General features: G+C 39.7%; 2 protein-coding genes across 3 annotated transcripts; both read right to left on the reverse strand.

Annotated features, from left to right (window-relative positions):
- Positions 1–2,382: 2,382 nt before the first annotated feature.
- Positions 2,383–28,270, reverse strand: PDGFRL (platelet derived growth factor receptor like). The gene is made up of 6 exons (XM_074904110.1): positions 28,005–28,270; positions 17,471–17,765; positions 9,462–9,613; positions 7,753–8,046; positions 7,297–7,433; positions 2,383–3,177 (listed from the first exon to the last, which is right to left on the reverse strand). Exons 1-6 carry the CDS (start codon positions 28,057–28,059, stop codon positions 2,989–2,991), a joined length of 1,122 nt encoding a protein of 373 aa, XP_074760211.1. The 5' UTR covers positions 28,060–28,270; the 3' UTR covers positions 2,383–2,988.
- A 7,665-nt stretch (positions 28,271–35,935) lies between these two features.
- SLC7A2 (solute carrier family 7 member 2) lies at positions 35,936–52,857 on the reverse strand. 2 transcript variants are annotated; one of them, XM_074904112.1, is made up of 11 exons: positions 52,482–52,857; positions 51,079–51,234; positions 48,698–48,863; positions 47,997–48,133; positions 47,091–47,313; positions 43,857–43,993; positions 40,529–40,631; positions 38,981–39,186; positions 38,506–38,672; positions 37,433–37,541; positions 35,936–36,844 (listed from the first exon to the last, which is right to left on the reverse strand). In XM_074904112.1, the coding sequence occupies exons 1-11, from the start codon at positions 52,855–52,857 to the stop codon at positions 36,657–36,659; spliced, it is 1,968 nt and encodes a 655-aa protein (XP_074760213.1). In that variant the 3' UTR covers positions 35,936–36,656. The 2 variants fall into 2 exon arrangements, with proteins under 2 accessions (XP_074760213.1, XP_074760212.1); XM_074904111.1 differs by lacking the exon at positions 43,857–43,993 and adding an exon at positions 44,401–44,540.
- Positions 52,858–55,622: the final 2,765 nt, after the last annotated feature.

The raw sequence follows: 55,622 nt of genomic DNA on the forward strand, positions 1-55,622 counted from the left end.
TAAGCAATTAAACAAGTGATTTTCTTCAGATACTCAACCTTAACTAGTAGTTCCAACTCTAATGATAAGTTTCAAAGGAAGTTACAGTGACATTTATATCTGTACCATATAGTTTGCCATTCAAACTATTCATAACATGGGTCACCTGCACATGGTTGCACTATATTTGCTGTAAAATTTGAGATGAATCATTTCCTTATGCTAATAGAAGAGTAAGTTTCTCATTACAAACACTGAAGACACTTGCATTTCAACTAGTAGCATCATGCAATTCATGCAGAAAATTCTTTCTTGACAGTAAGTAACCACTGATCTTTAGAACTGTAGTTGCCTGACAGCCAGGATGCTGCAGTTAAAAAGGTCATCAGAATGTTGGAATTAACTCTTGAACACCTAAAGAAATACCTTCTGTCCATTGCTGCTGCCTTGCCTTAGCACAGCAGTGACTGAGGTATGGGAAGAGAAATAATAGTGGCAGGTTTAAGCATGTGACTTTGACAAGTCACTGAAATTCCATTTCCCAGGCATCATTCTCTTACCATGTGTCACTGTTCATTTCGTGGAAATGTGCAACTGCATTGATGTAAAAAAAAAAAAAAAAAAAAAAATCAGGCCTGCCCAGGAGGCTTTTGGTCAAGTAAGAGCTATTTAAAATATATAGTAAAATAATTCTCGTAGTTCGAGAATTATTTTGATGTTGACGGGCGGAAAAAAAACCAACAAAACCAACACCAAAAATTCTTCCTTAAAGGCATTGCTTCTGTAGTTATAATCAATCTTGAGAACTGCATGTGCTCAGTACACACAGCCATTAGACCTGAGGGAGACTACTCGAGCAATAATGCAGCGATGGATTTACATCGTCTTTTCTTCTCCTGCCAAACTGTCAACCAAGGAAGGGATGCTACCACATGAACCACTGTGCTGTTGAACAAGTCTGAACAGGTGAGAGGCACTATCTCCCACTTGCTAGATATTTGAAAGGAAATCAATTGTTGAATTAAAGGCTCAAAAGCACTTTGAAATTTAAGAAGTTGGTACAGATGCCATAGTTCAAAAGGAAATACAGCGTTCTGATAAATGAAAATGCTAAAAAGGAATGAATACATTGCACAGCCTCAGCCAGCAGCTCAGGGATTGCTGAAGTTACTTTGGTCAGACTGAAATCTTGCCTAAAAAAAAAAATAAAAATGGTACAAAGACCTATTTTAGTAATTACTATGAAATTGTGTAACACCTATTTAATCATTTGGGTAACAGTGTAACGTTCTTGATACTTTTTAATAGCAATGAGAAAAGATTAAGAAGGGGCTGCCTCTTACACCTTCAACACTGGTCCTATTGCTTGCTATATTTATTTTTGGCTTTGTAGCTACCTTGTTTCCAGAGGTTCTCCATGAAGCCTGTTTTATGTGACATGCATAGAGCCATTTCAGTCTTACCACGGATATTTATCATACTGATTACATTGGTTTAGGTCCCTGCATGTCGAAGAAAAAACCTGTCAGCAAGCTTGTTTAATGCTTTCATTAGCCACACTAATAATCAGGTTTAATGACGTTATTGAGAAGCTGCCATTTTTACACTAGTACTTCCTAGATGTCACTACTCCAAAGAGTACTGTACACATCTGCTCAAAGGTTGAATTATCTGGAGCAAAGGGCTTACTTCAAGCCTTCACCAGAAGAAAGCTTTAGGAATTCTAGTCAAATGTAGGCTGACAGTTCCTGGTTTGGCTCCTTATGTGCTCAGCATATGCTGGTTTTCACATGCCTTGAAAATAAAATGGCTTGCGTTGACTTTGTCACACAATTACACTCCTGAGTAGATTTGTATTGGAAGTTCTAGCATACATGGGTTCTGTGCTTGAGGCTAGGAAGAAAAAATCCTGCCAGAACATCCAACACCACTGTTACTAAGTTCTTACCTTTTCTCTGAAAAGTCTCTTTCCTTGTACTGGTAACTAAACCCAGGGTTAGAGAGAGGCAGTTGATTATTTATCCACATACAGTTCTGTGTAAACAAAACATCTTTTCTATTCCCCTAAGTAAATTAATACAATGGAGTTGAAATTGTTACTAACCTGAGAACAGATTCTGCTCTGTAATTGAACATTGTTCTAATGTTACATGTGGGTTTTCTTCTTCTGTAAATGTTATTATATAAATAAATGTAAGTTTTACCTTTAGCAAACATAATTTGCTACATAATTTAGTAAACACAACACCATACATCTGTTGAAGAATGAACTCTTAAGTTACATATTATAAGGTTGTAAGAATGCAACAACATAAAGAAAATCCAACATACCCAACCACTTAAAAGTCTCTGGAGATACCCTCTAGCACCTTAATATATATTTAGTATTAATTTTTTGCAGGAGTGAGAATTTTATTTGTTTGTGTCTTTACACATCTATGAAATGAATACACACACACACACATATATAGGGACACACATATATACATTTGCATAACATTCAGAAATTTAATTATTCTTACAAAATAAACATTTGCTATTGGCTAATGCTGTAACAAGTTTTTTGGGGTTTGTTGTTGTTGTTAAACATGTACAGTATTCTAAGCTTTAAAATTGCACAGCACCAGAAGGAATCCACCTGCTTGGTGGATTTTGAGGATATTTGATATCCTCTCTCACATATGCAAAAAGGTCACAAACCATACAGCGGGTTAACCTTATGAAAGGGTTTGAGGAAAAAGACCAAGAGCATCTATTCCTAAATAGAGTAAGCCCTATGCATGTTCAGGCTTAAGCTTTAATGCTTCATAGTTTTATTAACTCACAGCTGACTACTGCTGGACATAGGGGAACACTGTTTTGGGCTGTGAAGCTAGTGAAATATGGAATGCACTGACATACAAAGAGAGACAGTGATAGAGAAAACTTTGTTTAAACATTAATAAAGAAAATAAATGGCTATAATATCAAATAACATACAGTTCATTCTACATCCAGAGGCCTTTCCTATCAATTTAGTTCAACTGTGGTAGCTACTGTGGTTTCTCCTTGTAGGTTCTGAGCTATACAAATGTAGGTTCCAGCATCCCTGGCTTCAAAATCCTCAACAAGAAGAATGCTTTTTGAGATTCTTGTGGTATGTCCAGTTCCTCTGTTTATCAGTCTCCAGAAGTTTTGGATAATCACAGGTCTCTCGGACTGTTTAAAAGGAAAAACAAACAAACAAACAAACAAAACCACCCACCCATATAAGAAAATATGTGATTCAGCAAAGTGTACTTGGTGACACTATCCTATCAAACCCTAAACCAAGAGGTCACACAGTAGGAGCCTATAGCCAAAAAATCAGCCTTAAGTGAGGAAACTGAAAATGTCTGGCAGTTGCAGCAACACCCCTGCATCAAATATTGACATACCAATAAGTTATGCCAAATAAGGGTAATACAATGGCTTTTCCACTCCTGTGTATCTTTAGATTAGTGATGGGCTGCCAAAGCTCTCTGCCTGGAGTACATGAATGAACACAGGCTACTTGCTAACATTGCATTAGGGTACTTGATACCCAAACAGGTGCAGTATTTATATAGTCAAGATAGGTGTGTGAGCTTATTTTCAGACTTTCAGCAGGTCTCAAAAAAAGAAGGGAGCAGTGGCATGAGTTAGTTTACCAAGCTTTGTGCTAAAATAGAACTGAGAATAGTTTTAAATTGTTTGTTGCTATCTAATTCCTTCACCTCTAGTCACACAAACACTGTACCAGACAACATACAAGAGAACAGTAACGATTCACTAATGCTTCTAAATCAAGCCTCACGTTATGGTTTCCAAACTGTGTAACTGCAAACTGCAAAGCCAAAACTACACATAAGGATGCTTAGGAAGATGCTTTTTTTTTTTTTTTTTTTTTTTTCTTTGACAGAGTTCTCTGATGGACTATTTATCAGGTCACACTCCCTGGCACCTCAGAAGTTTGCAACTGCATAAGAGAAACTGGCCCAAAAATTGACTAAGGCAGTCTCCTTCCTTCCAAAATCCATCATGCTAGTCAGCAGCTTTACTCATGTTGGCTTGTGCTGTACCAATAGCCATGATAAAACTGGTAAAAGAGAGAGAGGTTTCTGCTTGGAATGCATCTCTTCTTGCTTCATAAAATAGATGGATTAGCCATTTACTAATATGAATACTACAAGGCTTAAGCTAATGGTAGCCAAAGGATGTTACACACTTAACAAGAGCCAAAGCTACAATCTTGCACTTGCAAAATGACCAGTACAGAGGAAGCTGCCAGCCTTGAAGCCTAGGGATGAGCCACAGTGCAGTCAGGGACTGCCCTAGGAGGTGGCAGGCATTTATAGCTAGCACGTACTTTCTTGCAAAACTGGTAATCTCATCTAGAAATTCCTAACCTTTTAGAAGGAATCGAGCTACTTAGCAGAGTTCTACCTAGCAGAGCACTACCTCCTCTTCCCAGACTGAAAATCAAGTGCTACCTACAATCAAGTATTACTGCACACTGAATTCAAGCCTAAATTAGTTCTTAAATATAGCAAGTGGAATTTCCCTGACCCTACTGAAAGTGAAGGTAAAGGCCCATGTAAGGCAGATGCTCTTTGCATGGTTGGGCTCCTGCTAACCCAGTTTTTCTCAAATTAATTGCCTCTTCTTTGAAGCTAGTCTTGGGGAACTACATTAAGGAGTGGATCAGTATGCATTCACAGCAGGTGAATGAGCAAATGCAATTATCAGGGAGTGACAAGGAAAAAAAAAGTGAAAAGTAAGAGGGAAAGGTTAGTGACTCCAGAGATGAGATGAGGGTGACTCCAATGCAATGAATCCCTGCTTGCTCCTAGGTACAAGTGCTGCTTCTGCTCAGGGATCAAGTGGTAGGTGACAGCCCAGGTTCTGGGTAAGGTGGTGGTGGTGAACAAAAACCGTCACGGATCTCCCTCCACTGAAAGCAGCAGCGATGAATGGAAACATCCAATGAATCTTAGAACTCTGTCAGTCCTTCTTCTTGCACAAAAGAAGGTCTATCTGACCAGCATCACTAACGGTTCTCTCTCTTCTCTCTCCACCCCCACCCTTTTCCCCTTGCAGTATGTGAATACTTCCTTAATAAACATTAAGTCTCCAACAAGCATACAGTGCTTCTACTCTGACATTTACTTAATCATTTTGTTGGGGCAGAAATCCAAACACACCTCTTTCCTTCCCATCCCCAGGCACAGCTGGAGCTGAGACTGTTTACTGCAGTGGATAAGCACATCAGCCCTTCCCAGGGCAGATGCAGGCCACAGTCTCTCTCAGCCCTCCCTGTGGGTGCACTAAGAGGGTACAGTCCTCTGCTGATAGTGCATGGGCTCTGCGCTGCAGATGCAGCATCCACAGCAAACAAGGGAGAAAATACGCATGTGTTTAGCTGTTTATAGTCAGTCAGTGCTAGAGTAGCTGCAGTGCATGTGCTGGTGCTGCATCAGGTGCTGTAAGACCACTGGAAGAAACCTGGGCCAAGAAGAGTCAGCAACAAGGCTTGGGCAGCTGTTCAGCTGTGAAAGATGTAGCCCTAATAAGATACAGAATTTTGGAAGGCCAGGCTGAATCTAGAATTTAATTTCTTCAATTGTTTGTACTCAGCAATAACCACGAGTTACAAAAGAATTAAAATAGGGGTTTGTATAGCCAGTTACTACAGTCCAATAAACAGATTTTAAGAGAAGCTACCAAAAACCAGAAAAACTTATCAAAGTTAACGTGATCAGTGGGAGACAGGCACTTCTCTTCCCCACCCGAGAGAGTGGATTGTTATGAAGACTGTAAGAGATGAAGTCCCCCCTTGAAGGACACACACTGCCATTTCTTGACTCAGCTCAGCTGAGAGCTAAATTCAGACAAAGACATTGGGCACAAAACCCACTATTGCTCAGTAGCTCTCCAAACCTGGAGGCACTTCAGTTTTCCCTAGCATTCGACTTTCTTACTCCACCAACAGCTGCAAGTTTCCCCACTCATTTAGATATCTGCCCCTTTCCTTCCTAACTTCAAATGGACTCCAGAAACAGGAATTCTTCTGCCAAAGTCTTCCAGTGCTTCATTCAGCAGTTACTCCTCAGATCACCTGATCATGCTATCAATACCAAGGCCCCTCACCAAATGTGGTTGAGGCTGCCCTCATTTAACAACCAGGACAGGGCAAGGAGGAGAAGCTGGTAATTGCTCATGAACCCTAAGACTTCAACAGTCTCAGCAGGAAAACTTATGACAAGCAGCAGGAAAAAAAAAAAAAAAAAAAAAAAAAGAGGTAGAGTGGAGCAGGGGAAGTGAAAGAACAAACTAATGTCTAAGGACTACAAACTTGGTTCTAAGTGCCCAGTGCCCTCACCAGCAGTTCAAATCCGTTTTGTGCTGACTTGCTCTCTCACTGTTTTTCTCCCCTGAAAATGCACACACCTTCCACAACAGCGGAGTGCTAGTCTCTATCTTCATGGCTACAGCAAACCTCCGGGGCTTTAGATTTGAATTTTTTTCAAGCCCAGTAAGCACCAAACTCCAATCACTCATTCAAACAATTACCTTTGCCATTAAATTACTTAATTTTATGCCGGCTCAGGGAGACTAGTGCTGCTACAATAACCTCATTAGCAAACTGCATCGGCCTTTGACAACCCAGCACCAGGAGGGCTGGCAAATGGAATACAATGCAAACCCTCAGTTCCTAGAGGACCCCTTTCCTCTGGTGAAGGGATCCATCTTCCAGCAGTCCTCCCTTTGCTCCTAGCCCGCTTTGGATAAACAGCAGCAGAGATGATGCTGGGCAGAAGTAGATCTCTGTGCCTCTGGATGAGAGCAAAAATTCAGCTCAGAGATTCTTTGCTGTGATGATTCATGCACCCGAGCCATGGAGATGGAAGGGATATCAAACGCAGAGGCATCAGTGAGGCTTTGTGGCTTGCCCTAGAATGGCTTCCTGACGCTGGCTGGCTTTGACCCTGTCTGAGGCTTTTCTTTGTAAATGCTGCCAGAGGCCAAGTGTCTCTGGAATAGAAACCTGAGGGAGGAGTGAGCTCTGCTGAGCTTGATTTTTGCTAGATGGGTGTAGAGCTCTCCAGCCTCATTCCTGTGCTACTCCTAAGCTCTCACAGAAAGATGGGCTGAAGTTCAAAAGGGATGTGCTGCCTCCTCCTGCCAGCACACCTGAGCTAGCAAGAGGCAGACACCACAATCTAAAAAATCTTTACTCCAAATCTAGACAGTAACAGGCATTCAAAGCATTGCCTTTATGAAGAACAGACCATTTCAGACAGGGCATGCATCTCTTACCTCTTGCCCTGGGTACTGCCACCTGAAGTTCACATCAACATCTGGCTCCCCAAGGGCTGTGCAGATTACATGAACTCTGTCACTGATTTCTCTGTTGGATGATGCCGCAATTGTAGCTGAAGGGGGACCCTTGGGAACTGACAGAAATACAGTATTTGGAAGCAAAAAATTAGTTTCTAAAGTTAAATACACTGATAAAACATTGAGTCCATTTTCGTCTCAGTTTGCTTAAGACAACATGTAAGTGATGTACATCTGCAGCTTTCCCCTCTGCACTGGGAAATTGCTGGAATTTAAATCTACAAAGTTTTATTACATACAGTTTTGATCAAGATTTTAAAACTCGGTGATCATATTACTTAAGTTACAAATTATTTTCTAAAAAAACATGTCTTCTATACGATGTCAGCAGAAGAATGAAGTGTCAGTGTAAGCACAGAGAAAACTACACCCTACCTTCCACATACAGTAGGTGGTACTTTATGGAAATCTGAGGTGCTCCGTGTGACTCTGCTTTGCAGTAGACAATACCCTTATGATCAGAAGTAGGGTGCTGGTAGACAAAACCTTTCTTCACATCATAAATAATATCAGTTCCATCTGTTTCAATTTCTTCTGCTGGGAATTCCCTGTGTAGAGTTACTTTTGCTGAAGGAGTAGTAACACGGCATGGAATGACTGCAGGTTTATCTGGGTTCAGGTACACAATCTCAAAATAACTGGGAGTAGGGACAAAAAGTTCCTCTTTATCTGTGCAAAAGAGTTGATTTGCTGTAGTTAGAATAATATTTACATCTTGGCTTAACAGAAAGAACAGAAAGTACATATGACAAGAGAAAATAGCTATGAGCGACATTAAAAATTAACCCAAAGCTTTTTACTTTAAAGAAGTACACACAAAAGAAAAAAACCCATCTAATCTGTTAGTATATACTGACGTAGCTTGCATTAAAAATATTGAATCAAAAAGAAAAACAAAGTACTCTTCACTGTAATCAGATTTTTTTTAATCTTAACAAAATCTTTGGAATTCCTTTTTAGTAAGTTTCCAAATACTCATCTGGATCTAATTTTGTTCACTCGCCCACTTTTAAAGGGTAACACACATAAAAATACCCAACACCACTGGTAAGATAAGCACTATTAGAAAGAGATATTCTTTGGACCTACAGCCTTTTTATACATACAATTTTAGGCAAAATGTTTGATGTACTGCCATAAGTAGCTGAAATATTTAGTGCTTTTAGAATGACAGTTAAAGACTATTTCCATATCTGGCATGGTGCTTAGAAATATAAAGCTGAAATTCTTCTTTCTAGCACAAGCATTTACGTAACTTCACTGAAAAGTTTATTCCACCCTTTCTAAAGGAATGTATCCTCAGAACATCAAGCACTTCTGATAAATGGCTTCTGCACACTGTCATGGTCTAATTTAGCTCCAAAACGTAATCACAAACAATCCTATCCTAGCGTTTTGTAGCGAAACATTTTCTGGCCAAGAATGCTTTAGCTCTGATCAGGCAGTGAAGGTTGTTTTACCATTCAGAATGTTTTCCACAAGAAGAACAAATTAACCATTTGATTTCAGCTCTGTTGTACCAAGTAGCAGTAAACTCTGCACGGTTAATATCCATGCAGTGTGAGGGCTACAGTCAGCCTCAAGCTCTGTGGAACAACACATGTATTTAGGAGCGTTTTGCCATAAAACATGCTATCTATATACACTCTTGGGAGAAACTGTGGCCTTACGAAGGTCAGTGAGGTCAAGGTTTTTACGTTAGTGCAGGAGTCCATACAGTCATCTGAATGCCATAACAAAATGAATCTTCTGCACAGATTTATTTGCAGACACATTTTCAAAAATTAAATGTTTTAAAATTAGTTTTGTAGAATATCCTCAGAATCCATGTTAGTATTTTCAAAGGTATTTGCTTTTCACTGTGTTATGCATTATTTTGGGTACACATTTAGCATAATCCATAAGGGAAATGGACTCATAAACCACACTAAGCAAGTAATTTTCTGCTCACCAGCACTGTCTTCCTTAACTTCTATTAAAAAAAGGTGGAAGGAAAATCTTTACAGTGAAATTGCTGATGTAGCTTTATTCCTATCTTACTAGCAAATATATTTCCATTAATAATCCCCCAGTCAATTAATTACCTGTGAAAAAGATGTATGTTGAACCTGTTTTAGTCTCATCCTTCCTGCATTTGTTACCATTGCACAGCTGAAGCCAGCAGCTATATTCACCTGTGTCAGCTGCAGTGGAGTTTGCGAGGATCAGCTGACCATACTTGTCCAGCTGCTTTATACTGGGGAGAAGAAAAACAAAAGGCACAGACAAACACAGGTGTATTTCCTCACACGTTTCTGTTAGCTCACTTCTACTTTTGTTTTTTTATTCCTACTCTGCAACTGACACACCTTTCACTTTCAGAGATGTGTAGCAACTTCCCCTTTTACTCCAGCAAAGGCCTGCTTACATTAGTAGTTTTAGTGATTTAAACTACACACAAGCACTTGGCAAGCTTTTGTCTTGTACAGTTCATTCGTGGATTCCTTTCAGTCCCCATTTTGAAACTGAACTGGGACTGCTGTAGATAGTAATTAAGAGTAGGGCTGACATAGCGCTGAGGGATCTGGTGTAGTTGGGAACTGTCAGTGTTAGGTCAATGGTTGGGCTGGATGATCTTCAAGGTCTTTTCCAACCTAGATGATTCTGTGATTCTGTATGTTCATCTATGTTTTGTCTCTGTTTATGTATATCCCAATATTTTCATGCTCCGCATCAACCCGCATGCACCTCAGTCCTTCTATGATACCATTTACTTCAGCTGCAGTACTACTTCAATAGTAGGTTATAAATACTTCAGGAGTAGTAAATAGCAGCTACTTGAAGAAGAGTTTATTTGCTGATTTATGCTTGCTTTCAGTGTGAGTGCTTTCCCATCTTTAACACACCAGTCCCGGTTTCCACTTGCAAACACCATCATAAAGAGCTTCTATCTCAACTTGGATTTGTTCTAAAAGTAAATCCTTTTTCACTGCCTACTCCTCTGCCCTAAGCGACCTCACTGGCATCCTCTCACTGGATTTTCCTCATCACCCCTTGGCTATTTCAGAGCACAACCCCAAGAACTGCTGGAGGTGTACTGGCAGTGTCATCACATAACTACATAAAATTCAGCCTCTGTGATTATTTCAGAGACTTAATTTGCTTTTTGCTCCTTCTCCAGGATTTCCCACATACATCTCTTAGTGGACCAAAATTTGTAAATCTGTAAATATTTGTAAGTGTGTAGATACTGACAGTGTTTCTAAGGGTCAAAGGTCCTATCTCTGAAATTCAGAAGCCACAATCTCATCTTGCTCTTTTTTATCTTAAAGCTTGCTTTCCTGGCTCTTTCTTGCAGACAGCTGGTGTTACAGTTGGCAGCATTGGCTGTGTTGCCTTTGGATGGATTGCAAAAGCAATGATCCAACAGTACCAGTCCTTGGGGAACCCTGTCAGGACAGCCGTGTGTGGCAGTACTGATGCACCCACCCCACAGCCGCTCTGACTCTTCAAAACATTGTTTTCAACCACCTGCCTTTACATGGTAGCACAGCCAGGACACAAAGGCTTCCTGCTTTACTTTGCAAGACATCAAGTTACAGGGCCATTTCTGTTGTACCCAAGTCAGGAGAGTTTTTTCCAGTTTTAGACATTTGATAGCAAACTCCTTTTCAGTGTTTCAAATGGAGTCTGGACAAATATGCAGTGTGCATCAAGTCTGAACGGCTCCCATGCTCTTATTCAACTGTGGGTTCTCTGAGTATTTATTATCCTTGTATTTCTTCTTCTTAATGTGGCAGTCATTCTGTAAGGCAGATGCCTGACCGAATAATTTATTTCTGGGATTAGCATGCTTTGAAGAACTTCTTATCCTCTAAAACACCTTGTCACTGTGTAACATTGGTACCACAGACATGCCCGACTGCACCACATGCTCTAAATGCTCTGTTTTGCTCACGTCTCCATCGCAGGCAGCCCCCCACTAACTGCTCAGAGGGGCCACTGCTTTCAGCTACACGCACTGCCCCACACTCCTGACTCCCTAGATGTTCCTGTAGCAGTTTGCACTACTACCAGTAATCATGAGCAACGGTTCACGTAACCCAACATTCAGCCTCCAGCCAAGGCCAGTAGCTTAGGAATTAAAACCACACCAAATACACAACCCAGACAGGGCTAACTGAGAATTACCTTCACCACTAAAGCCCTCAGACACCACCAGTACTCATCCACCACCGGGCAGTTTTGAGGCCTAAGGAAACAGGCAAATCGTGTTTCCTGCCTGCTATATGTGCTTGTCCCACACAACTTTATCTGATTCCACTTTTTGGAATTATGTAATTATGGAGTAGCAGTTTTTTCATTTTTAATATATACACTAGCTTACATTATAAATTATCTTCAGTTTTTGTATGACCTTTGAGAGATTCCTATTTGTGCAAGAGATCTTGTTGTGTATCATACCCAACAGGAAGAGAAATCCAAAACATGTCCTAGTCTCTATTATTATTATTACTTAGTTTCACAGTTCACATTTCATAGGCTACATGACTACATCAGCATAAAATGTTTTGCAAGTATCCAGTACTAAATGTCAGCATTACAGAGAAACCATTATGCCAGAAAATTTCTGCCTCCAACTGTTAATGGAGACACTGAACTATAGCTCAAAATCCCAACAGAGCGAAAAATAAGGTCAGACTTAATTAATTATTGTACAGTGTGTTCTACTTAACTGAGAACAAGCTATCCAATAATCAATGGAAATAGTCTAGCGAGGTGGTCACCCACAAACATGCACTAACAGAACCTGGCAACCACCAGTGGAAGTACTGAAACTTGTGACATAAACATATTAAGCAGACAAAACAGGCCATATAAAGTAAATTATAAATGGTAAATCCTGCAACTGACCAGTATTTCCAGGATACCTTTTATTTCGTTAGTATTCTGGGTGCTGGGAAATCTGACTCAAAATCCAAAAATTTGCTGTGCTCTACATATCACAAAGTAAAAATGTTGTATATACAAACATTTCAAGACTGTTTAAGGAAACTAGAAAACTACTCCAAAATCTTATTCCACACATTCATCTTATGAAGCTTTAGTTATTTGAAGTTCAAAAGATCTTTGACAGATAAGCCATGTCAAGTTTAGAAGCTAAAAATAAAAAGATATAAAAAGACAAAAAGATAGTGGCCATAGCATCACTCAAAGAGCATCTAGCAAACTCCTCTCAAGCAGCTGCATTCATATTGACAAAACAGAGCTTATGTCAAATACAAGCTCACTAGGAGAGGAACATAACATCTTAGTGTTTAAGACAAGAAAAAAATCCCTAGCTTTCAGACTTCACAGCACATGGAACAAAATGAAATTCAGTCATACACACATGAGCACAACCAATGAACCACGAAGCCAACCAGAGCCTGCATTCACTGAAAGCAGTCTAATTTTGCCCTCTACAACATAAGTCTCCTCAATACCTGTGAGAGTGCTCCTGGCCACACACCCCCCACACACATAAATGTGTATGTGATGTATGTCCAGCTCTTTGCCCCAGCTTCTTCCACTGGAGCAGTTCCATTTCACACGAGTTTATTTATCAGATGAAGTTCTGTGATAAATACAGCTGGTCTTTGGCAAGTGAGAGACCCATACTCCAAGTCAGGCAGAGCAGAGACTATGCAAAGTTAGACTGCCTTCATCTAGAGCAGCTTTCTGCTATAAAGCATAACAAAGAGAAAATGTGCTTGCGCTTATTTTCCTTTCATCCCTTTCAGTTTTTATCCTTCTCATACACTGCAGATCCAGTTTCTGGGTGAGCCTACAGTCATTAATTTGTTATGCACAGTCTTACAAAACAGCATTCCAGCCCTGCTGCTCTGGAGGTGCATGAGCTACCTTTGACCATTAACACCACCATGACTTTTAGGCAGTTCAGTCAGTAAATAAAATTTTCAGACAAAAAGTTATCTGCAGGGTGTATTTACACTGCACAAGGCAAGAGAACAGTACAGATAATAAGCTAGTCTTGAAGCAAGCTGGCGTGTGTCCTTAAATTGGGAGCCAAGTTTGCTTGATTCTAGCCTTCTCCCCAGAGTTGCATTGCATGCTACAGTCTCTAAAGCTAAGTAAATCATTTCAGTGTGTACTGCTATTTACTCCAGTTAGTATAGTGGAAAGAGAATTTCTCCTCTGGCTCAACAAGAAACAGCCCCAGAGCTACCTTTCTTTCACTCAGCATCTTTCCCTGCCCCCATATGATATTTTTAGGTCTGTAGCTGTTAATGTTTGCTATTAAAAACTGAGACTCTCTAGTATAGCCAGCAAAAATATTTAATTTACCAGGTCATAAAGTATACCTACAAAGACAAACTCAGAGAACGCATAGCCACTAATGCTACTGAAATGAGATTATAATTAGAAATCTCTTCCTTAGAAAAATTGTCTTGTCCTCCAGGCTGCTGTATTCTCCTTACCATATGGGCAAATTAAAAACATGATAAGCATGGCATGGAGACAAAACATCTGGCTTTTATCCCTCCTTTTTGCAACCACCCATAGGAAATACATTATGTGGATGCTAAATTTAACTAGTTGCAAACCAAAACACCCTTTTCTCCCAGAACTACAGATGGGAAACAGAACAGAGTGGGCATCTTCAGTGTCAGCCCGGGAGTTCTGCTGTTAACAAAGCCTCCAACCAGCTGAGCTACAAATGCCCTTGCACTACCCTGAACCTTAAGGTCTCTTCTGCCTCCCATAATGGCAATTATGTTAGATGCCAGGGTCCTTAAAGCCTCCTCTTGTAGCAGGTAGAGTTACAGGATGTTAGCACTTCCCAGGAGATGTAAAACACCTTGCTTATTGTTAAAATTCCCATTAGACCAGCTGAGTTTGTACATCCCTCCCATTATTTAAAGAAAAAACAGGAACTGAGCATCTGTTGCTGTAGGAACGTACAAATGAACAAAAGAAAGGTAGTTATTAGTCCCCGGCAATTGCATGGACCTCATCATCGTTGCCCCATCCCACTTACCCACTGGTAACCCACTCCTTCACTTCCCATTACCTCCTCACACCCCAACCACCTCCCCCCGATGCTGCTGACAACTCTGGTTTGCACCAGCGTCCCAACTCCAGAATGGAAATCCAAGGTAAAAAAGCCCAGCCCAGTTAATTAGCTGGGGTTTCACTCCACGCCTCAGTAAGTGGTAATTACGGGATTACCTTATACTTGGTCTTTAAGCACTCGAAAAATGTTAGAAGATACTGGAAATACATCTATCTAGATGATTAGACAATTTTTGCTGTAGGTTATTTGCTAATAATTATTCTGATTTTTCCCCGTTTGCCCAATATTCAGCAATTTGTTTTAAAATAATGAGTGCGATACATTCATAAAATTTTAAAATTTGTCTACTGTGGTTGGTGCTTGGTGCATGGTCTTTTGTCTGCCACAAGGAAGATCTAAGCTCCTCCTGAGAGATGATTAGCATTTTCTGCTGTCAGTTCACTTACAAACACTACCAACTGAGCTAACTAAATAACATGCTATCTTTATGCTATTTCCAGTTAAATTCAATCAAAGTTTTCTAAAACTATGGAATACGGATTTCATATTTCACATTCTATAAAGCAGACTTGGTTTCATATGCATCTATTAGCAATAAAGAAAAAATCTTGAGATAATTACCAAAATGCTAAAAATGTGATGAAAGTATAACTGTACAACATTTTGTGGTCAATGTTTCTATAAATTACTCCTATTCTGTGACTCTGAAGCGCGCTACTAATCTATGTTTTCAATTTCTCGAGTTAATTATAGGGACTTCTGCTTACATTTAAAATTGTCTAATTTAAATTTACATTTAAATTTACATTTAAAACAGTCTAACTCAGCCTGTTTCAATAACTTATTTCAAAATAACTTTTCTAAAGCAAAGATCATCGTATTTCAACACAGACCCTTAAATATAAGCCTGACGTACTTCTAGAAGAAAATAACTACTTAGGCAAGTTATAGCCACCCAGTCAAAATGTTATATAGCATTTATTTTGTGTGACATTATTAACTTTTGTTATATAGTTAAAATATTACAAATACTGTGAACTTGAGTGAGAACAGAAAGGTAAATTTTTGAGGCAACAGAACCCCAAACTACTTCAAACTACAAAATGCCAAACTACACAATTGGGAAATACCTATCTTTTTTCTCCCCAAACTACCTTAAATTCTTGTATACTTGTATTTTGTCCCGTGTGCATCACTACAAAATTACTTAATTTCGCAAAAGAGGAACAGCTAGTCAAAGAAATCATGAAGGAGCATTCAGATTCCTCTCCAAAAACTGTAAATACTTGCCTTGCCTTCTTCAATGCCAGATGCTAATACTCAGAAAACATGACCTGGAGGTCTCCAGGACCAAATCATGCCAGCAACCTATTTGCAAATGCACAAAACATTAACATACACTTGGAAACAACAACCACCACACACACACATGCTCCTTGTTGATATTTTGCACATTCAGGTTTGGCTTGCTGGAATGCCAGGTCTGTACTGCAGCTCATAAACGCCACCTACTGGAATAAATCCAGATAAAACATTCTTTCTTGCAAAAGAAAAAAGCAATAGTTGTTTAAATCGACCACAAGATCTTTTGAGAGATGTTGCTGTGATAAATCCTCAGCAGAAACAGACTTGCTGCTGTAACTTACTATGACAGAAGCCTTGCACTAGCTACAAAGGTTTATTCAGCCAGTGTAGTTCTTGAATTCCTTAGACATCAGGGGACAAGCAAATAAACACTCAGAGAAGAACTGGCTCACAAATTTCCGAAGGATATGCTAGAAATCACAGTCTGTAACTGCCAATTTTCAACGCTCCTCTTTGAAAAGAGAAGTGGAAAGAATAATATATCTGAAAAATTCATTACGTGGGAGTGATTTTAAGGTAGCATCATATCTGTAAATAAGTGAAATGGTTCATGAAGATTCAGATAACCTCAGTTATTTACAGAGGGCATACACACTTGTAGCTAATTTAGGAACAAAAGGACGATAGGAGTTGACACCTTTGCTCATACCTCTGTGCCTCTCTCACCTAATAATCAAGACAAGCTCTCTTTCCTCGGACATTGTTCAACGCTCCACAGTCTCCTCACTCCCTGTCTCATAGATACATAAACCTCCATAAAACAGTCAGTGAAAACAAACACTACTCATGGCAAAAAGATGCCTGTGGAAGACATCCTTAAGCTCCTTATATGTGCCTCCTCTTTCAAACACAGACCTAAATTACTACATTTAATCTACATTTGGCTACGTATCCTCAAAAACTGGGAAGGCAAACAAATACAATTTTGGAGATGTTTAGAGCAACAGGACACTCACCTGAAGGGTGGGAGAGAAAGGGAGAAAGTCCTCAGTCCCTCTTCCTGTTCTACCAACTATTTATGCAGTTTCCATTAAACTGTCACTACATAAAAGAAAAAGCCTTCCTAAACCTAAGGTGACTATCCTCAGCATTAAACTCTGCCACACCACAAACACTGCAATTCCCTTTTGCACACAGAGGTTAACATTGACTGAAAAAGACTAATTTGCTCTTTAGCATGGTGGTTGGTGTATTTTTTTGCTAGTTCAGTGATGGGGTTCAAGTCTCTTCAGGAAATTAATCTTAGTGTCTCAGGTAGCAGCTACATTAGCAAGCAGTACAGCCCACCAGGAGGTGGTCTCTCTAGAGTTGGTAGTGAGTACCTGACATCCAGACTCACACATTTTGAGTTTTACTTTGGACTAGCTCTAATGTGGTTCCCTGTTAGTGGCTGGAGCACACTGGTGTCCACATCTTCTATTTTAGATTCATCTTAAGGAAATCCAGTTCACATGCTACAAGACTATTCCACAGTGCAAATCACAGGGCAGGAACTGATGCTGACTGAAAGATGTTCATCCTTCTTTGTTGACATTAGAAACTACTAGGTGGAACAGCTTGATTGTAAAAATGTAAACAAACAAACAAAAAAACCCAATGGTGTTGAAAGTGGTAGAAAAAAACAAGTTCTGGATTTTTTTTTCCCCACCAAAAAAATGAAAAATAGCTTACCTGAGTCTGGAGTCTTTAAAGGTGTCTAAGTATGAGGGATAGTTCCAAGTAACATTATTCCCCTTACATCGAAGTTCTAGACTTTGTCCCGCAGAGAGGCTTAAAGTGGCAGCTAGTTTCTGGAAACGACCTTTATCCATCACCTGTGTCAGTATGGACTGGGACTTCAAAGAGGAGTCAGCAGATTCTCTCTCCTTCATTTTGGGGGTCTTGGGTTTTACTTTTTTGTTAACAGGCTTAATTTTGTTTTCCCCAGGTTCTTTTGGACGCTTAACCTTCGAAGGCTGTCCAATAACTAGTAAAATAAAAGGCGGCAATGTTACTGATTAGAAAAAGGTTATATAGTCCCTTTACAAAAAAAATCCCCTGCCTTATTATCACAGAGAATAACTAAAGTTTTGTTCTTCCTGTAAGGCATTCATAAAAATGAATAAGGATTAATTTCCACAAGTTTTTCAAGTCTCTGGCATAACCCATTTTCCTGGCAAAAAAGGAAGAGAGCTTTCAACAACATGTGGAAAACCTATACTTACAGTTCACATAAACAGACAAGTATGTAAGGTATGAGTACTTCACAAATGGGAAGGGAAAGAAATACAGCATTTCTATCTCCAGTTACTTTTGTCATTTCTACCTCATGTCATTGCCATTTAATACACAATGCTACACAAGTTCTCCATCCTGGTAGGGATGTCACACACGCATCAATTCTGCTTAACCTTTTCACACATCTTGTTACCACAAGGGACCCAAGAAGAAAAACTGGCCAAGTGTGGAACTTCATAAAGATTTATAAAATAGTGATGCAGTTTTCTTCTTTTACAGTAAGTACTGTGAAAATGCAAATGGCACTTAAGTCCCTTAAAGGTAGTATTTAATTCATCACTTCTCTATAACAGCCATTCATTTTGACAGTCCAGATGAAAACAGAACTTTATTTAGAGGCAAACAGCAAGGTTTCATTAGTTGCTAGAGACAACAGGGATACCCAGATGCCTTTAAAAACAAAGCAAATGGAAGGGGAAAAGAAAAGTGAGGTGTCTCAAATCTAAAAAAAAAAAAAAAAATTTAAAAAAAAATATATATATATATATATTCTTGCTTTAACTGACAACAGGAAGCACAGATCTTTTGTGAGATGAGCCTAAAACTGCTGTCCTCAGACATCAAAAACTCCACTACTGTGCCTGATAACTAATTCGCATTGAACACAGCTTTTCCACATGAAAATGCTTGGGTATCAACAAGTTCCCTCTGGAATTAAAAACAGCCTTGCTGTATACTGAGTTAACATGAAATAAAACTGGTACTGGCTGCAGTATGAAGAGCAGAACTTTCAGCCTCCTGCCACTGATGGCTCCCATGACGCTCCTCATACCCCAGCTGGACACCTTGCACTGCTTCAGCCTTCCACTTCTCGAAGTCCAGCCTGATGTACACCACAACTCTTTCAAATGGCACAGAGCCTTGTGAGCACAAATTTAAAACCCAGAAAATTCCACTGGAACACAAGAAAACATTTTTTTACTGTGATGCTGGTCAAGCACTGGCACAGATTGCCCAGAGAGGTTGTGGAGTATCCACCCATGGAGATATTCAACACCCAACTGGACACAGTGCTAGGCAGCCTGCTCTAGGCCACCCTGTTTGAGCATGGGATTGGACTGGCTAATCCCAAGAGGTCTTTCACCCTCAGCCAGTCTGTGACTGTGTGATCTCAGCATGCAGAGTAAGGCTGCCTGTGTTGGAGCATTTGCTTTCTGGTCTCACACCAACTGGAAAATAAACTGGAAAACAGCAATGCTGTCGTCATCTTAGTTTGCCAAATGCACTTTGAACTCTTTTGGACTCTTACGTAATAAGAATAATTCTTCTGAGAGGCACACATCGAGTTACTAAGGTATACCCCTCCCCTGCCAAACAAACATTTTTCTCCAGTTCTACATGACGAGCATTGGTGAAGTTGATTGTATGTAAAGATGCCTCACCAACTTACAATGAGACAGAAACTGAAGTGATCAAATAGAAATGCCTTCCAAAGATCATGACATAAAGAGTAACATTTTATTCTGGAAGGGAGAGCGAAACAAATGCTTTTTCTAATTTTTCTTCACACCTGTGATGCCACTGGCCACGCAAAACTGGCAAACTTGAGAGGATTATGATAACAAAGGAGAATTTCAGAGAAGTGGTTGCTGCCTCCTATGGAAGACCATGAAGTAGGGTTTTTCTAGTTATTCAGAGCACATTACCCTAGTGAGTGACACAGTGCGTGTATTACAGAGACAAACAGTTCATGTAGGAGCACTTTTTCCCTGCATCACCTTAGAAAGGCTACAGTGGGTTAGGCCAAATGTCTACCTAGCCAACACCTTCACACTGACACCACCTGTCAGCTGTCAACCAGGGAATAGGACAACCATCTCTGCTCCTTTGATACTATTCTCCTAGCTTCCAAGAACCTTTAGCTCAAGGGATCTGTGAACCACAGTTGCCATTGGTTTTGTCCTTGGTGGATTCTTCCTTCATTAATTTGTCTGGTCAAGTTTCAAAACTACACAAATTATACATAAATATTAGATGCCTCCTAGTTTTTGTATTAAGTGAATAATCCATTGTTTCTCCAACAACATTCTCTGCAGCACTGGTACTTTTACAGAACTTAAGTGTCCTTCAAACATAGCCTTTCCGGACTGACAAGTCTTGCTCTATTTAATTGCTCCTTGTAAAGAACATGCATCTTACAACAGTTCAGTTACATCACATTTGGGTAATGAAAGAGGACAAAAGCAGACTGTACACCAGGTTCAAGACATGGTCAAATCACAGTTGTACATATTAGTGGTGTCTTCTTTCCTGTCTAAATAGCTCATTACTTTTCAAGAAAGCAATATTAAGAGTTGATTTTCTCTAGAATAATCAAATGTAACTCCCAAGATCACTTTCCTAAGTGGGAGTTATTAGCCAGAAATCCCTAAGCAGAAGCCCATCAATGTGTATATGAATGTGTTAATTTGCATCTACCAACCTAAAATTTCAAGTCCTATTTTCACTGCTCAGCGTTTCAAAATGGAGAAATTCTTCTGCAACTCTTTATTGACAGTCTTGTTTTCTTTTAGCAGATCTATAAATGTACTGAAAAGCATGTACCTTACAAGATCCCTGTGAAATTCAACTGGGTAAGAACAATTCTATGCCCATTTCGCAAAAACTGAGGATTAACAATTTGTTTTCTATTAGTTATTATTCCACAAGAGATCTTCCCTTGTCTCACAGCACTGCGGTTCCCATGAAGTCTTTAACAGGCTTATCAAAGGCCTTTGGGAATCTAACCAACTCATCTATTCCCACACCCTTATAAAGTCCTTCAGAGAACGTAGCAGATCCGCAAAACAAAACACACTTCTGAAGTGGGGGGAAAAAAAAAAAAGTAGCCATACAAACCCATACTGATTCTTCTGTAATTCATTCCTATCTAATGGCAAGTTCAATTTACAGAATAGAGATCTGGCTTTGTGCCTATACCTCCCTCAAAAATCTTAAAATGTCGGCATATTTCCATTTCCCTGGGAAGGAGTGGTTATGTGATAGGTTACACACCTGAGCTAAGACTTCAGCAATTTCAGATTCAAATTTCTTTTAAGTCTCAGGTGTATATCATCGAATCATGGCACTTAAACACCACAGAGAAGGACTTGGGGGTGTTAGTGGATGGAAAACTGACTATGAGCCAGCCGTGTGCACTCGCAGCCCAGAAAGCCAACTGTATCCTGGGCTGCATCAAGAGAAGTGTGGCCAGCAGGTCCAGGAAGATGATTCTCCCCCTCTACTCTGCTATCCTGACACCCCACCTGCAGCACTGTGTCCAGCTCTGGGGCCCCAAACATCAAAAGGGCATGGACCTGCTGGAGCAGGTCCAGAGGAGGCCACAAAGATGATCAGGGAGCTGGAGCACCTCCCTTGTGAGGACAGGCTGAGAGAGTTGGGGTTGTTCAGCCTGGAGAAGAGAAGGCTCTGGGGAAACCCTATAGAGGCCTTTCAGGGCTTAAAGGGGGCTGCAGGAGAGATGGGGAGGGACTCTTTATCAGGGGGTGTACTGATAGGACAAGGGGTAACAGTTTTAAACTGAAAGAGGGTAGATTTAGATTAGTTATAAGGAAGAAATTCTTTACTGTGAGGGTGGTGAGACACTGGAACAGGTTGCCCAGACAGGTTGTGGGTGCCCCCTCCCCAGGCTGGGCAGGGCTTTGAGCAACCTGATCTAGTGGAAGGTGTCCCTTGCCCTGGCAGGGGATTTTGAACTAGATGGTCTTTAAGGTCCCTTCTAACCCAAACCATTCTGTGATTCCATGTGCTGGGGCAGGACAGGGAGAGACAGGCAAAAAATTTCTACGGCTGGTAAGAATCGGGGTAAGAACACCTACAGAAAGTGAAAACTGAAAATTAAAATCTCAATTATTTGTGTGACCCATGTTCACTCTGGAGGTGCTTTGGGAGGTTTTGATGGAAAACAGTGACATGATAAACAGAAACTCTGAGTGCAGTATCCTACTGAGCACAGTAATAGATTTTTCTGTATAATGGACTCCACATCTTTTGATGCAGCCCAGGATGCAGTTGGCTTTCTGGGCTACAAACACATGTTGAGCTTCTCATCAACCAACACCCTCCAAGCCCTTCTCCGCAGGGCTCTCAATCCATTCTTTGCCCAGCCTGTATTTGTGCTTGGGATTGCCTTGACCTATGTACAGGACCTTGCACTTGGCCTTGTTGAGAGGTGGGCACGTGCAAACCTCATGAAGTTCAAGTCTGTCCGGTCCCCTTCCCTTCAGCGTGTCGGCCGCACCACACAGCTTGGTGTCGTTGGCAAACTTGCTGAGGGTGCACTCAATCCCACTGTCCGTGTCGCCAACAAAGATGTTAAACAGCCTGGACCCAACACCGCCCCCTGAGGAACACCACTCCTCACTGCTCTCCCTTGGACATCGAACCATTGACCGCAACTCTTTGAGCGTGACCGTCCAGCCAATTCCTTATCCACTGAGTGGTCCATCCATCAAATCCATGTCTCTCCAATTTAGAGACAAGGAAGTTGTGCAGGACAGTGTCAAATGCTTTGCACAAGTCCAGGTAGGTGATGAGTTGCTCTTCCCTTATCCACCAACACTGCAGAAGGCCACCATTGTAGAAGGCCACCAGATTTGTCAGGCACGATTTGCCCTTAGTGACACAATGCTAGCTGTCACAAATCACCTCTTTATCTTCCATGTGCCTCAGCACAGTTTCCAGGAGGATCTGCTCCATGATCTCACTAGGCACAGAGGTGAGACTTAACAGGCCTGTAGCTCCCCAGGTCTTTCTTTTTTCTCCTTTTTAAAAATGGGGATTATGTTTCCCCTCTTCCAGTCAGCAGGAACTTCACTGGACTGCCATGACTTCTCAAATATAGTGGACATTGGCTTAATCACTTCATCTGCCAGTCTCCTCAGGACCCGCAGATGCATCTCATCGAGTCCCATGGACTTGTTTCTTAGATGGTCTCCAACCTGATCTTCTCCTGCAGTGGCTGGTTCTTCATTCTCCCAGTCCCTGCCTTTGCCTTCTGCAACCTGGGCAGTGTAGCTGGAGCACTTGCCAGTGAAGACCGAGGCAAAAAAGTCGTTGAGTACCTCAGAGCCTTCTCCATGTCCCAGACAAGCAGGTCTCCCATTTCCTTCTGGAGAGGGCCCACATTTTCCATATTCTTCCTTTTATCACCAACATACCTATAGAAGCTTTTCTTGTTGCTCTGATGTCCCTGGCCAGATTTAATTCTATCGGGGCTTTGGCCTTCCTAACCCGATTCCTGGCTACTCAAGACAGCTTCTCTGTATGCCTCCCAGATTACCTGTCTTTGCTTCCACCCTCTGTTGGCTTCCTTTCTGCATTTGTGTTTGTCCAGGAGCTCCTTGTTCAGCCATGCAGGCCTCCTGGTATTTTTGCCTGGCCTCCTCTTTGTTGGGATGCATTGCTCCTGAGCTTGGAGGAGGTGATCCTTGAATATTAACCAGCTTTCTTGGGCCCCTCTTCCCTCCAGGGCTTTATCCCCTGCTGCTCTGCCAAGCAGATCCCTGAGGAGGCCAAAGTCTGCTCTCCTGAAGTCCAGGGTAGTGAGCTTGCTGTGCACCCTTCTCACTCGCTGCACGAAGGATCCTGAACTCCACCATTTCATGGTCACTGCAGCCAAGGCTGCCCTTGAGCTTCACACTCCCCACCAGCTCCTCCTTGTTGGTGAGAACGAGGTCCATCATAGCAGCTCTCCTCATTGTCTCCCCTATCAGTTGGAGAAGGACATTATCATCCACACATTCCAGGAACCTCCAGGATTGCTTGTGCCCTGCTGTGTTGTCCTTCCAACAGGTATTGGGGTGCTTGAAGTCTCCCACGAGGACTAGGGAGTGCGTTCATTGTGAACATGAAGCTGCTCCCATCTGTCTACAGAGGGCCTCATCCACTCCTGGTTGGATGTCCTGAAGCAGACCCTCAACTATAATGCCTCCTGTGCCTGCATTTCCTTAAATCCTGACCCATAATCTCTTGGTTGGCTCCTCATCCATGCCATCGCCAGGCAGAGCTCCATGCACTCCAGCTGGTCACTGACATAGATGTCAAACCCTTCCCCCTCATCCCCCCTACCTGTCCTTCCTAAAGGGCGGTATCCTTCCATTCTAACACTCCAGCCATAGGAGCCATCCCACCACGTCTCTGATGCCAATAAGATCATAGCCCTCAGGCATGCACACATCTCTAGCTCTTCTTGTTTATTCATCAGCAGCAGAAGAAAAGGATTTATGGCTGGTTTTATCCCTTTTTGCAAGCTGTTTCTCAAATTCTTTTCGTCTGCCTTATTCTGATTTTTATATTTAACCCATATGTGAGTTAATGAGCCTCCTCATCTTATGCAATTCCCCCTTCTGAAATTAAATGCATCAATCGTTTCTTTGGCTTTTATTATTCCTGCAAGAATATTAAAACTACAGTCTGGCTCTTCTAAAGCAACATCTGAATCCAATTAGCTGAGTACTGCTTCAAATCAAGTGAAGAAGTGCTGCTTTTCTCAGGGGTTCACTGAGTAGCGGCTCTAAGTCATCATTTGTAGCATCTAAACAATTGCACTTGCTGTCACACCCTGACATGTGTGATCCAACCTATGAGAGGATAAGTAATTCTTCCTTTTGCTTTTTTATCCAGTCCTTGCCACCCCTCTGATTTTCTTTAACAGAGCAGTCATACCCTCCATCTCGTTGGGTGGCCAGTAACCAGGTTGTTTTCCTCCACGGGGCTGGTATTTCAGTCCAGATGTATTTTACTGACAAAACCCACCAGGAATCAGATTTAACAGCAAAGCTTTCTTTAACAGATACTACCACTTCTCTTTTGGGTTGAGGTACTCCTTTTTTCCCGTGTAATTTGTGCCCTAGTATTATAAGGTCCCACTGACAGTTGTGATGAGCCTTCTGGATAAGCATTTGTATTTCAAACCAGCCACTCCAGTTCCCTGTTGCACTTTCCAGATTTGTCTGTGGAAGCACACACCTTTTGGTCCAGCCGCCCTTTTCACCCTATTGAAACAGGACAATTTGTTCAAACTACTCTCTGCCATTTCCACTATGTTCTGACAACCTCAACCCTGACATTTGTTCAAAGGCACACAGATCTTACCGCCTCACCCCAAGGAAATGTGTGATCCCAAACTGTGTTCTCTTCCACACCTGACACTCTGCCTTTAAGAAACTCCCCTATGAAAGCTTTTGAATTTTAAGTGCCAGAAGCCTGGTTTTGATTTTCTCTAGATTAAGTCTTTCCTCCCTGCACAAGCTCCATCTGTTCCATGTAGTCCTCAGTGAGTCTGAACACTTTCTTCCTATACCACACTCCCAGCTATACAGTAAGACTCCTGTGTGTTTGACCTTCTATTTCCCTGCAGGTGACAGCAGGGGCATTTCAGGAAACATGATCATAGGAGCTTTTATGCTCCTACATGGAAAACCTAGTTCTGCCTCTCTGCTGCACCTCCCCGGGAGTTGAGTTTCCAAGCAAGCCGTCACCACACTCCTCCCTAACACTTCCTCTAAGTCTGTCCAGGTATCTACTGACGCCACCACTTCAGCACCTCATAATTCTGCCTTCTCTCATTGCTGAATCAAGTACCTGTATGCCCAATAACTAAATTAACTGGTACAGTAGCCTATCACCTAAGACAAAGAGGACACACAATCAAATCCCTTCAGGAACACAGAACCCACCAGAGATTCCTCTATTTCCTCACCCAAGGAAGGGAACAAACTCAACTAGCCCATTTATGCACACACATGAATATGCCATGTTTGGGATACTTTACCATCTCACTAGATTTATGCACAGAGCCCTCACTGTTTTAATCCAGCAATAGCACTTCTTATTAAAAAAAATAAAATAAGACTTAGTAGAAAAATATTGAGAAAACTCTTTCCTATCTCTGATCAGCTCCTAGTGTCACTTCTAACATGCACTGTACTAATTTTCTCTGCAACAGTACATTCAGGGTCCCTACTAACTCATCCTGTCAAAGTAGGAGACTATGCACTGATGTGTCACAGAAATACATGACAGAGCACTTTTGCTCCTTAGGTCACAGCATTTGTCTCACGTTACACACACAATCCCCAAATGAGTGTTAGTCCCATAATGCTAAAAAGCATCCATCCAGTTTGACCGGAGACATCACCAGATATCTGCATGCACGTTCTGCTGGTTTCATAGCTGCACAGGTTATAACTCAAGGAGACCCCTGATCTTCAAGTGTCCACCTAGTAGCGGTGCAAGGCCTCCCACAAGGACAGTGGAATTGTGTTCACTGTCTGCCAGATGTACCCATTCCATGAGGCAGGCCCCAGCATCAGAGACCTTTCAACTCTCATTAATACCGATTAATTCTTCCTTAAAAAAAAAAATAATCAAGCGTAAGGTTACCATAAAGAATAGTTTTTAACCACCAGGACTAAGATGAGAGAGCAGAGTCATTGTGATCACAACTAATGTACAAAACAGGTTGGACACATCTCTATTTGTGGTACTTTAAATGAAAATTTAATCATCTGAACACTCACACGGACAGGGTGGTACCTCAATGCTCATACAGACAATCTGGAGGGATGTATTTCACTGTTCATAAACTAATATAAGCTAAATTAGGAAGCCTATTTTGAAATCACAGCCTACATTAGGACTTACACCTCTAGCTTTAGATAAGGAACTGTCATTAAATATGCCAGCTTACTTTCTCCCATAGCTAAACTTCTGGATGAAATAGCGTGAAGCACCAAGTCACACCTCAGTATAAACCAGACAAACTGAGAAAAACATAGACCTGGGAAATCTTTTGCCCAAGTTACAAGTCATTTCTCATTCTGTTTTTATTGTTTATTTCTCAAATAGAAAACACTTTTCTTGACGTGGTAACATACACCCACAGACCAAATCTTTCAGCAGAAATGCTCTCCAGCACCACAGCGGTCCAGAGTGCAATTCCTTTGCATGCAGTCATAAGAAAAATTGGACTGGAAAGGAGTTCTAGAAGTCCCTCCTCACCCCCCTTCAGTTGCTCAGAGCCTTGTCCTGTTGAGCTCTGACTATCCCAAAGGCTGGAAACTCTCCGGTCTCCCCTGACAACTTCATTCACTGCTTAACAGCTCTCAGGATGAAGAATTTTTTATGTTCTTTCAATAATTTTTTCCTTACGGCCTCCTCTTGGGCCACTTGCGGTAGCTGCCTCTGCCTTTCACCACACCCCTCAGAACCTGCCTCTGATTTCTCTACAAACCCTTCTACGAGCCACATAGGCTTTGTTCCCCAAGCCCTCCGCGGTGAAAAGGGATTGTTTTTGTTGTTTCTTCTGAAGAAGTTTTAGTAAGTTTATTCACATTTTGCCAGAGGGAAACAGCCTCTCTTTAGCCTAGCTATATAAATAGTCTAAAATACATAAATAGTCTAAAAACCAGTCTATATAAATCAAGGATTGGTTACAAATGTCCCTTCCCAGTCAAAAACTTGCCTCTTCCCCCACCAAGGCTTCATCACAACCTGAAAAAAGTTACGAGTAAACCTAGTTTACCTAGTCCACCCGCGGCATGACGATTTCAGAGCGGACTTAAACGTCGACCCTCAGGAGAAACGGCGCAGGGGGAAGCAGCTGGGGTTGCCGCAAACGCCTCTTCCCCAAAACCCCAGCACGGACTGAAACCGTATTTTGGGTTCCCGGCGGCTTGCTGGCCGCAGCCCAAGGGCGCAGCCCGCCTTCCCAGCGGGACGGGGGCCCCGCCGCCGCGCCGGGACGGCTCCCGGCCCTTCCCCGGGGCTCTCGTGGCGGGGGGCGAGGCGCTGCCGCGGGCTTCACGGGGCGGCCGCGCTGAGGGCGACGGAGGCAGCCCAGCAGGAAGGGGAACCCGCGGCGGATCGCAAGGCGGGGGGAAGCCGGCGGGGCGGCAGCGCCGAGGGCGGGGGTATCGCGGCTCACCGTGTGGCAGCGTTCCCTGCAGCAGCAGCAGGCTGACGAGCACCCAGAGCCGCATGGCGGGAGCGGCCGCGGCGCCGAGCTGAGGCGGGGAGGGCGCGGCGGCGATGGCGGCGGGCGGGGGGGAACGGCCCCGTGGCACCTCGGCGGGCCGCGGCGCGGGGAGGAGCCCGCCCGGCGCCGGGGCTCCCTGCCCGGGGCGCCCCGCCGGCGGAAGGCGCGGCGCAGCCGGGCCAGCCCAGGGTACCCCCGCCTTCTCCGCCGAGGGAGGGAGCACCCACGGAGCCCCGCCGGCGGGCCCGGCCGTGCGCGTCCTCCGCGGGTCTGGGCACCTGCTGCGGCGCTGCGCCGCCTACGCGGGGAAGCCTCCGGCTCCTGTGTCCCGCCTGAACTCCTCCCTCCGCGGCTCTCTGCCCCGCAGCTCCTCGCCGGGCCGGGCGGCTGAGGGGGGCGGCCGGGTCCCCTCCGGCCATCAGTGCCGCGGGCAGCGCAGGCCCCGCGCACTCCCGCAGGACGCGGTGGCATGGGCAGGAACGCGGCTGCCTCCCAAGTAATCTCAACCTGAGGGGCACCTGTGGAAGTTTCTTGCTTGAGTGAGCTGGTCGGTGAGCGCTGCCCTTTGCCAGGCGTGGCTTTGCGCGGGTGCAAGCTGATGGTTGCCTTTGGACCTGTAGCCGGGTCTGCAGAGGGGAGCAGGGACAGAGCGAGAGCTGTACAGGTGATAGATCACAGGTGACCCTACGGATGGGCATCAGGCACAGATCACTGCCTAAGGCAGCAAAAGCACATTTTAAAGTCAAACTACTGCATTCATTCCAGCCTGGCACAGCAAAGAGATTCCCAAAAGCCCGCTCAGGAAAAGCTACCTCACAGTGGAAATATAGAGGAGGTATCTATGTGTTGCTATTTGGGTCTCTGGAGTCCATGACCCAGCTTTGAAGTATGATCGGTGCCTGTGTGAAGCCCATTGAGAAGGTGCAGGTATCTCTTCATTGCTAAGAGATGAACACGGTAAATTTGACATTTGCTGCATGTATGTTTCTGCCCTGAACTGTCAAAAGATGTTTCTTGAAATCTGAGAGTTTCCTTTGGAGGGAAAGGGAGGGAAAATATGAGTGGAGGGGTCACAGAGGTAGATGGAGGGCAAGGTGAAGACTGGACTGGAAGGAGGAAAAATAATGGCTGTCAGAAGTCACAGGCAGACTTTGTAGTAGGCAAGATCACAGTCCAGTGTGAATCAGGATAAAGTAAATGGAGAATGACACCCCTTGGCACAGCTCCGGGGCCACAGTAGACGTGAGAGTAGAGCATTTACAGATCTTAAAGGAAGTCTAATCTTTGTCTGCATCCATTCAAATATATCAGAAGGGATGTACATAATGCTTCCTTGCCCTCGTAAGTGCATACACATGCAGAGTTCAGAGACCTGCTTGCCTAAGTCTGCTCTGAGACGTCACCCTGGGGTCTCTGGTTAGTGATGAAGCAGCCAGCAGGGGCCAGGTATGGAGTAAGATGATGAAATTTCCTGATCTCTTTTTCATTCCATAGCCCTATTACAGTTCTGCTTAGACCTTCTTAGGGGTTTTATGCAGTGACCTGAGAATACATTAGCATATCCTAAACATCATTCCAAAATTCATCCATTACCTGTAACAAATTAAGAAAAACAGTATTTTTGTTGCTACAGCGTATTTTAAAAGTCCCCCTTTAAACAGTTAGAATACCACCAAGTATTATATTCTGAAAAGGTTATCGGTCTTTGTGTTAAAGGAAATGAATCTTGGACATAACTTAGAAAAGATGTGTAATATAAACTCCAGATTTGCACTGGAAATATTCACAGCTCCTGCTTTTGATGAAGAGTGGGTTTTATTCTGTCATCTGCAAAATTGCTAGTTGCAAGTCTTACGTGCCTCCCTAGGTCAAATTTCTCCTTTCCTTTCATACACAGGCTAGGTCAATGATCTAATGGTGACTGAGCTCCAAATATTAGTATTTTTTTGGAAAATACAGTAATAACACTTGGAAATAACACTCAAACTTCATTAATTTTAAGATCTTTTTAAGATGGCACACCTTTTTTTCTGTACAGATATACGATGAAAAAGGTGATTTTATGAATTCCAAATTTCCTAGCTTTAAATGGATATGCATGAAAAACTAGTTTTCATTTATGACATGAGAAGAACTAATGTAAACCTCCATGTAATGACCCCAGTTCTCCACACGAGTAAACTAATAGCTTAAATACATCTTTTCAGCTCAATGCTTTAAGTGTGATACTTGAAGAATGACTCTTGTCCTTATTTAAATCAGTGGCCATATTCCCACTGCTTCCTGGGATCAAGATTTTCAAGATCAGTCTTACTAAGTCTGTATGTACAATAAGGTGACTATTAATCACTTGAAAACTTCATAAGGAATTCTATAAACAAGTTGCCCTATACCTCAGGAGAAAACCCCAAATCACAGCTACTCTTTAAGTCTGTGAACAAAGATGACTAACCAAATGACTTTAGAAACAGTGCCAGGTGACAAGGTTGCCCTGTGAGTGTGGTTCTCAGTGTCAAGGCTATTGTTATCCATTGACCAGACTCATGCTTTTATTCTCCTGATATACCCATAGTATTATTCAAAGTTGAGGAAGTTCTTTTTTTTTTTTTTTTTCCCTGAAAAAGGAGAGAAAGGAGACAACAGTGAGTTTACCCATCCAACTCTGAGGTTGGATGCTGCCAGGACAAGGCGTGGTGCTTCAGAAAGTTGAGCACCATGAATGCTGAGAGCTACTCACTCCCTCTGGGAAACCAAATCTAACATCATCTCTGGTTTGGCACCGTAAGACAAAATGCCCAAATCAAAGGGTGTTATTCTCTATTTCAGTGACTTCTTGAGTGCTTGGAAGCAAGTATGAAACAAATGTTGCTGCTATCCTCATCTCCAGACCACGAGAAATTTAAACGTTTTAAACATAAAACATGGTTGTTTTTTCCCCTCTATAAAATCCATCCAAGTTATCATGTTACTTATTTTAAGTGAGTTATGATTCGTAGAATGTCGACATTAGATCTGACACACTAACGGTTATTAAGTCACTGTATTATTTTAGTGTTTACTAAAATTATAGTCGTGGTTAACATTAGAGCCGTTGTATGAAGTACATACAAGTGATATTCAGCTTTATTTAAAAAATACAGAACAAACGCACAATTGTTCTCCCATGGAGCACATTTTACAGTAAATGAAAAGCAATGTAATTTCCATCAGAATTTGTAACTAAGGTAATTAAAAATATAGCTGATTACAGTTCTATTGTAAAAGTGAAAAAAACAAGCACCATATTCTTAAATATAAGCATTTTTACATTCATAAAAATTCAAGACTTTTCATTTTGGTAGAGCACTTCAAAGAAATACAAATTTGTTGTTTAAGTTGCATCAGAATCATTCTATCTACATTTTAAATGCTCAGCAGCATATAATACAGAAATCACTACAATGTACATATGAACAAAAGGAAAAGTTAAAATGGATATGAACACTACTGTTTTTTTAAAATGTTGCACACATAACTGTTTTTAAAGATATGTAACACATTTCATGCTTTACTTTCTGGTAGTACAAAAGGAAAAAACCCTCCTAATCATTCAAATCCTTTTATACTTTGTCCTGACTCCAACTAAACTTGGTGAAGCTGGAGTTTACCTGGCACAAGGCTCAATGAAAACATACAAAGACAACAGAATTTGTCCAACTGACAATAAAAAGAATGATATATGTAATACATAGTTCTTTGCAATGCATGTCTGTGCACAGAAATCCTTCAACTTAGCTAATGTTAAGCTGTTTGATTTCTAAAATCGAATGGAAAACAGATCAGGAGATGGTAAAGGCATTACATTCAGCTTTGGAAAGGTCCAACTATTAAAAATGCAGAGGTTCTCAAAACATGCACCAGAAAGAAGTACTAAAAGTACAGGAAATGAAAAACAGTTACGGAGATCCTACACTGTATGAAATACCACCTGCTCTTTCTGTAAAATACTTATTTGACTGACACTGAGCAATCTCAATGCTTTCAGTGAGCGTACTGCCATTTGTACAAACTTTCTGGCAAGTTTAGAAAGAACTAGGGCCTAAGAGCAAGGTGGTTATATTTTATTGTTTTATGTAATCAAGTAACACATGCCAGCCATCATGTGAATTAAATTCCCACTGTACAAAATGCACCTCCATGTCAAAGGCATCACAGCGGATCAGAACGATTGCACAGTCCCACGCAGATTTCCTGCACTGTCACTGATCTCACCCAGGTTGTTCAGGATGCTTATGTCACATCTGATACTGGCACTTATTAAAACCTCCATGAAAACAGTATGCCTTTTATTTCTTAAAAGTGTATGTATCTTTGCATAAACTTTAGGGGAAAGGTGGCGAGACGGGTATATTTATTATCTAATAAAATACAGAGTATATAATTAAGCTTTACCGAGTTTTGCTTCTAAATTCATTGAATCATTTGAAGTTTCTGGATGGCATGGTTAAATTGGCAAGTACATAAGTAACCCTCCATCACTACTGTTGACACTTATTACTGATAATTCCCTAACAGCAGGTAATACAAACAGCTTTACCACATGGTGACATAAATATAATATAACAGACTTCAGGAATCTAGCCAGCATTTACTGGGCAGGAAAAAGCATACTATTATGAACAGAATAGTTTTATCCAGGATAACAGATAAGGAAATATAAGACCCCCATAAAATTTCCTACTGCAGAATTAGAACTGGAATACTACAAGAAGATCACTTCAGTTAACATGAATGATACAGAAATGTTTTATAACTCTTATCCCTCAGAACAAAAAGATTTGTTTGTTCTCCCTTAAATATGCTTTGGCTTACTTTCTTAAATCCAACTAGGTAAGAATAATTCCTCTATCTGAAGGCATATCCAAAATGTACCAATGCAAATAAAGTTTTTGGAGGATTTTTTTCTACAAAGGAAGAAAAAAACATTAACATATTTTGTATTAACACATACCGTTATTATTTGCACAGAGCAATTTACAGTATCAACATCTATGTTAAAAAATAACAACAACGATTTAATTCCACTGCACTTGTGCTTTCAGCTGCTCTTGGCAAATACAGATAGACAGCGAACACAAGAACAAAATCAGGATTTGTTTCATACATGGCTTCTGGGTAAGGACTAGCATGGCATGGCCTTTGCTCCTGCAAAGTCCTACTAAAGCTGCTGGAATTTCAAGGCTGCGTATACAAATGTATACCAAAATTAGCATAAATATCTTACTTCTGGCTTGTGTTCTTCTTACTCAGCCACTGACTTTAACTATACACACATATAAATAAGCTTTGCACAGCTGAAGCAACTGAGAACACCCAATGACTTTTCTTTAATTTCATTTTATATCTCATTAGCTACTGCTCCCATCTTCCTTAGCAAATTTGTACAGGCACATTCTCTTATTTTTATATAATTAATTTTTCTAAAAAAGAGGGAGAAATATTCATACAAATGAAAGGGGAAACTGTCAATACACAAAGTGCTGACACATCCATTAGGTAAATAAGCTAGAAAAAATATTTAATTGGCTCCAGAAGCCTTAGCTAGCACTTGCTTTAGTCAGAAGTTTATTATATTGACAGTATCTCTTCAAAGGAAAATTCCAGTGCAATATAGAAACTATTTTAACCAGTACATCAAAATCACTATGGGCTAACGTCAGACAGATGCAAACATACAGACAGGCGTGCACACATACATTCTATATGATGGCCTTGGGAGGGAATGGGGTCTTCCTTGCACATCACAGAACAGCAGCTGTTTGCATCTTGGGAGCCTGGCTTGTCTGCTCTGCAGCATCAGCAACCATAGGAAAAAGTAAGTCTCTGCCTCCTACACACCGAGATGTGTAGGGAATTTTAAAAAGAGCTGTAGGCTTCTAAAGATGTCATGGAAAAGCTTTACCTCACCACTGCTGACTTGCTCCCACAGCGCTGGCATTTTTTGCTGCTGAGGATTGAACAGTACTGGGCAAAACAGGTTAAGAATGTCCTCTGACAGTATAACCATCAGAGAAGCCATGCTCTTGACGGATTTGAAGCTGATGAGGAAAAGCATCAGCTTCTCCGTTTCAAATACTTGTGGGATTAAAAACAACTGAACATACATTCATTTACTCAATTTTTTCATTACTTATAAATAAAACTTTTTGACATATTTAAGAATTACTACATTGGATTCCTTTCAAGAGTCTGGAGTCTTAGATTTATAATATTTCAAACAAGAACATAAAGTTCTTTTTGTAATTTTTAACAATTAAAACAGCAGATCCAACTGACATAGACAGCTCTTTTATTTACTGGATAGAGGTACTGAAAATTATCAATAGCTCTAAGAACTGCCCTGAGCATTCCTATCCATTCCTATCAACCAAATACTTACTTAGCGTATCATCTACTTGTATTAGTCTGAGATTTGAGTCTTTCTTTAATGGCGCTTGTGAAACGATGAATTGTGGAAAGAAGTGGCTATAGTTTATGATCAATTAGAATATATTAAGAAACAGTATCCCATTACCACCTACCCTATAGCTTCTCCTCATCCTCTGTGTCCCATCCATTTTGAAGGATTTCCAGTCGCTAGGACAATGGTCTTTAGGACAACAGCAGGTGCAGCTGTATATGTTGGGATCTCAGCTAAGAGGTAGGTGTTTTACCTGTTGCATGCCTCTTTCATTTTCAGATTGCTGCTTCTAATCCTGAGTAGTCAGTAGAGGCCAGTGGTGCCACAGCGCACACCGATCCACTCGCTGCTCCCCACACTGCAGGTCCCTCTCCTCCCAGTTCAAGGTGAGAAGAAAGGCTGAGAACCTCAGACCAGCCCCATGGTGGGACACCAGCCCGTTGCAGAGTTCCCTATTAAGAAGCACTTCTCCTTTTGCCTTTCAACATTTAGGCATGCTACACCCTTACAACAACAGAAGTCATTTTAAGATTAAAAAGTGTGAATCTATTGCTATGAAAAAGAACAGGAGACAGAAGCAGCTTAACTAGTTTCCTTTTTCTTTTTTTTTCCTTTTCTTTTCTTTTTTTTTTTTTTTTTTTTTTTTTTGTGAAATTCCAGCTATTATAAAAAGTAAGGTGCTTTTCACTGTCAACCAACACAGCTCTCACAGGAGCTAAAGTTTTTATACCTAAGAACAGTGATTAATACCAATGATTAGTACTGGCAACAGATTGCAACTCTCCATGACAAAATCCAAGACAGTTCTTACTTCAGGGAGGTTATTTTTATAAACACATTCTTTCAAAATAACTTCATATTGTGGAATCAGTCCTTCATGGGACTTGAGCCTACTACTTGATGAGAGAAAGTGTTAAAGTATCTGGGTGCCTATGACAGATAGCATGATGAAAGAACAGTTTCTATGTTCACCAGCTTTAAAATAATTGTTCACCCAGCACTGCTGCAACAATTTGGTTCTTTACATAAATAAGCATTTGGACATCCTACCCACGTGAAGGGATTTGTGGATGTAGCCTTGGCTCACAAAAAACTGCTGTGCTAAGGCTTAGTGAAACACTGCAATACTGTCTTGACGAGGATTTTTTCCAAAGCCCAGGCCTGTGTTTTTTTAACCTCCCCTTCCATCTGAAAAGGAGACTGGGATTTTGTGCATTAATTTTTCTGAGGAGAAGCAATGTGTGACAGCTAATCTCAGAAATACCAGCTCTGGCACATGTTAAAGGAGATGAAAGTATAGGGGAAATAAATGAGTAGTAAGGAGGAAACCTTGGTGACTGCTGTAAGTACCAAATTATGTAGTCAGGGATAAAATCCTGTCCCTTCTGAAATTAAAAGCAAGATACTTGCTAAATCACATATGAATGTCACTGTCAATACTGTGACCAACAGATTATTTTGCAGATGCTTTTGCAGAAAATAACATAGCTGCTCTTGGGAATATACACAGCAAAGAATTAATATAAACAGAAATCTTGAATACTGTTTAGAGGGACTAAATCCCTTTGAAGTATCTTTACTGTCTGAGTTCTCCATGACTACTGATTAGTAAAGGTGAGCAGTTATTTCCTTCTACATAAATATATGTTCCTCTACTTTTTGCAAACTATCAGACATGTACAATTACCATTCATTTTGGAAATACTTTGCAGGCCTGTCTGCAATTTATCTCCCATGACAGTTACTTCTGTAGAAGAAGAGAGCTATTAGATTGTGACCAAAACATGTAGCAGAGATAAGGAGAAGGTACAAAAGGCACTTGTGTTCACAATGCAGTGTCAAATATTCAGAACTTCTTGCAGGCAATTCTAAAATTCTTCATATTTTGTGATTGTCAGTGATTTTGGATGACAGTTCAAACAATGCATCCAAATTTTTGCTTACCAAAAGGTATTCCTCTTGTTTGCTTTTTAATTTAAATATTAATATCCACGCTGTCAGTTCTGAAGTGATGAAGATGGATTAGCAGCTTGTCCAAAATATCAGCCAGGCCTTGTAGTAAACACTTTCAAGAGGCACAATGTTGGCAGAAAGCTCCTGAAATTTCAGTCCACGAGTAAAATGTCAATTAAAGGTTTAAAAGACTTGTATGTTTGCACAGATTAACATTCACTTGTCCTCTCATGTGCAAGAAACTGATCATGTTCATTTGCATTTTCAGGTTCATCCACTTCTTCCACAGGGTTCTTTTCTTGCAACCCACTATTTTCTGAGCAAGAATCGTCATCTCCATCACTACGATGACCTTCAAGACTGTGTCTGATGCCATAAGCAAAGTAAATGAGGAAGCCTTCCAATAGCAAAAAAAGAAGTTAATAGAGTTTCAGGCAAGTAGTGCATTAAAAAGTAGTTCTTACTCTCTGGCTGAACATATTTTCCAAGACAAGTTTCTTCTTCAGGTGTCTGAATCAGAGCTCATGCTTCAGGTCTTCCCTGTTTCTACGGAAATTCCAGTGCATCATTTTTGCATAATTAAATGCTCTAAAAGGTCATGGAAATTATTATTTCTAATTTATGTCTAGATGAAATTAAAAGAATTTTCCATATCTTAAAGAATGACTGATATAGTGGGAAGAAACCTGTTACAAACTGGTTTCTGCACAATTTTAGCTATACTTAATAGGAAAAAAATTTGTGGCTTATTGGAGTATAGTATGGCTTGGATTCTTCCTGTTACCTCAGAACTGTACTGACAATTTTGACTGCATATAAATACTGCTTCTGAAGCATGCTCTTGTTTTGATCAGAAATATTAGCTGACTTTTAATCAAACAAAGATTTTTTTTTTCAAATATTTAAAGGAAGATAATCAAATATTCTAAGATGGGATTCATGAGTCCTAATGTAAGAGGTGACTGAAATGAACAGAAGTACCTACCAAGTGCCATCCAGAAGCTAAATCTGATCCAAGTGTCTCCACTTAATTGTACCATCAAGTAAATATTAACGAGGATACTGAATGATGGCAAAAATGGCAATAGTGGAACCTAAAAGGAAATATTTAGTATGTTCGTATTAAATATAATTTCTTGCATGTCACACTTCAGTTATACAACATAAACTAGAGGTGACACATCTAATCACTAAAAAAGGATTGAAACTTCTTTTTTAATTGGAATATAGTGAAATTTTCTTTTTCACTGGGTTTAACCACCAGTTTCTACATTTCTTAAACTTTAAAAATACATTATGTTTAATATATATATTCACTAAAACTGTGTAGAAAAGCTCTCCAGTTTGTGCTGAATATATACTAATGAATTCCTGTATCTAGAGCTGAAAAATATATGTTCATATATATCCCTTCTTTCTGAAATGTCCCCCCAACTCCGCCAGATTCCTTCACTATACTTCATTATTTCCATTAATTACTCCATTAAATAACGGATCTTAGAACACATGTGAAAGCTCAGAATGAAAGGATTATACTCGGGGAAGTACAAACTGTATTGTGGTCCAAAAGCACCGCACACAATACGGACAAGCGATTGTACACTAATCAGTTTCGGAATCATTATCTAGTTTCTAAGTGCTTAAATAGAGGTCTAAACTTACTTGGATCTCAGCAATGTGCACTTTGAGAATGCGCCTAAAGAAATACCTAGAAGATCAGTGCTGTCAGATCCACTAGAGTTGTAGAAGCAGCTGTTGACACCAACGTCAGTTGAACAGCCATTGTCTGCAGCCATGCTCGTATGCATGTCACACATTCAATCTGCGGGCAATAAATCCCTTTCTCTAGTCCTGAGATGATCTGAACTGGACTGCACATGCTGATGATACAGCCATGACCATCTGCTACTCCCACCTTCACCAAAAAACCTGCAATAGTAGCAGGGCGTAGCGAAAGACTGCCTGAAAAAGGACCATCTCTCTCTCTGCCCCTCTCCCACTCGTTAGGATCCAGTCAAACCTCTCGTTAGAGAATAACATAAAGAGTATGTTATTCACCATAAAGGCCACTTTCTGCTGGTTCTGAGGCTGCCTTTGGATGAGGAGAATGGTAACTACGAAGGATGCCACCAACACAGCAAGAAGGCCAATACTCCAGGGCTCCAAGTTAGCAATGAAATGAATCCCGTATGTAGTGAGGACACTCAAGCCACAAACCAAGCAAGCTGTGTGAAAAACAAAATGATGGAAATAGGATAGAGTTCACTTAATCTCTGCATTGAAGAGGAAGTGACTTTTAAGAAGAATGATAGCTGGTCTTCGGTATGAAATGTTATCATGAAAATGTTTGATTAAAGGAAAATACACTACACTGCAGGTTAGATCCATCAAGAAGTATAAAAGCATTCTGCAGAATGACACATTAATTATGACTGAAAGAAGGTACGTTATCACTGGATTTTTAATTTTGCTTTAATATAATGCCATTATTTATGTTAATGCATTTTATGAGTTTGGACAGCTGAATACTTACCTAAGAGACCCACTAAAAAGTTAACAGTAGTTGCAGTCTGCTTGGTAGGTAAACTGGTTGGATTCATCAGGGTCTGAAGACTGAAGTGATTCTCTTGTAACATATTTATCTGTGATTCACTTACTGCAGAATCCCTTTCAGATGCTGCCAAAGCTGCTTTTTCTGGAGAATATTTTGGTTGCTCATAGGTTAAACTCGGTTGGTACCTATACATAAAACAAACAGGATAATAAAAAAATTACACTTACTTTGGGATTTGAAGCAATATGACTCTAGAATGTATTTATTTACTAAATACTTTGCACTAGAGATTTAGAATTTCCCACTTTATAGCTGAACTGAGGTAATAATATTATTAGTCACTATCATATATAAACAAACTATGGCAACTCACTTTTTTGCTGGGTTTGTTTGGGGATTTTTGGGGCAGTTTTTTAAGCTATGTGAATGCACCAATAGGTCAGACAAATGACCAGTCTCATACAAAAAGAGGTAACAGGGTCTGATGGTCAGTGGCAGGGAAGGGATAGGGGAGCTTCCTTCTCACCTGCTTCCAGTACTGTAAGAGGCCTATTACTCTAAGAGTTTACTGTACTGTAAGAGGCCATAAACTAAATTTTTACATCTGCTTGGTTAGAATTTAAGTGTATTTTAAAAAATACATATGTAAATAAGTCACAATGGGACAAAATATTGTTCTCTTTTAAACTGTAAATTATTACAACAATGAATTTGAGCTGAATTTAAGCTGTTACACTTTTCAAAGTTAATTATTTAGCCTTAAGGAATAAAGACTGACTTTTTAAGTTTAAAAAAGCAATACATTATAAAGTGAGCTGTAGCTCTCAATATACAAATATTATTCCATAGCTTTACAAGCAGAACAGATACCAGAGTTTTACTGACAAGTATTTATAATCTTTCTCACTGAGAGATAATATTTGCACTCTCTTCTAGGGCTACCACCTCTTGAAACACTTGCCTGGTCTTCTGTTTCTGACTAATCACAGAATCACAGAATCGTCTAGGTTGGAAAAGACCTTGAAGATCATCCAGTCCAACCATTAACGTAACATTAACAGTTCCCAACTACACCACTAGGGGAATACAAAGCAATTATTTGAACTTGTTTGTCTTGTGAACCACCTAGAATATCTACACCTTTCACATGTAGTCCCCACCATGTAATAGGCCTGATGTACAGCATAAATTGTATTCATATCAAAATATCATTCATTGAATTTTATACACAATCTTGCATCTAGTACCTTTGGGACAAACGCTTAGAGCAATACATCTTCTGGAAAATAAAAGGTGTCTAGATTCCACATGAAGCTTTGACTTGGCTAACTGCTATATTAATATGATGATACATCATGGTTATCTTTGATGGGTCACTGCTTCTTAGTAATTATTTATATGCATACAGCTAATTTTAAACATTTAGCTATCTAGCAAAAACCGTATCCTGTAAATGTCACTTCTGTTTATATACTGACCAACACAAAATAAAGCACAGTAGAATACAAAGGATGTTTTTTGACTTACCTAAGAATGAGGACACAGGTTGCCACAAGTGAATAAGCAAGAAGTGTACCAATAGACATCATGTCCACTAAAGCCTTTAGATCAAACAGAAATGCCATTATAGCTAAAAAAAAAGAAAATAAAATAAAATGCAAAATTTGTTTGAGGCTGTCACAGAATCATAGAATCATTTAGGTTGGAAAAGACCTTTAAGATCATTGAGTCCAACCATAAGTGATAAGATTAAGATCTATTAAGAGCCGAGATTTTAAAATCTATCCACAGGGTAACTTTACATTGTTTTACTGACAGCAATATGACTGAAATCGTTATAATCCTTAATAACACATTTTTGAAGTCATCGCCAACATTCCCAATCCTAATTCCCTACAGCTGGGAGTCTCACTTGTACAGATATGCACTAATGAGCCATACAGTCATGCCGCATAATCAAGCGATTTGTGTCGGACTTATTTGGACATAGGTATTTGCATGCATGGCTTGTTGAATTTGGGCCATATTAAGAATACATTTGTATAGAATAAGGTTCAGATCCTGCAACAGAATCTCACCAAAGCTGAAAGGATGGATCCCACTGCAAATCTGGGGAAAAATGATCTGACCCATTAAGTCACCGGTATGTTAAATTTCTGCTGAGCTGAGAAAGAGGTCTATGTAAAGAGGACTTTCAGGAGTTGTCTTGAATAAAATAATTTTTTTAATTGATTATCTTAGTAAAAAGAAGTGGCCTTTAGGAAAGGCCAGTAAAATTCCACAAAATTAATATTCTTAATATTTAGAGGCAGAGGCAGAAACTTTCATGATTCTGAGAGTACTGATAGCAATCTTTGTGTTTATAAAAGCTAATGCCACATTCTTTTGGAGATTCTGGAATGTCTTTTTTGTCTATGCAGTTTGCACACAGACGCACATAGCTCAAAGAAATTAGCACAAGCCATCACTAAATGAAAGGCTAGTGCTAACTGATTTGAAATATATACGGTCAAAGAACCTCTTAAAATATTTGTATTTTATGAACATTATTGAGATGCAGAAAGAATCTGAAAATACTTAATCTGTTGAATCATCAATAATCTCAACATCAAAATAAACTATTAAACATAACCCTTATACACTGTATATGCTCATACAATTTTTTCTATATTCAGAAATATTTATATATAATATTTACATTATGTGTTTATTAATATATTTGTAGAGAGGTGTATAACTGCACAAACACACAGACACACATTCCCCTGGTATTTGATCCTGAAGGAGAAAGCAAATTGTGATTTGCTGAAAACAAGATGCTGAGTCTTCTTTTCCAATGAAGGAAGAAATACCATCCTGTTTTCTTTAATGATGGTGGATGTTCCTAAATCCAAGAAGTCATTTATGGGGCAGATTTCTGAATACCTCATTGCTTTGCATTGTCAAAAGAGCACATGTAAGCAAAGCTGAGGAAGAACAGAACCTACTATAACCTCATGAACTATAGCTATATTTAATTTTCAGTCCTAGCTTTGAAAAGGTACTTTGTAGCCCAGAATATTCTTTTATATTAGAACCAAAGTGATAAATGCCTGTAAGTTTCTGACTAAGAAAAAAAGACACAGTATTGCTTTTCCACCTTTCCTAATTCTATTCCAAGAAATAACAGCAGATCAATTTACGGTGAAACCTTGGACCGACACCAAACCACTTTGCTATGTGCAGAGTTTCACAATCACTATTACCACCTGTGAAAAGGTTAAGTCACAGTAATAGCATGTGACAACTGCTTCAGTTGTAGTCTTGGCCTCATAACTTTAATTAAGGGGTCAAACATCTAATCTCCTTAACATTTCTTAAAGCTATGAAACTACCCATGCTATGAATGAACAGAAAAATCAGATGTTATTGCATACATCTGTAACTATTCTGGCAAAACTATTTATGACCACAAGTTACCAAATATGCGTCTTTTTAAAAACAGAAGAAATTACACCTTCTCCAGCAGCAGATGAAGCTGTCTTCAGGTGAGTTGTTGACACACCCAAGTCCCCAAACTGTCTAAAAGCAGTCCAAGTGATGGGTGCTGCACAGCTGTAGTCAGGGCTGTATAGCTATATCATTTTACCAGCTCGGTAATAGGATTTTCTTTCTCCTCGTAATTACTGTGATTTCAGATAAAGATGTTAATTTCATCTCACATAACTGCACTTCCGAATTATTATAGGGGAATGTGTCAATATTATACATTCAAATAATATAAAGTCAAAACAATAAAAGTAATTCTAAGCAATTTATTTGTACTCTGACCAAAGAAAAGGGAACTGATAATAATGCTCCATGTATAAACTATCCAGACAATGACTGTGCTTTCCCACATTACTGCCAAGTACACGGTGTGAGCAGTTCCAGCCTTGTGGCATGTGAAGGTGACCCTGACTATAAATAATATTTTAGTCTCAGTTCTGAACCTCTTATCTCGTATTAATTTTAGCCAGGGTTGCTAACTGTTATAAGGCGCATATTTCATATTTGAATTACTTTTAAGACTTATTTGTTTGTCTTTGAGTTAAATACTGATAGAGCTTCCCGTTTTCCTGAGTAATTAGACATCCCACTGAAATGGCAATGAAATTTGGGCACAGCTACATGTACCTCTGCAACAAGTATGGACAAAAGTGAAACAGTTGTACATTAAGAATGTATTTTTGTGAATCATTAAAAGTTGGCAACAGCTCCCAAAATGCTGTTTTGCATTACAAAACATACATGTGGGCAGGTATGTGCATACATGTATATGCATACACACATAACAACCCAACACACACACACACAGTGCCCTCAACCAATTTGGTAAGCCTATAGAAAACCAGAATCATTTTCTTTAGAAGAAAATTTAAAAATATTTGTATTTTACACAAAAGTTGATCCTGCTGCAAATGTATAAATTTTTTTCTCATGTCTCATAATGAAAACTGTGACAGTTATTTCCCCCGGTTATAACCACATCTATAATATATAGATGTGATAAATATACAGGTGTACAACAAGAAACCCTGTAAGCAGAACATCAGTCTAAGGGACCCAGATTAAGTGACAAGCTTATTCACTGTACAAGAGGCCAATATTAAAAAAATATATATTTTTAAATCATTTTGATTTCTGTGACATTAAGACATCACCACCACCATGATTGGCATGATCTGGAGTTCAACCGTTTGATTACTCAGTAATTTTATTCCCATTGTACATGCAAGGGGAGTTAACAAACAGCCCTTTTCAAAAATATAGTACCATGCACGTGCATAGAGTGTTTACATCTCAGTTTTAAGTAACACGGGCTTTGAGAGCTTACCAGAGATGACCCCTGCTGTCAAGGTGGCAGAAACTGGTGCCTGCCTCTTACTCACTTTGGCAAGAAAACTAAAGAGTAAACCATCGCGTGCCATGGCAAACAGAATTCGGGGCAAAGGGAACATAGAGCCGAGAAGACTAGAACAGAAAAATGTATAGTTCAAATACAGGTTATTAAAAGCACAGTGCTTTACTGGTAAACCCAACTACACAAAAAGAAAGCTTGGAAGAGTTAATGGGTTTAGGTATATAGTTTTGGTTTAGGCTCTCTGTTGCTGCTCTTGGTTTTTTGGTTGGTTCACTGATGTTCTTGGGTTTGGGTTGTTTATTTTGAACCTAGGCTTTGAAAGCACTTGAGATTAACCAACAAGTACAAAACCTGTAGTAGAGAAAAGTTTTACTGGTAGCCTACTTTACCTGGCATCAAGCAGATTGGATCATTTCAGTCCAAAGCAAATCAAAGCTGCACAACAGTGGTTTATTTTCATATATGCAACGTGTTTAGCAGTGCACCTTTCTTTACAAGGATCAACTCTTAGTCTCACCTGCTACTGCACCAGACGATAGAGTAGCAACTAGTGGGGTCTTCGTTTTGGAACTGATTTGAGCTAGACATTTGAAAAGCAACCCATCCTTCGCCATAGCATAGATTACACGTGGCATTGGGAAAATGGATCCAAGAAGACTGAGTAAAAAGCAAACACATGCAACATGGCAAACACAGTTCATGCAGAGTTGTATCATGGACAAGATAAACAATGTTAATTAATGGCATGTATAGAAATATAATTGATGATTGTAAGACAAAACCAGAAAGCCCCATAGCCCAAGATACTACAGATCAGACACAAATAGAAATTTCTTTTTCCCTGCAAAGTTGATTGCCTTTTTTTTAAAATTAATTTAGGTAATGGAATTGCCTCATCAGAGAGAATTCAAATTAGCAATGTAACTCTTGCCATCACTGTAGTTCTTGGGTATTAGTGGACCAGGAACATGTTCCAGGTGACACTAACTATGCAATTAAGCTTTAGTATTCCTGGAGAAAGTCTGTCAGTCAGCAGCAGCAAATCAATAAGCATTAGCAGCATTTCTTACACTCTACATTTCCATGTGAGGCTGCTGATTAACAGTAATTCAAAGTAAGCATCATATGGTTATACTTGGGCACATTATTTCTTTTGATTAAAGCACCTCTAGCCAAGCTTCATTAAGATTGTTTCTTTTTTTTTTTTTTTTTAAGAAATAAAGCTAATTAATTTAGATTTGTTATTAGCAGAACACAGAAAGGTTTTAGACTGTTGATAACTCAAAGCTCTTTTTAAACATACTTCTTAAATTAGGTGGTTTCTTTCCCTCAAAGCAAAATAACTGTAATCAAGAAAACCATAAAACGTTGAAAGGACAAAAGGCAAAATCATAGCGAGTATAACCTCTGCAGCAAGCACACTAGTTTTTAACCAGATGAATGGTTGCCTTTCTTACTTTAGGAATCAACTATATCACTTACAGAAGGCACAGCTTTTACATGCCACAGATGCAAAGTACCTCCAGTAATGCTCGTGAGACACAGGTGTTAAGGTTAGACACACGAGAGAAGTTTCACTGCACATGAACTGATTTTGATGTATGAATGTCCCTTCCAAAAAAAAAGAATGTTTCCTGAATCAGGGTGACAATTGCTTTTTCAGATAAGGATACTGTTAAAATCCACTGCCAATTTTTTTGCTGTTGTGGCTTTGTAAAATTTATCTTTACTCTTTAAGTACATTCATATAAATAACAGAAATATTAACAAACATCTTTACCCTGAGGAAACAAGTTCACAACTAGCATAATAAGAGGTAACTATATGGACCAAAAGCAATGATCCTCACTTTTTTTCTTACTTGCACCTCTGAAACGAGGAATATGAAATACAATTTTCTCTATCTTGTTCTAAACTGACATCAGGCAACAGACTGAAAGATGAACTTCTCTATATGAGTAAATATAATTCTTCACAATACACTGGAAAAAGAGACCAACAGTTCAAATTTCTGAAAAAGCATTTTACCGCCTGAGTTCATTTAGTTTTCCAGTATTAATTTCTTTTATCTAGTTCCTGCTTATATATCACTTTTACTATTTATCAATATAGAGGAAAAATTCAACAAAACCCTCCAAACTGAGGAGACCATGACAACTAGATAGAAAATAACTATAATCCCAGAATGAACTGTGTAACTATGACATTCCTCGGTCAGCCCTATAATTCTTTTAATGTCATCCTGGAACTAATTCCCTTTTCTGAACCCCTCCTACATCAAAATATTCCTTTCCTTTAAACCATTGCCCACAGTCAGCACGCTCATCTTCTTCAGGCTAGCGCTTCCAGGGTTATCTCAAACTGCTGTTAGCATTAGGGCTTCACAAGGCACGTGCTTTTCCTTTGTGGAAAGGCAGCCAGTATTCTTACCACTGAAGCTCACTTAAATGATTCTTTACCTACGTAAGCTCAGGCAGAAGATTGTCGTCGGCATTCTTCTATCTCTAAATTCAAGTACCAAGCAATTTTCTGTTCTATGAAAGTGTTTATGCTGCATTACAATTGGTGTGTAATATATATGAACGCATACTAATATAACTCATGCCCTCCCTGATCTTTTTAATCAAAATAACACGTTAAGGTTACATCCACAGTTTCACAAAGCAGAATAAATTACAATATTTTCACAGCTATAATCTATGTCTCAAATACCCACACAGAAACCACAGGAAGGGATGATGTCAGAAGACAGACTGGCTACTGGAGGAAAACAGAGACAGGCAACGAAGATGAGGAGTGGAGCTTAGTTAATCATCTCTTCAATTTTGCCTGCAAATACACAGAGCCCATAAAGCTGCTGAGTCATTGGGAATGGACAGCAAGAAAGGACAAAATGGGTGAGGTTTATTTTATCAGTTAATGAAGATAACTTGCAGGTCATATGTCTGAAAATACATATTTTAATAAAAAACCTTTTGGGTAATAAGCCAAAGAGGTGGAGTCCGATAACAGTACAGCTCAAAAAAAAGAACTTAAATTAATGCACCTACTGTGATCAAGACCTGCTTAAGTCCAAAACATGCTATAATTCTTATTGCTAATTCTTTGTGTGAACTGAGCCTTCAAAATGAACGCATGAACATATATTTAAATGTCATATATTATCCATCATTTTTCCCAATAAAATCAATATATCAATGTCTTTACCTTGTAGACAAAGCACAGAGGGATCCCACAGCTACAACATATTTCGCAGGACCCCATCCAACGTATTCAAATGCTACTGGTAGAGGACTTTTCTCATCTAGTAGGTAGTATGGCATCATAAGTGTCAGTGCAGCTGAAACCCCAAAATAGGCCATGAAGCAGACAAGCAAGGACACCACAATTCCTATGGGTATGGCTTTCTGAGGATTCTTGACCTCTTCTCCTGAAAAAAGAAAAAAGAAAAGTGCCCCACAAAGAATTCTTATCTATTTCCATCTTCAGCTTTAAAAGATAACATCAAAGACAAATACTTTGTTACTCTAAGCCATGAGAATCATATTTGTAATAGAAGTTTAAAAATCTGTGTAAAATAATCTTAGTGATGCAGAACAAAACTCAGTATTTTGTTGACAGAAATAACATTAAAAATAGAGGTAAACTAAAGGACATAAAATACATTCTATATTTAAAGTACTCAGAGCCCATCCTTTCTAGTTATTTACCTACGATTTCTAAGTTCAATACAACTCATACTCTATCAGCCATATACAAGCCAGCCTTTAGGAGACATACCTCATTACAGAGAACTGCAAAAGTGAGCAGGCAATTAACATGATTTGGGCAGAAAAAATTGTATACTAAACATCTCCCAGACTTAGAAAGCTACAATTAGTTTCTTTAGAACAGGAATACAGTAAGTAAAATTTCCCCCTTCCTTCCCAGAACGATAGACACATTCAGGAATGAACTCAGACTCATTCTACATGGTCTGAAGGAGGTTTAGGAGAAAGCAAAGGAAGAACATTAAACAGATTGTTATGTTGTTTGTGTGGGTTATTTTACAAAAAAGCAGCATGTTTTATATATATACTTATACATATAGACACATGCATATAAATACTGTACCAGTTGTTGCAATGCAGTCAAATCCCACAAAAGCATAAAAACAGGTTGCAGCACCAGCCAATGTTCCTGTGAAACCATACGGCATAAAGCCACCACTCCCATATATACTTGTCACATTCTCATAGGATGAGCAGTTCCTATAAGGAACAAAAATACAGCAGAAAAATAACTTTTAAAAATTACTATTATTGGTAGGACAAACACATGCATCCTCCTTCCCTATCAACTCTGGAAAAACATGTTAAAATGCTCTCGTCAAGACAGTTCCGCTTCACAAAACTGCACGAGAAGACATTTTTATACCAAAGCTTGTAAGAAAGACAAACATAACAGTAGATGAAAGAATACCTAAATCAAGTAACTATCATCTTACTTTGCAGTTTGTGGGAAAACATACTGAAACACTAATGGTGTAGGCAGCTCTTGCTGTCATACTCACATACTGCATTGTATGGGTCTGGCTTAAGGACAAGAAGCCAGAAACCTCTCAAACAGCCATGGACAACAGTATTGAAATAAGATGATTTTTTAAAGGAAACTACAAACAAGAAAATAAACTATTTTTAAGGGAATAAAAAGTTTATCGTTCCCAGAAACAGAGCTATTAGCTGATCTATTAGCTGCAATACCACTAAAACAAATATAACAGAAAATTGCTTGGAATACGAGTAAGTAAACTTGATTTTTTAAAAAAAAATTACTCTGTTACTGCAGTAAGGTTTATGAGATATTCTTCACTTATTTTCCAGTTGTCAGCATCTCCTTTCACAAAACCGGAAATCATAACGAAGAGTAGGACCAAGATGTTAATAGCAGTGAAAATTTTATTCACCCATGCAGATTCTTTTACTCCAAAAGATAAAAGACCTGTAAAATAAAAATATTATATAGATGTGAATGGTCCCTTAAACTAATAAAATGGCATTTTTAAAAAGATATAAATGGAAGTACTGTGAATATACTAAGAAACAGCGCTAGATTTTGTACTTTTAAAAAGCAGTAGCACAAATTTACTTGACTCTTTGACAGCATGGCAATAGGCAAGTGTATTGGAAACCACAAAACAGAAAGATTCTTTAATTGTATTCTTTAAGTATTTAAAAGTATTTTGAGCAATTGTTACTGCTTTTCTGAGATTCCAATTCATATCCCTATTTTATGTGATGGAGCAAAAATCAGTACAAGAATTCTATGCTTAGTAAAAACAGAATGGGAGAATCTCTTCCCTACAGAACAATTACTTAATAGATTAATAAAATTGGCAAAATTATTAGATTGATAATGTAATCTGTTCACTCTAAAGTTTTCAGGGCATATCCGTCACAGAGGAAGAGTCCCATTTCCTAGCTCATTAGTAAAACCTTTAAAAGAAATGCACACCTCCTGTTCATAAACACCGGTTCACAGAGATTCTAGAAAACAGTCTGATACAAAATACAGATGCCTTAGGTTGCAGAGTAGTGCATTTCAACAATCTCAAAGTTATTCTGTCAGGATCCTACTGCGTCATTACTAAGTGTACTAACAGTTTAATGGAAGAACAGGCAGTGAGCAGATCAGGAAAAATGAAATACAAAGGGAAAGCCATCACAGGTTCTTTGCACTCTTAAATATTTCCACTAATATCAACATACATGCTTTCCCTCATTATTTAGAGATTAAGTCCGAAAATTTTAAGCTTCTCAAGATAATGACTAAAAAATTTCCGACTCCACTAATGAGACATTTGCTATCATATCATAACACAGAAGTTATTATGTGAGCTGCTCAAGTTTTCTTCAGCAATAGCATTTTTACTGGTAATAGGTGTATGCTTTCTTTAGTTCAGTTTTTTCCAAAGAAGGAGGTGTCTCAATCAGTCTAATGCTGCATGAAACATAGTATATAGATTTTTTTTAAGTCCATTGTGTAGGAGAAAAAATCCCCAAACCAGATTTCCATGTACTTTCCCTTGTGCTTAGCACATAGTATTTTCTGTAAAACATCATCTGCTACTCCTGTGATTCAGCTTTGCTCAGCTCAGAATGCAATTACTGTATCACGCTCAGTCTACACAGCGCTGAGCCATCCCCTCCTCTCAGCAGCGGTGAATTCCACCCAGTTCATCCAGTGGTGGTTTGGCTGCTTACCACAGAGACCTGGAGTGGTTATACCCATATAGCTTAGCTTCACTTTCCAGAGAAGAAATGCTCCTGCTTTTGTTTGGTCTAAAGAGAGACCGAACATGGCGAATACTCAAGATACGGGTAAGACCTCTACTAAATACTGAACTGCTTCTAGGATCGGCCGAAAACAAACTATACATTTAGAATACACTTGCTGCTTCCTTCACTCCTGGTGGCAGGAAGAATATTTCCTTGTGGGAAGCAGCTGTTAAATGCAAATAAGTTGCAGTATTTTTGAGCTTTCTGATCCCTCTAAAAGCTGGTTGGTGTCAATTTTTGTGATTTAAAAGCATGATACATGAGTAAAGACACAAAAGAAGCAGAACTGAGTGGAGTAGACATGAAAGTTTTACTCGGGTTTCAAAGTGGTCTGTTGGGCTATGCCAGTACCCTGGAGTGCCTTTTAGTTCAAACAAGTTCTAGGCTAAAGAACTTTTTTGAGACTTAAAAAGGGGAAAATTATTTTATACTGAATAAGTTAACAAATTAGAGGTGGAAAAAAAGCCCTTACAAATGTGTGCTACCTGCAACATATATGTTTTAAGGAGAGAACGTCACATCACCATACTACAGAGCTTAACCTCAAGGATCCTGTGAAGGCATTTACCAGTGATAAAGCCATAAAACCCACACAGAACTGTATAATTTTCCTGTTATCATCAATCTGTATCGTGGGTTTTATAAAAAAAAAGTACTGACAAGCAATTATTTCATGTCTCAGCTTCAACAAAAGAGGGTACACGTGAACATTTGTTTATACACATTTAATTCCCAGAGTTATTGTGTCGGTACTCAAATGCACATCTGAACTTCTTAAATATTATTAAGGTATTTCTGGTAAAGCACAATTTAACATTTTTGTCTGTAAGAAACACTGACATCACAACCACCATAAATGAAGCCATATGTTGTCTTACCTGATAAAAGTAATATAAGGAATACAGCAAAGAAGTCAGGATACTCTGCTAGCCCAGAGTAATTCATTTTGAAGTAGGTTCCGAAGAAATGACCAATCTGTTTTCCAAGAAGTTCATCAAAGGTGCCACTCCAGGCTCTTGCTACACTTGATGTACCTTCATAAAATACATGCATGTTTAGGGGTGTGCATACGTACAATGGGATAGTTACTTCTACTGAAAAAGAGTAAAACTAAGCATGTTGCTGCCTGCATTTAAAAGAGCAGAGCTTGTGCTAAAACAGTGATTTTGTTTTGCCGAGGAATTTTAAAGTTTTAGAATTTTTCTGCTTAGTTAAATGGTAAGATATTATTCTACAGCTAGAATATACAAATTCATGCCTGATTTACTCCCAAAATGTTGCAGAAATTATTTCTGTGTCATTAATATCTGATGTCATTCTGGAAACACTTGTTTCTAAAGCTACCATATGGCATATGTCAAAATATATAAGCAATGTAAGAAAGCAGTTTAAGAAAGCACGTGAAGGAAAGTTTGTCTACCTGGAAATAAAGTGAAAAATCACTAGCAAGATGTATATTGCTAGTGTTAGTATTTAAGATTAATACTGTCCTCTAGTAAAGAGGGCATGTGGGCACAGCTAAATACAACCTTATTTTTACAACTGTCCTATTGTGAAAGACACTTTGTAGTGCAATAGTCAGGCGTATTGATTTTGTAGTGATTTGGGCAACCGTCCTGTAGTTAGGTATACATATTCAGCTAGGTGTACTTATACATAATATAATGGATGCTTGGAGCGTGTACCTCTGGAAAAAAATCTTTTTGAAACAAAAAATGTCTCTGCTAAAGCACTGAAAGATTTATTTGAATATCTGTCATGTAAGCATTGATTTTATTCAGATCTGGTCAGTTTTGTATTTTATGGGATTACCCTTAAAATAAGGACACTACTTAATTATCATAAGGCTATAGTAACAAGTCAGTACTTAAACATCATGATTTTCTTGAAGGGAGATACTATGGCAGTGGGATCCCTGTAAATGTCCTTGTTGTGTATATTCAGAAAAGAAAATGCTTATTGATTTTACTGAAATTATTCTTGCTGACCAAAGACAGCAATGTTTATTCTTGTGCATCATCACTGAACTGTCTGATACAAATTTCATACAAGGTATGCGGTTTACGCTGCTGAAGACACACTGTTTACAAAAGCATCTCACAGAAAACCTGTTTGCAATGGGGTTGCACAGGAGGAAGTAACCTAATCAAATTACTTCAGTTATTTCATCTCAGCAGGAGTAAAAAGCAATAAAGGCAGAAAAGAAAGACAGACCCATGTCTGTATCTTTGTATCTGCTGTCTGAGAAACCCTTGAGAGCTGTGCTTGTTCTTAAGCTTACCTATAACATAGGATAAAATGAGATTCCAACCAGTGATGAAAGCCCACAGTTCACCGACAGTTACATAAGTGTACAAATACGCAGAACCAGTCTTGGGTACACGAGCGCCAAACTCAGCGTAGCAGAGACCTGCCATCACAGATGCCAGGGCAGCAATGAGGAAAGAAACAACGATGCTAGGTCCAGAATCAGATTTGGCTACTTCTCCAGCAAGGACATAAACACCAGCACCAAGGGTACTTCCTACTCCCAGGGCTATAAGGTCCAGAGTCGATAAGCATCGACACAACTTGGAGTCCTCAAGACTTTCACCACTGACATTCTTCTTCCGCACCAGACACCGAATAAAGGACAAAGCTGGTCCACAGGGCAACATGGTGGATGTAGAGCTCTGAAATAAAAAAAATCATTACAGTACACAAAAAGCAGCATAGACAACTGGTGAAAAACAATGAAAAAATGTATTTGCATAAAGAACTTTAATCACACTTACTAATTAATATATTTACACTCCTCTATGACATTAAATAAACTGGCATGTACTTTTCCTCAGGAAACAAATTAGAGACTGAGTATTACTAATTTTATACTGAGCACTTATTTCCCCAGGAAACAAATTAGAGATGGAGTATTCCTAATTTTATATTTAGCACTTATTTCCCCAGGGAAAGATATACATTATCTCTAGGTTTACTGCACTGCTGTAAAAAAGAAATTGTTTCTATTTATCTGCTAATGGCCACTTCTTAACCATTTCTAAAAGAGAGCCTGAACAGAGATGTCTATTATCTCATATATAAGGACTTTTAAGATAAAGATCAACACCAACATAAAAAGGGGTTTTTAAGATCTTAAACTCCAACACTAAGGCTATAAACAGCAAACGCTTTAAAGTACAAGCATTCTGACAGAACCAATGCAATATCCTTTTGCCTTCAAATACATGGCTTCTGCCTTTAGACTTTTCTTCAGTAAAAACTGCTTGAAAGCCGATTAAAACAGTCTTTCTACACCCTCCCATAGCAATGAAGTTTCCCAGAACTAATTATCTTTACAGGAAATCTCATATACTCTCCCTGACCACCATCTAACAAAACCTGATGGGATAACTTCTCATCCCATGCCAACTCCAGTTCTTCAATATTTGGAGTGCACATCGTTGCAGTGTGGGGTGCGATCATGTCTTGCACACAAGCTCAGTTCTTGTGACCAGCTAGGTCCTGGAGGCCAGCAGGTGGGCAGCACTTCTCTGGCCTGTGATATGGGTGCCTGCTAGGAGGAACAGCAGTAAGCCTGCTTCCCAACTCAAAAAAATTATACCTGAGGATCCAAAAGCATTTGCCTGGAAGGCAGGACACAGACATCCCATAGAAAATAGGATCTCAAAGAGGCAGCATTAGTGTACAAGTTCTGTCTTTCTTTTGTGTATTTGTTTGTATTGTTGATGACTCAGAGTTTGGTAAGAATTTGGTAAGAAAAAATATCTGCCATGTCTCAAAATTGATGTTTGCCTTTGCAACTCGTACCATAAATATCTCTACTTTGCTTATAATTTGTTAAGTGGAACCCTTCTGGGAACTGAGAATCTTTTTCCCTTAGATGAAGATATTCTGCTGGCAGATGCCCCCCCCATCTGTATCAGTTTCCTAGACCAGTAAAAGGCATTTCTACTCACAGTAGTTCAATCCACTAAACCCAATGACTTTGCATCAAGATGGATAGCTCACTTAACAGTGTTTGATCCTAGAACAAAGAGTCAGAAGCAAGAGTGCTTCCATGCTGTTACAGGATTACTTGAAAAAAAAAATCCCCTTGGGTATGAAAAAGAGAGAGCGAGATCTCTGTGCAGAAACATTTTCTCCCTATTGCTGTAATAGCTCCCCAAGTACACTCAGACATGCCAGTTGGCCTCCAAAGAGCATTCTTAAAAAAAAAAAAAAAAAAAAAGTCTCCATTCCTATTCAAGGAAAAGGAAGTTGATACAGCACAGTAAATGAAATTGAATAGCTCTGGGCAGTGATGCTTTAATGCCCATTAGAAACCTGATAGCTGCCCCAGGACAGTGGAAGGAGGCGAGACAGGTAAATTTCCAAAGCTCTACCACAACAGGCAGTCTTCAGCCTGCCGGACTCATTTGCACATGGTATGTAGACTTTATCCACTGAGGACATGTCACACATCAGCTTCAGAACTAAGATGATGTGCATGTCGTCAGACAGAAGATATCCGTAAGCTCTTCTGAGAGGAATCAACATTGAACTCTTCAGGCAAGATACCCTCCTGTAGCTCCTAAACCCTTCAGGAGGAGCAGAACTTCTCTGGGCCTGAGGCTGAAGTACTCCATTCCCCCAAAGTCAGGTTTGTCAATTCTGGGCTGTACTTTGATAGGTATTCCCAAAGCCACTGTATTTTTCCATAATGACAGCTCTGAAGCTGTAGCAAACACTTAAGATAACATATTAATATACTTATTAGGCTGTAGTTTGTGGCGACAGGCATCAATGCTCTCATGACTCCATGCCCTTCACTTTAGGAATTTCAACACTACAGAAACATGGCATTTTTTTAAGGAATTATCTCCCTCACCCCCCCAGTTATACTTCATTTGGTATTTCATTAACAGGAAGAACTACTCTGGCAGAACACTAACAGTTTCCAAGACTTTTGTTACTCAAACATTATCTCAGATTGCTCTACTCATTTGCAATTTGAGACAAGAAGTCCTGAAGGTTGTAAAGTCATCTATTGCAGTGGTCAGGTGGGTGGTATTACCGTTTTCTCTGCTGAGAAGGAATCCTTGTGACAAAATAGGAGGTTTTTTTCTGCTTCTCTTTTCTCTGATTCCTGTGGAGAGCACAGGAGACTGGTTCTTGCAATCCACAAGCCAGTAAGATAAGATACCTGTTCTGACTCAAACCCACCCTTTCTTCTGCAGTCTTTATAAACTGGAGCACAACCAAAGACAAAGTTCAAGATACAAACTTTGTGTCTATTGAGGAAAAAAAATCTCATATGCGTGAGAAATGTATCTTTTTAGGTATATCCATCCTAACACGGACTTGATGAATGCACATCCTTTTACGACAACCACAGCAACCCAGAATGTCTTACACCGTTTCCTATACTTACTGTGCACATATG

The sequence above is a fragment of the Athene noctua genome, chromosome 4, assembly GCF_965140245.1.
Source record: "Athene noctua chromosome 4, bAthNoc1.hap1.1, whole genome shotgun sequence".
NCBI classification, from domain to species: domain Eukaryota; kingdom Metazoa; phylum Chordata; class Aves; order Strigiformes; family Strigidae; genus Athene; species Athene noctua.

Bases quoted from the DNA above. Each gene is read 5' to 3' on its own strand.
- PDGFRL (XM_074904110.1), bottom strand. From the start codon at position 28,059: ATGCGGCTCTGGGTGCTCGTCAGCCTGCTGCTGCTGCAGGGAACGCTG. The intron at 8,047-9,461 runs GTAATTAATTGA...TCTTTTGCACAG, and splicing joins AACATACATCTTTTTCACAG to ATAAAGAGGAACTTTTTGTC. The intron at 3,178-7,296 runs GTAAGAGATGCA...CCTTTTAAACAG, and splicing joins GGCAGTACCCAGGGCAAGAG to TCCGAGAGACCTGTGATTAT.
- SLC7A2 (XM_074904111.1), bottom strand. From the start codon at position 52,857: ATGTTGCCCTGTGGACCAGCTTTGTCCTTTATTCGGTGTCTGGTGCGG. The intron at 48,134-48,697 runs GTAATTTTTTTT...TGTTCCTTATAG, and splicing joins AACCTTACTGCAGTAACAGA to GAACTGCTCATCCTATGAGA. The intron at 47,314-47,996 runs GTACAGTATTTA...TTCTTTTTTCAG, and splicing joins TGACTGCATTGCAACAACTG to GAGAAGAGGTCAAGAATCCT.